At 35.5% G+C, this 72,089-nt stretch overlaps 3 protein-coding genes and 2 pseudogenes across 3 annotated transcripts; 2 read left to right on the forward strand and 3 right to left on the reverse strand.

Annotated features, from left to right (window-relative positions):
- Nucleotides 1-7,561: 7,561 nt before the first annotated feature.
- LOC109000377 lies at nt 7,562-13,669 on the reverse strand (annotated as a pseudogene).
- A 14,976-nt stretch (nt 13,670-28,645) lies between these two features.
- On the forward strand, nt 28,646-34,543 carry LOC109000379 (phosphate transporter PHO1 homolog 3-like). Its single transcript, XM_035695521.1, has 12 exons — nt 28,646-29,661; nt 30,014-30,377; nt 30,473-30,521; nt 31,178-31,249; nt 31,635-31,764; nt 31,877-31,997; nt 32,617-32,875; nt 32,975-33,079; nt 33,185-33,379; nt 33,583-33,861; nt 33,950-34,086; nt 34,235-34,543. Exons 1-12 carry the CDS (start codon nt 29,058-29,060, stop codon nt 34,332-34,334), a joined length of 2,415 nt encoding a protein of 804 aa, XP_035551414.1. The 5' UTR covers nt 28,646-29,057; the 3' UTR covers nt 34,335-34,543.
- A 9,331-nt stretch (nt 34,544-43,874) lies between these two features.
- LOC118349898 lies at nt 43,875-46,167 on the reverse strand. Its single transcript, XM_035695845.1, has 3 exons — nt 46,064-46,167; nt 44,013-44,387; nt 43,875-43,900 (listed from the first exon to the last, which is right to left on the reverse strand). Exons 1-3 carry the CDS (start codon nt 46,089-46,091, stop codon nt 43,875-43,877), a joined length of 429 nt encoding a protein of 142 aa, XP_035551738.1. The 5' UTR covers nt 46,092-46,167.
- A 7,550-nt stretch (nt 46,168-53,717) lies between these two features.
- LOC108999591 lies at nt 53,718-58,245 on the forward strand (annotated as a pseudogene).
- A 5,824-nt stretch (nt 58,246-64,069) lies between these two features.
- Nucleotides 64,070-64,573, reverse strand: LOC118349899. The gene has a single exon (XM_035695846.1). The coding sequence runs from the start codon at nt 64,571-64,573 to the stop codon at nt 64,070-64,072; it is 504 nt and encodes a 167-aa protein (XP_035551739.1).
- Nucleotides 64,574-72,089: the final 7,516 nt, after the last annotated feature.

The raw sequence follows: 72,089 nt of genomic DNA on the forward strand, positions 1-72,089 counted from the left end.
TCGACGCTATGTACCCACTATACAACACATGATCAAACTCCTCTATGGCACCTCTTTCACAACACTCACACTTGGACACTAACGGAACTCCCAAATTCCTTATTCGATCATCCACACTTAGACTTAAGTTAAAGGCCTTCCACATGAACACATACATCTTTTTAGGAATAGCAGCATTCCATATCCACTCCGTCCATTCAAAATTATTATTCCTCTCCCGAACAAGATTCCAAGCACTCCTGGATGTAAAGGAACCCTCCGAATTACCCAACCATACAAGCTTATCTTTTCCTAACCTTTGACCCTTAATTTCATTAGTAATTTCTGCCGCTTTCCCTACCCTTACTAATTGCTCCAAATAATTCACATTCCAACTATTATTCAACATAACCTGATTTACTTTCAAGTTCAACTCACCCACAATCGGACAACTCTCCTTCAAAGGCCCAGAACTCATCCACTTATCCTTCCAAAAATACACATTCCCCTCACGAATTCTCCACTTAGAATGCAAGAGTACAAATTTCAATTCTTTAGCTACAGATTTCCAGAAACGGGATCCTCTTTCTATATTAATATCCAACGGATGCACACCATGCATATATTTTGCACTAAAATACTTTTGCCAGATAGAATCAGCACATAAAAAATTCCATGCATATATTAGACTATTAGTATAGTTATATTATATATATTAGTATTAATTATAGTGATTTAGTATAACTATATTAGAATAACTATAACTATAATCTATATTAAACTATTAATATTATTTAAATAGTTATAGACTTATATATTAGTACAGCTATATAATATATTAGACTATATAATAGATTAATAGTATTAATATTAGTCTATTAGACTATTAGTATAGTTATATTATATATATTAGTATTAGTTATAGTGATTTAATATAACTATATTAGTATAAGTATAACTATATTCTATATTCTATATTAAACTATTAGTATTAGACTATTAGTTAAATAGTTATAAACTTGTATATTAGTATAGCTATATAATATATTAGACTATATAATAGTATTAATATCAGCCTATTAGTATAGTTATATATTATTATTAGTTATAGACTATATATTAGTATTAGTTATAAACTTTTAGTGATTTAGTATAGCTATATTAGTATAAGTATAACTATAGTCTATATTAGACTATTAGTTAAATAGTTATAGACTTATATATTAGTATAGCTAAATAATATATTAGACTATATAATAGTATTAATATTAGACTATTAGTATAGTTATATATTAGTATTAGTTATAAAATTTTAGTAAAAGCTTTTAGTATTAATTATAAGTAATTAAGTATAACTATAGTCTATAGTCTATATTAGACTATTAGTATTAGTTAAATCGTTATAGACTTATATATTATAATATTAGTATAGCTAAATAATATATCAATTTATCAGACTATATAATAGTATTAATATAAGACTATTGGTATAGTTATAAGTTATATATTAGTATTAGTTATAAATTATATATTTAATATTATTATTAGTTATAAACTTTTAGTATTAATTATAAGTATAACTATAGTCTATAGTCTATATTAGACTATTAGTATTATTTATAAACTTATATATTAGTATTAACATTTAATGTAATAATTTATAAATTATAATATGAAATTATTTCATATATATGAATATATATATATATATGAAATTATAAATTAACATTTAATGTATAAATTTATAATTATACATTATATATAAAACTTATATATATTAATATTTAATATATATAAAATATTTTATATAAAACTTATATATAATTTTCTTTTAATCAACCGGTCTGGTCCAGTCCGGACCGATTTTTCGGTTTAAAATTACACGCCTAGCTATTACGAGCCATGTGTTTCATCCTGAGATACATAGGGTCATGGGTGTCAGATTGAGAATGTAATTCAGTAGTTCCAAAAATTTAAGCTTATACAAAAACACTAGTATTCCCATATTAGTTTAATCGCCTCTTACTCTATTGAATACATAAGCCATTCTTTATAGCTAATTGTACATTTATTCCTCGATGTGACAATACAACTCCCTAAAACAATCAATAACCTTAAATTTTATAAGAATCATCTTCCAAACTTGCACTAAATTTATAACTAAATATAAGATACAATCATTATTAAAAGTCTGCAGCTTCATCACCTTCAAACCTCATGAAATTTTTCTCCTAATGTCTCACATTCTATATTGCAGGTTCAATCAAGCTCTCCTTCTAATAGTTGTAAACCCAAAACTTCAGATATGCTTAAACTTACATACTAATTCTATAGAACTTAAAACTTCAAATCCTAATAGGAATCTTTCCTTAGAGTCTCCAATTCTAAAATCTTGATTTTTCTAACTGATCTAAAACTATCACCTTCCTCAATTTGAGACTTCTGTTTCTGTTCCATGATCCAAACATCTGGGCCAAGTCACCTGTCCTACGGCCGATGCTGTCATGCCTTCTTACTCTAAACACTTCAGTTTCATTCAAGCTTAAGTATCTCAAATACAAGTCTAAATATCTCAAATCCTAGCCTAGATATGCTAATAATTCATACATATATTCTTGTATTGAATCCTAAGTCACTTGTGGGTTTACCTAGAGACATATTGCTCTAATATCACCCTATGATGCCCCTAAACTTCGCTTGGGATTTGATGAAACTTGAAGCGTTGATACATGCAACATAAGGTCACATTCATGACAGTGCACCCAGCAATGCACCCAGCACACATCTAACAGTAAGTAGTATTCATAGCGGATATTTTTTTTTTTAGCAATACACAATATACCAGAATGCTATATTCCAAAATATAATCATCATTTCATAACATCTACTTATTCAAAATTTATAACGTTTGTCCAACACTTCTATTAACAAAACATGTACTGGAGACAGCGCTCCATAAGTACAAACATCGATAAACTACTACACTAAACACCATTTCGCTCACGTAACTCGGCTATAAGTGCCAAAATGAATCCAAAGTTGGAGCACCGACTTCCGGCCTACTCAATCTCGTCCAGCTGATTGAGTCTTGATCCCTGATCCCTTGACATATCGTCTACCATTCAAGGGAGGAATGATACTTGGGACTACCAAGTAAAATTTCACAAATCCCTGAAAGTAAAGCCCCTAAACTACCAGCAATATAAATAGGCAGCATCACAGTAAAATGACATATATGCATCATGACATGGACTTGAACATGTGTGACATGACTTGAAAGTAACATGGCTATACTTGAACATGGTATGACTTGATATGAACATGACCTTGTTATATATACATGTTTGTTTACGTGAACTGCGAATGCTCCACGACTCCATAATGGAAATGTGCTCTTGCTGGTACCACATCACATCATAGGCATTTACGCTAGCTGTGAGTACATCATGATAACTGAACTTGTAAAAACAAGTAGTTTGGCACCACCAACGTTGGGTGCCTGACTTCGCTCTGGTAACCAGTTACTTAGGTCTCATTCGAAACCTATTGACTGTACTTCGTCAACTTAATGGATTTCACATCCAATTTAAACACTCCAGAATGGACAAATAAGTTCCACTTGGATAACTCTTTATAGTAGTATTTGGGTTGTGATAAAAATAAAAGACTCATGCATAACTTAAACATACTTCATGACATACTCAAGGCTTATGATATGCATTCATGGCATGTAGCAAATAAACATATAACAAATAACATAGCATTTGTGGCATGTAGCAGATAAATATGTAATAGATGACATGACATTCGAAGTATGTTACTGAATAACTTGTAACAGACGGCATAGCATCCAAGGCATATGACAAATAATCATGTGCCGTAATAAGTGATATGGCATGGCATATTATAACAATTATAATAAGAATAATTGACATGAAAGTAAACAATTGCAGTCTTATCACCACAAATACATAAAAATACTATAAGTAAGTTAGAATCTAACTTACATCATAACGTTAAGCAAAGCGTAAAAAGGCGTAAGCTATAATGAGAAATTTTCTAAAGTTATGATATCTCACTTAAACCTCATAAAAAAAAATAAAACTTACTAACTTAGAGATAAATTTGAAAAGTTACCCCTCTACTTCTGGAAAATTACAATTTTGCTTCTAAAATAAGAATTTTGCAAACAAACGCTAAAACTTATCAAAATTTACATTCTTCATGTAAATTTCATCCTATCCAAATATGAACTCAGAAAAATTTAAAACTAATCTCAGCTATGAAGAACATCACTTGGCCGATCATGTATAGGCTAAAATTTTGTTTCTACTTAGCCATTTAACACACTAACATGCCTAAACCGAATTTAGCAACTCTCAAGAATCATATATTTAGTTTGAAAATCAAGATAAGACATTAATTCACACATTTCATAAATACTTGAACTCACTACAATAAGAAAAATGCCAAAACATCATAATTAGGTCAAATAAAGCCAAACATTGGTGTTCTTGGTCTAATACCTTTATATCAACTTCAAGGACTCCAAAAGGCCATCAATAACTCTCCTAACATGTACACCATTCAAGCCTAGGGGATGTCATGCTTGAATAATCAGCCAAGATTCGCAAAACACAACCTAACACAATCGGTTCGCATGCAAACTATAAAACCGAGTAAGCATGCTTGTGGACTTGAAACAAGGTGACGAGATCCTTTATTTTCATGCAATAACTCTTGAAAGAATACAACCGTATACCTCAAATTCAAGTGCTAACTAGATCTAAGTATTAAATCTAACATTTCATGTCAAAAATTGCATCCAAACAATTTATCAAACCTTGGAGCCTCTAGTTGAGTTTAAAACAAACGCTTGCATGTTCATCATCATTCCATCAAAGATCTATATCATATATCTTCAAAAATAAACTCTTAACCAATAGGTCAAAGCTTCAAGAACAACATTTGTAAAAATCAAAACCAATGAATCGAAATCTTAGAACTAATATCACAACCAAATCAATCAAAGTTCCTTTTGAACCAATCGGTTTCTACCACTTCGAAAATCATGCAAAACCATTTTCTAAAAATATTAACATGCTTTGAATCAAATCATATCTTACATATAAACATGTTAACACTTCATCATATCAAGATCTGCACAAAATTTCATCAAAATCTCCACAAAACTACCAAAGTTCATCACAAACACCAAAACTGTTAACATTGAACCATTCAACCAAACGCACTAACTTTCATCCATCAAAACTCTAAGAAAAGTTCACCAATACACACCCAAGTAAACTAGACTCAATTCTAGATAAAATTATGAGATTATATTTCAATAAAAAAACTCACCAAGGGGATGGAACGAAGCAAGCAAAAACTTTCAGAAATTTCTTTCTTGCTCACCCTCTCAGTTTGTTCTAGGAAAATAAAGTGAAAAGTGGCTGAGTGTGAGATTCAATGTAAGGGGCGTGGGTTATAGATGAAGGCTACCTTGAGTGGGTGAATGAATGAATCAGTGATGTAAGTTTTTCTTGTGAAAAGAGGAGAGAAGAGGGCAAAAGTGTGCAACTATTTTTCTGCTGCTGGCTGGCCAAGTGTTTGAGGTTGTTCTTAAGAGTGTAAGTGCCCATAAATGGCATTATTTGGGATAGTAAATGATGTGTAGTGGTAGCTAAGGCATGGCCTTATAAGAGTGAAGAAGCTAGGGCCAAAGTGGTGGTTTCAATGGAACTAAATGGGGCTAACCGAATGATGTCTAGTTTAAGGTTCTATGGGGGTTTCGGTTTGAGCTTGGTTCCAATCAAGTTTTTCTTGGTCAAATGTAATTACCAAGATGTAAGAGAGTGGGTGAGGGTCTAAGAATGTGCAATTGAATGGTTAGTTGCATGTGAAGTAATTTAACCAAGTAAGAAATCACTTAGGCTACATTTGGATGCTGTGGTGATCTAAGATGATCTGTGAATAGTATTAAAAAAGTAGCAAATAGTAGTAAAAAAGTAGTTAATAGTTTGTGAATAGTAGTGAACTATTTGTAAATAGTAGTGATCACTTACCAAACATAGCCTTAGTTGCAACTAGTTACTTTACGGTTTGGAAACATATTTGGGGTTTTGGTTTCATCAATGAGGTTTAGGGTTTCGATTGGTTTCAAATTCTGTGAGATTTCATTAGAGTTGAAACCCCCTTTTGGTTGACCAAATAGTATTTGGATGTATGGAATAGTGGTTGGTATAAGAGAGTATGATGACAAGCTTGATTCACACTCCATTTCTTACATAATTTTGTCATTCTCTTGACTAGTATTCTAGGGTTTCTAAGTGGATAGCTAGGATTGTGCCATGTCTCCAACTAAAATGTTTTCTAATGGTCCTAAGTGTATTTGGACATCCTACGTAGTGATTTGACAGCTGTTTGAACTAGATGCCACATGGTGCTCTCCCGAAGGGTTACTATTCATTAAAAAAACTCGAAACCTTTCATTGTACCATAAAATCCTAAATATTCATACGATTCTAATAGCGTAATTCATTTCATAAAATTCTACTTCTAAGTGCCTTAATTAAATAGAAAGGTGATTATGGCACCATAGTAGATTGAGATCCGACTATACTAAAGGACTAAAACCTAATGATCGCTCAATTCGTAAAATCCTTTCGAAACTTCATGATGTTTCTAAGGTCTAAAGTAATTTGTCTATCAAACTTCTTTCAGATTGTTACAGATATTAATAGTTGTAATATTTGTAGTCATTTGATTTGGGCAATGAAACACTAAGGTTTGTAATACTTCTAATAGTGACGTGACTGTGACTTATGGATAATTTTATTGATTGGCAAGTTAAGTAGAATTTCTTTAGTACTCATATTTAGATGTGTAAATTGGTCCGGTCCGAGTGGGATGATGGATCGAAACTCCATCATTTTCTCGAATTGGACTGGACTGAACACCCATAGGGCTCGGACCAGATCGATAGTTATTGGTCCAATCCGATCCGTTAGGTCCGGCCCAATTATTTTGTTATTTGTTTTTGCAAATAAATTAATAAAAAATTATTTAAATTATTAAAATTAAAATTAAGTGAATTATTAATGTGGATTATGTAACTAACTCATTAAAAAAAATATTTAAACTATAATTATATTTATGATATTGATAATTACTACTTACTAACTTAGACTTTACTCTTTCGTATATATAATTATTAATAATAGTTAATGAATATCAAATAATTTCATTGTACATAGATTATTCACGCTTGTTTGCAACAGAGGTATTTAAAAAAAATTACCTAATTACTTTAATTAAGTGTAAATAGTAGAGTATATATGAATGTATGATGTATTAACTACTTACATATAATGACATAAATTATCACATTATTTATGATTTATTATTAATTGATAGCGTATATTATGTAATATTTTATATGGTTAATAATAATAAATTATATGAAAATTATATCATTAACTTATATAATTACTATATTAAATTTATATAGATTCCGGGACCAGACCGAATTTAAAGCTAAAGAGTGCACTTTTGTTGCACGATAAAGTTGAACAAGTTGGACCGATCAAAAAAATAATAATTAAGTTGAATAAGTTGGAGAGTCTTACTCCAAGAGCCATGACAAGAACATCCACTAGCTATGGTAATTATATTTTGAGAAAGATTGTAGCTCAACCAAGCACATATCTGGCTGGCTGCTCTTTTAAGTACAAGAAGAAACTAACTGCGGAAATTAAGCCGAATGGAATCCTCGATCGCAAACCCCATATATAATCCGTAAAAGCTGTCTAGTGGCTGTCCTTTTTCCCTCTGCGAACTCAAGAAAGTGTGTTTTTGTTTGGGTAACCTAATAATCATAGTTTTGTAAGGGCATTTGAAGACTTGGCCCTACTTGGGCTCCCAGAAGATGATCTCACCTTGCTCCCCACACAGGCCAAGATCCTTCAGCCTCCGTTCTTGGTAGTATTCTAATTCATCCAATTCTGATTCCCTATCCCCAAAGATCTCGTCAATTTGTAGGAGCACCTTCTTCTCCCCTTCTCTTATCCCAACAGCAATTTCTAGCCTGGGATCAAGATTTGCTCCTTTTAACTTCTCATCCTGCAATACATATTTCCTCCTTTTAGATGGATTGGGTATTGGAGGACACCACCCAAAGTTTAAAAAATAAAATAAAATAATAAAAATGGATGATGTGGCAGGGAGATCAGTGTCATATTTCATTTAACAATGTTTTTGCAGCTAATTCATGTAGTTAAACCTACTGAGCTGTTAATTTATTAATTTATTATTATTTAATATTCTATCATTATTTTTTTATTATTATTCACAAAATATCTGAAATCAACTCACTACCCAAACGCAACCCGCATAATACCCTCAATATAAATTCCACGTATTGGAATTCTACCTAGCAGATATTTTATACAGTTTCTAGTACTGCGTTTGGAATGCCTTATCAAATAGGATTTCATCCTTATAAAAACCAAATAATACTTCATATTTTTCCTTTGGGGTAATTACTTACCTGAGATCACATATTTTAATATACTTTCAGTTGAAACACTTCAGATTCATATATCTAACTTCACAAAAGAAAAACCCAAAAAAGGAAAAAAGCGCAATAGCAACCTCATTATATTAAACTAACGACTTACCTTATCAAGCATGTTTGAGAAGTGAGATTAGATGAGAATTTTGTAAATAGTAATAAGATAGTTGTGAATAGTAGTGAAATAATTTGATGTTTTATGAGATTTTGAGAAATGAGAGAGAAAAATTTGAATAAAAAATATTATAAAGTTAAAATATTGTTAGAATATAGTTTTTTAATATTATTTTTGTTTAGAATTTGAAAAAGTTGAATTATTTTTTGTTTGAAAGTTTGCGAAAGTTATAATGATCAGTTTGAAAAAATTGTAATGATTAGTTTGAAAGTATTTGTGTTTGAGTGATGTTTGGGAAGGAAATGTGATGAGAATTTTGAGATGAAAACTTTTTCCACACAAAGCCCGTAATTAAACTCCTTTACTGATCAAACAAAAATTACATTAAACTTTTGATTCATATGCAGATACAATTACACTTCAGATAGATGAAGTAAAAACTTAAAAACTAAAGGTTGGTAACTTGACTAAAGACAAAAGTAGATAAAGTCTAATTTAATTTTTTTTTTATCATCTCGACTTGTCACAATGGCTTTGCAATTTTATTTCATATTTTAGTCGTAACCATTATGATGCAAAGTCCATATATGAACATATTGAACTATTGGTTTCCCTCTTACATCTAGCCCACATGTATTACATATATGACAAGGATTTATAAGATTGCATGGGAAGTAATGGCAACATGGAGGGTAAAAGTTTACCTCTTCAATGGTGGTGTGATAGCCAGAAAGAGCAGATTTGCAGGCATCTTGGACCACTTGGCATATAAGTTCTTCATTGGCACGGCTTACAGGTAGGTCAAGGTGGCCCCATACTGAATTTCTGAAAATAGATTCCAACAGGAAAGCATCGGTGCCACCTAGCGCTACCAGACGCAGATATTGAAGCATTGATGGTGGAAGTGGACAGTCCAAAACAAAGTCAAAGTATGAAGTCTCACTGAAACCATTCGACTCAGCAACGTCAAGCTTGTCCCCGAAAAATGGGTCTGACTCAGATATTTCTAGTGTTAGGGTGTAACCATTGCGGTCATCCTTAGGTTCTATGAACCCATAGTCGAGAGCCAGGTCAGCATTGCTCTTGTTTATATCATATTGGATCATAACCTAATGAAAATGCTTCCAATTGTCACCCATTAACAAAATAAAACAGAACTCCTTAACAAGAGGAATGAAAGGGCTAGCAGCCATGGGTTTCAGGGCATCAACATCGTAGTGTTATTTACTTCTTAATATCCCACTTCTTTTGAACTTATCTCCTCATCTTGACACAAAATGACTCCAATTATGAATTATTATTTGGCATTAACTTTGTCCAACTTGCTGATGATTCAAAAATTATAACCATTCATGTCAAATAGAAAAAAAATAAAAAAATAAAAGGTAGATGTGCTCATACTTAACCCACCCATGGGTAGCCCAAGTGGTAAGGGCGAACTTGTGTGCATGAGCCCCATGCCACAGGTTCGATTCCCCTTAGGATCAAACTGCGATTTAAGTGGGAGGACATGGTGGTGGATTGTTGTACTAGTCTCCTCGGAGGTTTAGGTCCACGGGTGAGTCCTAAGGGCTATGCCGTGGGATGGTTCCCCTTCTTAAAAATATATATATATGTATGTATATATATATATATATATGAATGAATGCGAATGGAACCAAATACAATAAAAAAAACTCAGAAGCTGGAATACTTTACCTGCTCACCAGCCTTGACAGAAACAGGGGTGCGTAGAGAAAATAATGAATCCCTAGAGAAGAGACCAGATGCTCCTTTAATCTCCCATGCATGATCTTCTGTGGTTATGCTGGGGCTGTGGTTAATCTGATTCATAATTGGGACTTGATGAAGTGAAGTTTTCAAATAGAGGCAGCTTAGCCATTATCAAAGGAAAACGGCAACAGCATTGCATAAAGTAAACTCCTTTTTATCAGATTGTGAAATACAGCCTTTATGTAAAAAAGTAAACTATAATGTGTAGTATGTTAATATAATTTTATTGGAACTGAAATGGCAAGTGCCTCCGATGAAGGCATCATCCTCACAGCTATACTCCAGTGCCGTGAATCCAGTACAACCTAGTAAATTCTACGTAGCATTCCATTTATGGGATATCCAATGCAGCTTTTACCCAGTCAAATTTTAACAGGCATCAAGCATAAGGAGATAATTGATAATAGTGCCCTTCATTATTAAAGAATAATCCAGCAAATATTTTCAACAAAAAATAATTGATTACCATATCCATAAATATATTGTAGGAGACATTGTTTCACTTTTCCATACAAATTAGTGTTGTAGAAAATTCAGAAGTCGGAGTGACTGACACTGAAAACTAATATGAAGAGGGAAAAAAACTACTTTACCAAGTCTGCAAGGGGGATCAAAACAAGATTTTGACCACGCATGCGTGAAAATGCCCTTGATCTGAGTATTCCAAATGCCCAAAAGAACTCATCCAATGTTATCGGAGAAGGAAAAAGCTGCTTGTGAGGAGATATAATTTCTTCTTCCACTTTTTGAAATTCATTTCGCACATATTCTTTCACACTCAACGTCGTGCTCAAAAGTTGGGTTCCTGAAAACGTCAATTCAATTTAATTCTAATGAAAAATGACAAGTTGCAAGGCATTCTGTAAATTAGATTATGGCATCTGTCATCATCAAAGCCACATTACGCTCTTATACATCACCTAGGGAAACATGGTTGAACTTAATCGGTTGGCAAACCAACAAGTAAGGTTGTGACTATGCAAATTAGAAAAATTCCAATGAATCTAATATAGTGTTCACAAGAACGCCAATAATTTGGGTATAAGAGCATTGACATTGGTTTCAATAAATTTATCTCTAAAATTTGATAAAAAGTACAAGATTTGATGAAAAGTACATATTTTCTATAAATCCAAAACCTCTCTAGCCATAACCCCACATTAGATTAACCATTGGATTAGTCAAAATAATAATATTATATTATTTTTTAATAATAATATTTTTAATTTATTTTTTCCATATTTTACAATTACACTAAGTTTTTTTTTTATCAGTAAAAGAAAAATATTATATATATGAATGAAATAGGCATAGTCCTTGTACACAGGAAGTATACATAAGTACTCCTAACTACATTCTAAAGACGATAAAATAAAGACAAGAATTCCTGGATATTATCCCCATCTAATACAATAGTAGAAAACCAACACATTAGAGTATGGAGAAAAAAATTCTTCAACTCGGTCATTGAGCGTTCCTTATCTTCAAAGCAACGTGCATTCCTTTCCGTTCAAACACACCACATAATACACAACGGAATCATCTTCCATACTGCTACCACTTAATGATTGCCTTGCATATTTGGCCAACACCCCAACAAATCCACCACCCTCATAGGCATAACCCAAGCAACATCAACCCTTAGAAAGATTTCATCCCACAACACTCTTGCTAACTCACAGTGTAATAATAGATGATCCACAGATTCTCCATTCTTTTTACTATTACACTAACTATATATTAATTAATAATTTAATTTGATATTTAAATTATTATTTCTCAACTTAAATAAATTGTGACTCAAAATGGGGAAATAATAATTTAAGTAAATAAAATAATAGCTATAGAGTGTGAATAGTTAGTTTTCAAATATGAAGATGAACTCAAATGTATTATAGCTCAAAGTTGAAGATTTTAGTGTATGCTAAATTCAATGCAGTGATTTTAAACACAAATTCATCAAATTTTGAAGATGGTACTCATTTGATGCCAATGCTCTAAGGTCTTGGCTCCCACAATAGGTTTAAGTCTCCCAAGGAGCTAAAACCTGTTTTATCCTTCCACCTCCCTCCCTCAATAACCAATCAAGATTTAGAGAAGAAGAAGAAAAAAAAAAGTGAAAGAAAGCAAAAGGTTATACCCGAAGCACAAATTTTACCTACAATGTCGTACCGATCGATGTGATGCACTTCCATTTTGAAACGTTGATACAAGAGAGAACAATTTTTTTTTTATACAAGAGAGAACAATATTCCCATTATTGATTTACGTACGCTAAAACTGGGTAAGCAATTTGCAGTAGCCTTAAATTTCACAATCAATTGTTTATAAAAACAGAATTAGTTCGTGTCAAACTACAAAATACAAACTACTAGCACTATTTTAATACAGTCATATATGCGTTGCAGATGAAGCTAAACTTAGGCGGAAATGCCAAAAATGTTGAGAACTAATCCATAGTTAGATCCGAACCTTGGAAAGTTATCGAGCCTAACGCAAGAACCAAATTGGAAAGATCAATGTGAAGCAGCAACTAGACTAACCTTGAAGTTCAGCCAGCTCCTCTTCTGACCTGTACTGGAACCAATAAACCACATTCATCAACCCCACAGTTCAAATACACCAAAACACCGAATTCCCACACACAAATACCAAACAACCAAAACCAAGCCAAACCCACCAATATATAGTGGAGTGAGTGTACTCCGGAAGAATATCGAGGTAATAGCGCAACGGAGAATCGTTTTTCAGCTTCTCTCTGATCAGAAACAGAGCAATAGCACCCAAGGCTTCAAATCACTACACACGGTCCCAATTTCGGAGGCCGCCACAGCATCTGGGTTGATCCAGAATCTCTTGGGGACCTACAGAACAACCTTGTTCCGGGAAAGGTCTCTCTTGGCAACGAGTACTAGACCTTCCGGGACGACAGCGGGCCTCGCCGGAGCCATTGCGGAGACTACGCCCTCGTCGCGCAACCATTGCCAGAAGGTCTCGATTTTGGGAGGCAAGGGTGGCGAGTCAGGGTCTGATTTCTGAAGAGAGGACGTCACAGACACAGAGAGAAGCCTCTTGCTGTGGAGGAAGTGAAGTGGTGGTGCTTTTGTTACCGTTAGGGAGGAGGAGCTTCTGAGGGATTTGGTAGGGGAGAGGAAAGGAGAGGATGAAGATATAGAGAAGGGAGTAACCATTGTCGCTCCGCCTCTTCGAACTTCTTAACGGCAATGTATATGAAGAGAAACGAAGAAGGTACGGGTCTACTTCATTGCTGCTGGCTGTGGGTAGCGTTTTGAGAAACGTTTAATTTTCCGTCACAACATTAAATTTATAAAATAAAATGTCATAAAGGCTAAAGTATACTTCTTTTAAAAATCAAATAAGAAAAATTCAAGAATATCAGGAAAAAAATAAAATTTATATATAGATTAATATAATACGGATTGTAATTTTTATTTTATTATAAAATAGATTTGAAGTCTTGTATTTATTGAGTTATGCTATATATAATCATATTTTTGTATACTCTTTGTATATTTTACTGATGTAATTAATCAAAACAGTTATTTTATATTAAAAGAAGTGACGCAGCCGATCAATTTTTAATATTTTGTACATAAAGTATGCAAAAGTGACAACATATAGAATTTTTTAATAATATATCAATTTATAATTTATTTATTTTTAAGAAGGAGCTTTTGATTTGTGTACAAAGTATGCCAATAGTTTATCTAAACTCTTAACTATTTTAGCCAAACAAAACTTGTATTACCTATTTTAGATGATGGCATGTGTTATACATCACTTTATCTATTCTTTTTAAGATTGTTCATTCATATGCAGAAGTTGAGATATGAATTTAGATTTACAGGCTCGTCTCCAAATTATCAACAACCATAACGATCTTTCTTAGACAAATGATGCTGAAAAGATACCAAGTACCCTTCATCATCTTTCATACACACAAGACATAAGCAATATAATTGATGGAATTCGTCTTCATTCAAAAACCACAAATATAATTACCTAGTAATGTCAAGTTACACTTGAACTCGAAAGCGCTCAAACACTTTCGTAAGAGAAGTGTACCTTTTTTTTTTTATCATTCGCCTCAACTCCTCGAAACTCCTTCAACCAATAGTCTAGCCCTTTCCTCAATCAAAAGGCCAAGAAATTACATCAAGCACACTCCAAATCCACACGTCCTATCTTTCCTTGATCAATACCTACCAAACCAATGAAAATTTGAAAGGACCCATTAAAACATGCAGGAGAATCTGTAGTACCTGGCACCTGCCATAGATGATGACATATCTTAATGACATTGGACCAGTGGTAAAAGATTTGCACCTACATCAGCTTTAGGTGTAGAAGGCTTAATGCCAGCACCCAAGCTCCAAAGGTTGTGAACAAGACTAATAGAAGCTGATTTGTCCCCATGAAAGTTAGTCAAAGATTTGAAAATGGGTTTTTCACGTTCTTGGTCCTCCTCGATTGCATTTTTTTCTTCGTTTGTTTTCCCTTTTTTTCTATGACCACTAATTTTTCTTTTACTTTTGTTGAATCCGTAGCTTCTTCCTTCTCTTCTTTTAATTCTACAGAGCCCAAATCTTCACTCATGCTCATATTATGAAAGAGATATCCATCTTCATTAACCATTGGAAGTTCCTGATTAGGAATATTGTTCTTATTTGCCACCATGATCCGCACCATATCCATCAACTAATTCAAGCGGTCCTTGATCTCCGACTCTCCTCATGAGCATCCACTTGCCGTTGCAAGGTCTCTTGTTGTTGTTTAAAATTATTGATGTCTATAACACCTAATAGTTTGTATTTGGATGACTAGAAAATATGAGAGAAAATACAAAAAAATTGGTCAAATTCGAGATTGACCTAGTCTCAAAGAGAAGAGAGATAAGAACAAAATAGAAAAATATGATATTAAGGTTATGGATGCCCATACAATTCCATCATTCTACTACATATACTCTTTTACTAACCAATGGGTCATAGCCCAACAACTAAAATAACAATTATAACAAAGGCCAAAACACACAGTCAACTCCTCAAACAAAAGGCCGAAAGGCTAATCAGATAGTAAGTAAATGGGCCATGGCCCTACTTCAACAAAAGTCCTACAAATAAAAGAGATGATTACTTTGGCCCATAGGTTGAACCCAACTACTAAACTCCTATTATCCAATCTAAGCCCACTATGAATTTGGTCCCTATTGTCATAGTCATGGACATGTGACACTGTCAGCCATCGGGATTGTCAACTCTAGATATCAAATATTATGAACTTGCTAGATAACTCACTAAAGAAGGGAATAATAGAGAAAAATGGGATGAATAGAAGAACTGATAATTTTATAAATTCAAGAGAAGCAAAAAAATGGCAATGGGTAGTTCAAGGCAACCTTTCTCTAGAATGTTCCATTGATTAAAAACTTAAAGATGATCTCTCTACGTTGTCCCTTTTTTCCTTATAAATCTCATACGCCCCTAGCGTACATTTATAAGGTAATAAGAACACTAGCATTGGTTTCAAATTATATTTTTTGAAGATTGATTTTGCATATTAAGAAAAACTTCTACATTAGATTATGTATTTTTTAGCCAAATAATAATCAAATATTATTATTTTTTTCTAAATTTTTTTCTAAATTTTTTTTTCTTTCGGATTTTTTTATGTTGGTGTCGAGAGAGAGAAAGAGAGAGAGAAAGGAGAAATAAATATTTCGAGAAAGGGTTTGTTTCTATTGGTAGAGAGAGAGAGAGAGAGAGAGAGAGAGTGAGTGAGTGAGAGTGAGTGAGTGAGAGAAAAAAAATAGTAAAATAAAATTTGAAGAGTAAACAATGCATCTTTAAATTTGTAGAAACTTTGTTTATAGATATACACAATCTAATACAATCCAATTTAAAGTCATATTATACAAATATGTCGATGCATATGTAGATACATAATCCAATACTAGTGCTCTAACAAACTCATAACAAAAAGCAAGAAATTCTATAAAAAAGCCGTAGAAACAAGAAGCTGCCTTACCATCAACAAAACACAGTGTTAAAACATATCGTCTCATTCTTCTCAAAACGGTGTCACTTGGTTCTTACTTGGACTTTACAGATATTTCATCCCTTCACTTCTCCACGAGTAGACTTTCCCATTTTAATTAGGGTTCTTGACATGATACGCCTGATTAATTTATGAATTTAAATAATGGACTATATCCTCCACCCGAAAATGCAATACCATCGGCTTACCCAATACCCAGTGTTACTTCTCCAACTTCTCAGTTCTCATAAAGGAAAGGACCCATCTGCCCTTCATTTTACCCATGTAGCCTTGTAATATTTTCCTAGAATTTGCCTGAAAAAAAAATACTATAAAAAATCAATATATTCCTTTCTTCCTTTTGGCAAAAGAAGAAGAAAGAACAAAGAAGAAAATATAATTCGCCGACGTTCTAAAGTAATTTGATAAAAAGAGCACATGAAGTTTGAAACAAAACCAACTTTAAGCAAATTATGGGTCGACCTACCCAAATCAAAAAGCAAAAAGACTCGGTTGTTGTTGGGCCATTCAAATTAATAAAAAGGATGGCTCTACAGCCCCGGAGCTACCATTATTTATAGGATTTTATTTTTTATTTTTTACTTTTTTATACATGTATTTTTTAATATTTTTTAATATTTTTTAAAAAAATAAAAAAATATAATATTATTAAAAAAATACTTCTTTAATCATTAAATAAAAATAAAAAATCACAACAATAGAATTGAGCAATAAGAATAATATTTTCCTAATAAAAATATTAATTCAAGTTTCAACATTGGTCAAGAAAGACATGAAATCAACAAAGCAAGTCAATTAAAAAAGCCGAATTTGGGTTAAATAAATATATCCATGCATGGGGGCACTTACCTGAAATCTCATTATTTTTCATAATATGTTGAATTTGATTGATTGCTCTTCTCCGATCTTTACTGTCCAGCTTTAGAACGGACATATGTGCATTATTGGAAAGTATAGAAATAAATAATGTGTGCATATTCTTTGTAAACTATAAAATAAAGAAAATAACACGAAATCACATATTATTTATGGGAACTGTGCGTTTTACTCCACGTTGGATACCGTCTGCGGGGCCTTCCCCCCTCACGCCTGCGTTGAGACTTTTCCATAATAAAATTCCAAGTGATTGAATTCAACTGAAACAATGACTCAAAATCTCAACTTCCTATTTTCCCTCCACTTTCTCGACAAGCAAACTTAAGATGAAAAGAGATCATTTTGGTTAAACAAAAAAAAAGAAAGAAAAGTGAACACCTGCCATCCAAAACAAAATCTTTGGAAAATTGTTTAACAGTTTTGTTGAATTCCCATCCGTGGATTCAAAATCCAAAATTTCTCTTTGCTTTCATTTTACTTCATTCTCTCAGCAACCAAATAGAGGGTCAAGCAAATTGGAAAAAAAAACGGTTCCACAAAGAATAGGGTGAAAGAAAGAGAGAATATTTGGGTCTTGGGATTATCTGTGCTCTTCTTCCCCTTTTTTTCTTTCAGCATCAGAGTGATGGGTTTGCTCCTTTGTGAATCCCACATCGGTGGGAGAAAAAAGAGAAGGAGGCCCCATGGCCTATAAAAGGGAGGCTTAGTCTCTTAGTTAGGTACACCAAATCATAAGCTTATTTAGTAACTTGTGACTCTAGTAAAATTCCTCTTTTAATTTTTCTTGTAAAAGGAAAGAGGTGAGAGTTAAAGTTTTACTAGTGGGGAAGCTTTGTGGGTGTCATTTGGAGTGAGGAGAAAAATTGTGTGATTGTAATAATTTTTCACATAGTGTATTTTCTTCTCTGGGTCTGGTGGTTTTTTCTCCTATTTTGGGAGTTTCCACGTAAATTCTTGTGTTGTTATTATTTCTCTATTTTTCTTCATATTTCACCAAAGGGTGGATCCTAGGGGGTGAATTTAGGAGGTCTAAATTCCCAACAAGTGGTATCAGAGCCACTAGGTTCTTTTTTGGTGGGTGGAGCTTTGGTGTGGTAGTGTGGATACGTACAGTCTAAGGAGGTTCTGTCTAGGAGATTGGTATTTAAGTGGTCCAGTGTGACCCTCCAATCTTTCCTGGGAACCTTGAAGTTCTGTCTAGGAAATATTATAATCTTTCCTGGGAACTTACTTAGTGAGTACTATTCATTTCTACGGTAAAATTCATCGAGGCAATGTCAGGAAGTAAGATTTCAAATTCTATCAGATATGAGGTGGAGAAATTTGATGGGAGAATCAATTTTGGCTTGTGGCAAGTTCAAGTCAAGGATGTTTTGATTCAATCAGGATTACACAATGCATTGAAAGGCAGACCAACCCCTGAAGTCAACAGTGATACTAGCGTGACTGATCAAACAAAGAGCAGATCTGTAATGAGCGATGAAGATTGGGAAGATCTGGGTTTGAGAGCAGCAAGTGCGATACGTCTGTGCTTGGCCAAGAATGTTCTTGCAAATATACATGGTATATCTACGGCAAAGAAACTCTGGGAAAAGCTAGAAGAGTTGTATCAGACAAAAGGCGTCTCAAATCGGGTGTACCTAAAGGAGCAGTTTCATACACTGCATATGAGTGAAGGTACGACTATTTCAGATCATTTAAGTGTTCTCAATGGTATTGTCTCTGAGCTAGAATCTATTGGAGTTAAAATTGATGATGAGGATCAAGCCTTGAGGCTCATCTGGTCTCTTCCATCTTCCTATGAACATATGAAGCCTATTTTGATACATGGGAAGGAGAAAATAATTTTTTCAGAGGTTACCAGTAAACTCTTTTCTGAAGAGAGAAGACTAGGTGGTGGAAGAAATGGTCCACCTGTGAACTTAGCAGTGGTAGTAGCTGGTAATGGGAAGAAGAAGAACTCTATGAAGATGAAAGTAGTCTGCTGGGGGTGTGGACAATCTGGGCACGTCAAGAAAAATTGTCCAAGAAGTGGAGCAGGTTCGGCAAGTGGCTCCAAGTCAGTAAATGGAGATACTGATAATGAAACTAACGTTGTGTCCCTCTCCATGGAAGACGATGTCTGTTAAAGGGACATGTACATCCTCATGGCATGCCATTAATTCCCAAAGTTGTCATGATAGAGGATGTGTTAATGTTAGCTGGTCCACAAATTTGCACACAAGCATTGGTTTGGCATTAATGTAGGGTGTGTGGTGGAAATTTATGTCGATGGCTGATGAACTTCCAGAAAAGCCAAACGTGGAAGTTGCACCATAATTTTTCAGCAAGGTTATTTTCGACATGTGCCGAAATTGAAATGCTTGGAATTGGTTTATTCTGAGTGGGTATGCTTTTATGGTGGAGCATGATAGCAGAAGCTATGAAGATCTTCATTGCGGTGGAGCGTGGCTGTGGGATCAGCCAAAGTCGCAAGGTGGAGATTGATGGGTTTGCTCCTTTGTGAATCCCACATCGGTGGGAGAAAAAAGAGAATGAGGCCCCATGGCCTATAAAAGGGAGGCTTAGTCTCTTAGTTAGGTACACCAAATCATAAGCTTATTTAGTAACTTGTGACTCTAGTAAAATTCCTCTTTTAATTTTTCTTGTAAAAGGAAAGAGGTGAGAGTTAAAGTTTTACTAGTGGGGAAGCTTTGTGGGTGTCATTTGGAGTGAGGAGAAAAATTGTGTGATTGTAATAATTTTTCACATAGTGTATTTTCTTCTCTGGGTCTGGTGGTTTTTTCTCCTATTTTGGGAGTTTCCACGTAAATTCTTGTGTTGTTATTATTTCTCTGTTTTTCTTCATATTTCACCAAATGGTGGATCCTAGGGGGTGAATTTAGGAGGTCTAAATTCCCAACACAGAGTACTCGAAAAGTTTGTCCTCCAAGTGAGTCCACCGAGTCATCTGCAGTTAAGTATAACTAGTTCGAGGGCTGTCGAGGATGGGGAATTGACTCCTCTATCACGAAGGGAAGGGAAGGGGTAGAGAGAGAGAGAGAGAGAGAGAGAGAGATGGGGGAAGGGATGGGCGAGGGGGAAGGGAAGGAAAAGCACGAAAAAAAATTAACGGATGTGATACTGTCACGTTTGTTTGTGGTTTATTTTTGTGGGATCTATTTGTATCTTTAGTGTTTTCCTTTTTTTAATTATATGATTATGTACTTTGGCCATATTTCTAATAACGACATTTAAGAACCTTGAATAGCTAAAAGCCTAAAAGTTAAAACTATTCAACTGGCTGAAGAGGCTTAAGAGTATTTCAATTTTCAAAGCTATGTTTTGACTACAAGGTTGGAAATAGAAAGTTTCTGTTTGAAAGTTCTCAAATATAGAAAAGGCAAGGGAGTGACAATAAGCTATTCTTAGCCGTCACCCCACTATATGTATTTAGGTTTAGGAACAAATCTTATAAAATCTGACTACGTCCAAATAAAGAAAACAATGACATAAAAAAAAAATTATATAAAAATAATCTTCTAAATTAATATGACTTCATCTAATTTATTAAATTTATAAAAAATACTATTCTAACAGAAGATTTTTATTGTCGAAATTTTTTTAATTTCTTTTTTATTTAATGATTAAGTAAGTATTTTTAAATGAATATGTGATTTTTTTTTATTTTTAAAAAATATCTAAATAGTTTAAAAAATGGTGAAAGAAAAAGTAAAAAAAAAAAGTATTTTGAGTGTTTTATTTCGGTAGCAATTTTTTGTAGACTTAGCAATATCTTTAAATTTATTATATAATAAAAAAAATTTATAATATAAGAAATCACGTCGTTTATTTATAAATTATTTTTATATAAATTTTATGTGATCAGAATATTTTTTTACAAAATTATGAGATGGATTTTACATATTTTTTTACAAAATTGCGGAGACTACGCCCTCGTCGCGCAACCATTGCCAGAAGGTCTCGATTTTGGGAGGCAAGGGTGGCGAGTCAGAGTCTGATTTCTGAAGAGATGACGTCACAGGCACAGAGAGAAGCCTCTTGCTGTGGAGGAAGTGAAGTGGTGGTGCTTTTGTTACCATTAGGGAGGAGGAGCTTCTGAGGGATTTGGTAGGGGAAAGGAAAGGAGAGGATGAAGATATAGAGAAGGGAGTAACCATTGTCGCTCCGCCTCTTCGAACTTCTTAACGGCTATGTATATGAAGAGAGACGAAGAAGGTACGGGTCTATTTCATTGCTGCTGGCTGTGGATAGCGTTTTGAGAAACGTTTAATTTTCCGTCACAACATTAAATTTATTAAATAAAATGTCATAAAGGCTAAAGTATACTTCTTTTAAAAAACAAATAAGAAAAATTCAAGAATATCAAGAAAAAAATAAAATTTATATATAGATTAATATAATACGGATTGTAAATTCTATTTTATTATAAAATAGATTTGAAGTCTTGTATTTATTGAGTTATGCTATATATAATCATATTTTTGTGTACTCTTTGTATATTTTACTAATGTAATTAATTAAAACAATTATTTTATATTAAAAAAATGACGCAGCCGATCAATTTTTAATATTTTGTACACAAAGAATATACAAAAGTGACAATATATAAAATTTTTTAATAATATATCAATTTATAATTTATTTATTTTTAAAAAGGACCTTTTGATTTGTGTACAAAGTATGCCAATAGTTTATCTAAACTCTTTATCTATTTTAGCCAAACAAAACTTGTATTATCTATTTTTGACGATGGCATTTATAATATCACTTTATCTATTCTTTTTAAGATTGTTCATTCATATGCAGAAGCTGGGATATGAATTTAGATTTACAGGCTCGTCTACAAATTATCAACAACCATAAAGATCTTTCTTAGACAAATGATGCTGAAAAGATATCAAGTACCCTTCATCATCTTTCATACACACAAGACATAAGCAATATAATTGATGGAATTCATCTTCATTCAAAAATTACAAATATAATTAACTCGTAATGTCAAGTTACACTTGAACTCAAAGGCTCAAGCTCAACCACTTTCTTAAGAGAAGTGTACCCTTTTTTTTTTTATCATTCGCCTCAGCTTGAGTGTGAGCCAGCATCTCCCATTGGCTCAATCGGCCTCAGAACTCCTTCAACCAATAGTCTAGCCCTTTCCTCTATCAAAAGGCCAAGAAATTCCATCGAGCACACTCCAAATCCACACTTGCTGTAACGCCCCAATGGAAGGCCCAAACCACATGGCCTATACTCTAAAAGGACTAGTCAATGATACAATTAGAGCTCCATTGGAACCTTATAAAGAGCAAGAACTTCTCCTTCTAAACTCTTTATCTATTTTAGCCAAACAAAACTTGTATTATCTATTTTTGACGATGGCATTTATAATATCACTTTATCTATTCTTTTTAAGATTGTTCATTCATATGCAGAAGCTGGGATATGAATTTAGATTTACAGGCTCGTCTACAAATTATCAACAACCATAAAGATCTTTCTTAGACAAATGATGCTGAAAAGATATCAAGTACCCTTCATCATCTTTCATACACACAAGACATAAGCAATATAATTGATGGAATTCATCTTCATTCAAAAATTACAAATATAATTAACTCGTAATGTCAAGTTACACTTGAACTCAAAGGCTCAAGCTCAACCACTTTCTTAAGAGAAGTGTACCCTTTTTTTTTTATCATTCGCCTCAGCTTGAGTGTGAGCCAGCATCTCCCATTGGCTCAATCGGCCTCAGAACTCCTTCAACCAATAGTCTAGCCCTTTCCTCTATCAAAAGGCCAAAAAATTCCATCGAGCACACTCCAAATCCACACTTGCTGTAACGCCCCAATGGAAGGCCCAAACCACATGGCCTATACTCTAAAAGGACTAGTCAATGATACAATTAGAGTTCCATTGGAACCTTATAAAGAGCAAGAACTTCTCCTTCCCAAGCAATGTGAGATCTCATACACCACCTACCCTTATCCATATCATATGGGGTATCACAATCTACCCCCCTTAAATTCCCGACGTCCTCGTTGGGCCTGTCCATTATAGGTGACACGGCTCAAGTCCCACATTTCTGGTTGGGATAGGCTCTGATATCATTTGTAACACTCCAATGGAAGGCCCAAACCACATGGCCTATACTCTAAAATGACTAGTCAATGATACAATTGGAGCTCCATTGGAACCTTATAAAGAGCAATAACTTCTCCTTCCCAAGTAATGTGAGATCCCATACACCACCTACTCTTATCCATATCATATGGGGTATCACATTTGCTATCTTCCCTTGATCAATACCTACCAATCCAACGAAAATTTGGAAGGACTCATTCAAACATGCGAGAGAATCTGTAGTACTTGCCATAGATGATGACATATCTTAAAGACATTGGACCAGTGGTTAGATTTGCACCAACATCACCGTTAGGTGTAGAAGACTTAATGCCAGCAGCCAAGCTCCAAAGGTTGTGAACAAGACTAATAGAAGTTGATTTGTCCCCATGAAAGTTAGTCAAAGATTTGAAAATGGGCTTTTCACGTTCTTGGTCCTCCTCGATTGCAATTTTTTCTTCGTTTGTTTTCCCTTTTTTTCTATGACCACTTATTTTTCTTTTACTTTTGTTGAATCCGTAGCTTCTTCCTTCTCTTCTTTTAATTCTACAGAGCCCAAATCTTCACTCATGCTCGTATTAAAAAAGAGATATCCATCTTCATTAACCATTGGAAGTTCCCGATTAGGAATATTATTCTTATTTGCCACCATGATCCGCACCATATCCGTCAACTAATTCAAACGGTCCTTGATCTCCGACTCTCCTCATGAGCATCCACTTGCTATTGCTAGGTCTCTTGTTGTTGTTTAAAATGATTAATGCTTGTAACACACCTGATAGTTAGTGCTTAGATGACTAGAAAATATGAGAGAAAATACAAGAAAATTAATCAAATTCGAGGTTGACCTAGCCTCCAAGAGAATAGAGATAGAGAACAAAATAGAAAAATATGATATTAAGGTTATGGATGCCCATACAATTCCATCATTCTACTACATGTACTCCTTTACTAACCAATAGGTCATTGCCCATCAACTAAAACAACAATTATAACAAAGGCCAAAACACACAGCCAACTCCTCAAATAAAAGGCCGAAAGGTTAAACTGATAGCAAGTAAATGGGCCATGACCCTACTTCAACAAAAGTCCTACAAATAAAGGAGATGATTACTTTGGCCCATAGGTTGAGCCCAACTACTAAACTCCTATTATCCAACCTAAGCCCACTATGAATTTGGTCCCTATTGTCACAGTCATAGACATGTGACACTGTCAACCATCGGGATTGTCTACTCTAGATACCAAATGTTATCAACTTTCTAGATAACTCACTAGAGAAGGGAATAATAGAGAAAAATGGGATGAATAGAAGAACTGATAATTTTATAAATTCAAGAGAAAAGCAAAAAAATGACAATGGGTAGTTCAAGGCACCCTTCCTCTAGAATGTTCCATTGATTAAAAGCTTAAAGATGATCTCTCTACATTATCTCTTTTTTCCTTATACATCTCATACGCCCGGGTGTACATTTACAAGGTAATAAGAGCACTAACATTGGTTTCAAATTATATCTTTCGGAGATTGATTTTGCATATCAAGAAAAATTTCTACATTAGATTATGCATCTTTTAGCCAAATAATAATCAAATATTATTATTTTATTATTTATTTTTTTCTTAAATTATTATTTTTCTTTCGGATTTCTATCTGTTGGTGGAGAGAGAGAGAGAGACCAAAGAGAAAGAAATGTTTCCAGAGAGGGTTTGTTTCTATTGGTATCAAGAGAGAGAGAGTGAGAGAGAGAGGGAATGAGAGAAAAAAATAGTAAAATAAAATTTAAAGAGTAAACAACACATTTTAAATTTGTAGAAACATTGTTTATAGATATACACAATCCAATACAATCAAATTTACAGTCATATTATGCAAATATGTCATGCATATGTAGATACATACCAGTACTAGTGCTCTAACAAACTCATAACAGAAAGCAAGAAATTCTAAAAAAGCCTTAGAAACAAGAAGCTGCCTTACCATCAACAAAACACAGTGTTAAAACATATCGTCTCATTCTCAAAACGGTGTCACTTGGTTCTTACTTGGACTTTGCAGATATTTCATCCCTTCACTTCTACACGAGCAGACTTTCCCACTGTAATTAGGGTTCTTGACATGATACGCCCGATTAATTTATGAATTTAAATAATGGACTGCATCCTCCACCCGAAAATGCAATACCATCGGCTTACCCAATACCCAGTGTTACTTCTCCAACTTCTCAGTTCTCACAAAGGAAAGGACCCATCTGTCCCTCATTTTACCCGTGTAGCCTTGTAATATTAGTACTTTCCTAGAATTTGCCTAAAAAAAAAAATTACTATAAAAAATCAATATATTCCTTTCTTCCTTTTGTCAAAAGAAGAACAAAGAAGAAAATATAATTCGCCGACGTTCTAAAGTAATTTGATAAAAAGAGCACATGAAGTTTGAAACAAAGCCAACTTTAAGCAAATTATGGGTCGACCTACCCAAATCAAAAAGCAAAAAGACTCAGTTGTTGTTGGGCCATTCAAATTAATAAAAAGGATGGCTCTACAGCCCCGGAGCTACCATTATTTATAGGATTTTATTTTTTACTTTTTTACTTTTTTATACATGTATTTTTTAATATTTTAAAATATTTTTAAAAAAAATAAAAAAAATACAGTATTATTAAAAAAATACTTCTTTAATTATTAAATAAAAATAAAAAATCACAACAATAGAATTGAGCAATAAGAATAATATTTTCCTAATAAAAATGTTAATTCAAGTTTCAACATTGGTCGAGAAAGACATGAAATCAACAAAGCAAGTCAATTAAAAAAGCCGAATTTGGGTTAAATAAATATATCCATGCATGGGGGCACTTACCTGAAATCTCATTATTTTTCATAATATGTTGAATTTGATTGATTGCTCTTCTCCGATCTTTACTGTCCAACCTTAGAACGAACATATGTGCATTATTGGAAAGTATAGAAATAAATAATGTGTGCATACTCTTTGTAAACTATAAAATAAAGAAAATAACACGAAATCACATATTAAAATTAGGTGGAGGTGTGTGGTGTAAAATTTCCTTGTAACATTTTTCCATAATGAAAAAGAAGTAGTACTATTAAGACTTTACACCACACAACCGAATACCATCCACATGATATAATTTGATTTGTAAGATTAAGATTTTAAAATTTATCTTCTAAATTAAATTATATCATGTGGATAGTATGCGGTGCAAATACTTTCAAATAAAATTATTATTTTTCAATATTATATAATTTATGGGATGCCTTCAACTATCGCCAATTAATTAAATGTACTATTTTTTCAATTGTTTATGATGTTAAATGATATGTTGTCTTTATTAAAAATAGAAATTGAACAAATTGATTCTAAGAAACGTAATGACATTTGGAAATCTTGGTAATAGGAAAAGATTGAATAATATGTTCATCCATTATTTCATACGTACCAAACTTTATTGTTATTAATAAAAGCACAAGTAGTGAATTCAATAAAGTTATATTTTGGTCAAATTTTAATTAGATTGAATAAAAATTTATTGTAGTAGACTTAACAAAATTACAGTATTTTTAATTTTGATTATTTTCACTGGTCAAATTTGTTGAATCTAAGTTTGTAGCCAAATATTATTTTGGCATAAAAAATTCAATCTCCTACGTGCTATTCGTTTTGTGCGAGTTCACAATTCTAGAAAATTCTTTTTTATGTTAAAAGTACAAAGCATCCAAATCTCAAACTTAACCACAAAAGGCGGTTAGTCTCCATTAGTTATCATTTCAATGATATGGTATTATCTTGTTGGAGTGCTTCAAATTCTGTAATATTATGATTAATTGATGCTAATTTTTTCTTTTAAAATCAAATATCAACGTTAAAAAATTAATGTGTAATTTTTTAATAACGAATAAATATTCAAATCATAATTGAAATTAAAATAAATGAAAACTTTAAAATTAATATTTTAATAGAATATTTATAGATTTGGAGAGTTTGTTATTTGATATTGTTGAAAAATGACTAGTTAAATTTATAAAAATAAATTTTTTAACTAAATTTTGACCAAACTTTATTGAATCTATTATTAATGCTCTAGGATTAAGGCTAGTTAAGATTTGAAGTTGCGTATAGACACGGATAATCTGCATGCGTTATGACTATTCATCCGGATTTTAGTCCAGAAATTCGGATATAGTCAGACCAAAATCTGGATTTCAAATCCGGACCAAAATTCGGATTGGGTTAGCCCGGATCATAACGGATTGGATGAATTCGGTAAAAAATCCGATATTTATTTATTTATTTTTTATTTTATTTTATAGTTTGAATGGAGAGAAAATGTAAAAATAATTCATCAGACAGCTGAAAGCAGAAAACTGGATAGGACTTGTATGGTCGATCAGATCTCTCCGTGTTCATCGATCGGACATATCTTGGGAGGAGCACTCCATGTGTCTCAACGACCCTGTTACAACGTACGCAAACTTCTGCCAGTGTTCGGCAGCGGATCAGAATTTCTGAGTACGAGGCCTCAGTCTCTGACAGGTTTTTAAGCTAAATGTCTATAGTCGGTGAAGTTGCAGTCCTGTCTAAAATTTAATTACAATCTTAATTTTTAATTATAATATTAAGTTTTGATTAAATAAGTTTATATTAAATTAATTATTTTAAAATTAAAATAATAATATAATATTATATATATTTTTATTTTTATTTTTTATAAATACAATTCATATATTTTTTATCATTCAAAAAGAGAGAAGTAATGAAAAAATAAAATATTATTTTTTATTATAAATAGTAATTAGTTATATTTAGAAAATACTTAAGATTTATTGTAATTTAAGTCTTAAATTTTGAACTTTTGATTAATTCAATGTAAAAAATTTTTCTTATATCTCATTAAAATTTAAATTTATATTCGTATTTGACTAGTCTATTCTGAATATTATGAGAGAACGAAAGGACCTTCAACTTTTCTACAAAGCATTTAATTTTTTCTGCTCTTCCATAAATTTCAACCCACGTTTCTCTCGTAACTGTGCTTTTCTACGGAGAGAGCCAATCGTTATTTATTTATGGGAGCTGCTATCGGGACTCAAAATGTGATTATTTTTTTCTATTTTTCGAATTCCATACCGAATCGAGAAGAAATTCAGTCCAGATGAACAGTTTTGACATGCGCACAACTGAAAACATGATGAGAGCACGCCAGACCAGAAAGAAGCGCATGTTTTAAAGTTCAAACATGTACTTTGGCCATATCGTAGCGTTCGCCTCTCGTCTCTATCTCAGAATGTCTCCCATGGAAAAGTGGACCTAGCCAGTAGCCAACACGTATTTGCTCCGTCGATCGAAATTTCTCTGCATATGGGGTTCTTTTTATTTTTATTTATTTTTAAATAACAGAAGAGGAAATGGTCGCTCTCAACCTGTCTATATAAATCCCACATCATCAAGCCTCAAGGTGTTGCCTCACACGTTGCTTCGTTTGCAGCAGTAATACTGCAGTCTGCAACGAAACCCAAAAAATCATGAAGTTCGGAAAGGAATTCGCGGCACAGATGGTCCCTGAATGGCAAGAAGCATACATGGATTATGGGAAGCTCAAAACCTTGTTGAAAGACATCCTACGCTTCAAGCAAAGAAACCGGCCACCGGCCACCCCATCGGCCGGCCTAAAGCGAAAGCTCACACTTTACAGAGCTTTTAGCGGCCTTACACAAAGATACAACCACCACCCCATAAGCCCATCATCCACTACTCGCGATGATGATCATGATATTGAAAGCCAAGCCATTCTCGTAAATTCAGTGAGCCGGGATGGCTCACAAAGCTATCAGACTACGTTTCTCATGTCCTCCGACGAAGGGGGAGAGTACGAGTTGGTTTACTTCAGGAGGCTCGACGATGAATTTAATAAAGTGGAGAAGTTTTACAGGTCTAAGGTGGATGAGGTGATGAAGGAAGCGGATATGTTGAATAAGCAAATGGATGCTTTCATTGCTTTTCGAATAAAAGTGGAGAATCCTCAAGGATGGTTTGATAAATCAGTTGAGATGACTCGTCTTGCTTCAGATGTTGCAGCTTCTGCAGCTGCATTATCGGCTTCAACACCGAGAGGGGCCAGAACAAGTAGTAAGTTTTGTATATATTACGAAGCTATTAATCGGAGGATCTCCCTTTTTTTTAAGAGCATTGCTATTCATAAGCCCATACACCACACATCAAGATTTTTTTATTTTTTTTAAATTTTTTTAAAGTTTTTTTTGGTTTTATTATTTTTAAAATAATTGAATTATTCTACTCATAATCTATATACCACACATTTAGTAAGAGAATAAAATTAAAAAAATTATAAAAAGGATGGTGTGTGGTGTATGAGGTTTAGGAATAGAATTTTTCTTTTTTTTTAAAAAATAAGAATAGATAATGTTAGAAAAAGAGCTTAAGTTACAAAAGAAGATTAAAATTACACATATATATGCAGGAAGAAATGTCATGTCGATGGATGTGATTGAAGAGGTGGGATCGAATAGCCATGGACAATCAGATGATTCGAGTGATCAGGAAAAAGATGAGGAGGAGACCATTGACGTACTTGTCAATCAAAAGGTTCGAGAACAGAGGCCGAACAACATCAGGGCCAGTAGACCAGCTCCTCTGGAAGTACTTAATCGTGTGAAAATAAACAACACCCGGGAGACTCCTCGTTCCACCATTAAGAGCATCCTCCATTATCCTATTCAGACGGAGCTGAATTTCAGCAGGAAAAATCTTAGGAAAGTTGAAGAACAACTTAAGCGGGCTATTATTGAATTTTACCAGAAGCTCCGGCTTCTCAAAAGCTTCGGGTATTATTAGACATATATTGCTAGTTTTATTGAATCGTAGGATTTTCTTGTCTTCTTCTTTTCTTTCCACTAATCATTTTCCATGAATGAGACAGCTTCTTGAATACACTGGCATTTTCGAAGATCATGAAGAAATATGATAAGGTATTTTCCAATCGGGCGTCATTATCATCATGTCTTATGCATATTTTAGCAAAGACGTTACTGGCAAGCTTAGAAGAGGAATAAATAATTATATAAATATTTAATCATCAACTATTATTTTAAAAGTTTGAGATAATACAAAGACATATTTCATTAATCCTTTGTATTTTAACATTTTATACACTTGTATATGAGTCAAACTCTCCTTAATAAGTTGATCTATCATACATGAAATATATTACTGAAATTGGGAAAAAGTACAGTGGAGTCGAGACCATTATACAAGTAATATGTCAAGATGTTTACCAGTAAAGAAATGATTTATACAAATTTCAAATAGACAAGTTTTATATAAACTTTTGTTAAAAGGTAAACCCTATCTAAAAAAAGTGTAAAATTATTATTGGAAACCCATTTTTTTACAAAATGCTTGAAAAAATTACTAACTTCACCCTTAGCCGAAGTGTTGTATTTGGTTATTTAGAAAAACCTCTTTTTGGGAGACGACTAGATTATTAGTGTGCAACTTTAAGAGAAACATAAATTGGAGGGACGTCAATGGTTAGGTCCCATTTGTATATCCAGCAACCTTTTTACTCTTTCTAAGAGTTAAACATTGATATTTTGGTCCTTATATTTATACCCTAACATTGCAGATTACTTCAAGGGATGCATCAAAATCCTACATGAAGATGGTGGATAACTCCTTCCTTGGAAGCTCTGATGAGGTGAGATTTCTATATTCCTAAGCAAAGTACATGAAAGTAGACAATGATCATTCCACCTCGAATGAATCAGACCTAAGGCTATGTTTGGCTGTCAAACTCATCTCAAACTAATTATTAATAGGATTCACTACCTTTTTAACTTCTCGTTAAAGATATCTCAACATACCTCATACATTTAAACACATATCTCAACTTACTTTATACATTTAAATATATATTAATGAAATCTACTAAATATTACTATTCATAGTTCAACTCAGATAATTTAAGTTCAGCTTAGCACCCAAACTCAGTAAGACTTCACTTATGAGAGGATTGCTACTTGCTTTGTCCAGTACTGCTATTTCCTTCTATTCATATATATATAAGCCACTTGTCATTGTAGGTTACCAAGCTTATGGACAGGACTGAAGCTGCATTCATCAAGCATTTCTCCAACTCTAACCGCACTAAAGGCATGAACATCTTAAGACCCACGGCAAAGAGAGAAAGACATAGGACTACATTTTCCATGGGTAAGGTCTTTGATCTAGAATGAATTAAACTTCTTAACAGCGAAGAAATTATGGGGATAAATCTAATGTCCATTTCTTTCCCTTTTGATCTGTTCATTGGAAAACTCTTCAGGATTTTTTGCTGGCTGCACGGCATCTCTGATATTAGCTCTTATTTTAATTATACGCGCTCGTAATCTAATGAATAATAAAGGGGCGACCGAATATATGGAGAACATGTTTCCCCTGTACAGGTAACTTTCATTTCTCTCTAGGATTACATCTCCACTCAACTGATTTTTTAAGAACTGTATAATGCTTCTTCTTCCATGTTGAATTCAAGCGTCAATAATACTAATTAATATGCATGATATTAATTATTTACTTCTTCACATGTGAACCAAACTTCCCATTGATAAGATATTTTTAATTGAGAATGAGCAGATAAATGTACAATTAGTATTAGAACTAAGGATCAATAATACTTTTAATAGCATATCAAAAATTAATGGCAAGGAAAGAGAGAGAAAACATGTGTTAAGGCCCTGTTTGGATTGAGAGATGAGATGAGTTGAGATGATTTGTGAATATTAGTGAGATTTGTGAGTTGAAATTTGTGAATAGTACTCCCAATACATTTGACTTGGCAAGTTTTGTGCTGGCCTATCAACTTGTATAAACTCTTTCCACGTCACAAGACCAGCATATATATACATATATATATATATATATATATATAGGATTCGTTGTGAGCACCTTTAAGCTTTTTTAAAATATAAGATTCAGATGAATATACTCTCAATCCAAGAAAGAGGAAATTTAAAACTTTCTCTAGTTTTCCAATGTTAAACTTCCTTCCTTCCTCGCTCGCAGTTTGTTTGGCTTCATAGTTCTGCACATGTTACTGTATGCTGCCAACATATACTTCTGGAGGCGGTACCGAGTCAACTATTCCTTCATATTCGGCTTCAAGCAAGGAACCGAGTTGGGCTACCAACAAGTTCTCCTCCTCAGCTTTGGTCTTGCAGCACTAGCACTAGCTAGTGTTCTCTTAAACCTTGACATGGAAAGGGACCCAAGAACGAATGATTACAAAGCATTGACAGAACTTCTGCCTCTCAACTTGGTTCTTGTAAGTTTGTATATGTAGAAGTACTTTACCTACTTTTTCTCCATCTAATTCTGAATATATATAGATTACTGAAATTTATCCTCTCTTTCTGATTTGCAGCTTGTAGTTATCATATTATTCATTCCATTCAACATTCTGTACCGTTCAAGTCGTTTCTTCTTCCTCACATGTCTCTTTCACTGTATCTGTGCTCCTTTATACAAGGTATTGTGGTCGACAACTGTTCATGATGTAAGAGATTAATGAAATGGAACTGAGGTGGGTGTTTGTAATAATTAATAAACATTTGTGAATTTCTTTATATGACAGGTCACGCTCCCAGATTTCTTCTTGGCGGATCAGTTTACCAGCCAAGTGCAGGCCTTGAGAAGTTTGGAGTTCTACATATGCTACTACGGTTGGGGAGACTACAAGCGTAGACAAAACACTTGCAAAAAGAGTGACGTATTCAACACTTTCTACTTCATTGTTGCAGTGATTCCGTACTTGTCTCGACTCCTTCAGGTTGCCAACTCACTTTTAGAGAATAATCTAAGCTGTTGAGACAAACAATAGTCTTGAATTCAAAAGATGGGTCCGCGTGCCTTTTGGCATGCACGTGAGACTTCAGCTTTTAAAACAACAGATATTTTAAAGCTCAATTTCTTCTTTTGCCACAATTCATAATGATTATTGTTGCAAGGACTTATTCCCTCATTCTTTTTCAGTGCCTCCGTCGCTTATTTGAAGAGAAAGATGCTATGCAAGGATATAAAGGGCTGAAATATTTTTTGACAATTGTGGCTGTTAGCATGAGAACAGCTTATAGTCTCGACAAGGGATTGGGTTGGAGGACGCTAGCATGGATTTTCTCAGCCATTGCAGCAATTGTCAGTACATATTGTGACCTTGTCTTGGACTGGGGACTCCTGCAACGGAAATCTAAGAACCGATGGCTGAGAGACAAGCTTCTGATCCCTCACAGAAGTGTATATTTTGGAGCAATGGTGAGTAAACGATTTCAACTTGAGAGTTTTCATCAAAGTCTGACACTAAACCATCTTTTTGTAATTTCATGGTAATATATGCATGCAGGTGTTGAATGTCGTCCTCAGGTTTGCTTGGTTGCAAACTGTTTTGGGTTTCAAGGTGTCTTTCTTACATAGAGAATCTTTAATCACCATTGTAGCCTGCCTAGAAATCATTCGTCGTGGGATTTGGAATTTCTTCAGGTAACCAAGATTGTTGGTCATTTTGGAGTAAACTTTCTAACATGTTTATATAAGCTTTAATTTGTTATGGATAAGAAAGGGGGACTACTTGCATGTTGAGAATTTGCCCAAATTTAATATTTTCAATTTCTTGTGATTTACATCACAGGTTGGAGAATGAGCATTTGAACAATGTTGGCAAGTACCGTGCATTCAAGTCTGTTCCCCTACCCTTCAACTATGATGACAATGAAGACAAGGATGAGTAGGAATTAAGGACGGAACTAGCACACTGTAAACATAGAGAGAAAATCAAATTATTTTTATTTTCTCTTCGGTTTTTGTTTTTTGTTTTTCCACAGTCCAGTATATTCCTTGTGAAGGCAGTCCACCATAGTCTCAAATGATGTATTTTTCTTCGATTAAATTCAATTTCATCATCAACGAAATTTAAATGCAAAACAAAAGCAAGGTAGTAGTGATATTGTTTCTTCCACCTTATGAATTCATAAACGATGAAAGCCACAATCAAAAAGGAAAACTCTCCACCTCTCTCTCTCTCTCTCTCTCTCTCTCCTAGAATGAGTTCTCCCCACCTCTTATGAGTCCTTCCCCTCTTTAGTAGTTCTTTGCCGTTACTCTCTCCCCACCTTCCATCCCTTTAAACAAACCAGCCCCCATCCCTGCACCCCTGCCCCTCCCTCCCTATCCGTCCCAGTACCACAAACCAACACAGAAATGTCCTCGGCGCAATCTGATATAGATAGGCTCATTTCACAAGCTGAAGCTTTCTCATGGAATGATCTCTATTTAGAACCAGAAGAAGGTCCAGCAAACCACTTCTCAAACCGCACTCCAGTTGGCAAATTAATTTCCACAAAATCTCTCAACAGACACGCTTTCCATGCTACCCATCAAAGCTGTGTGGAGTTTTGTCAATGGTCTCATGATTGAAGATATAAAAACCAACATGTTTCTGTTTACGTTTCCAAACCAGCAAGACAAGGAAAGGATTCTGGCCCTTGGAACTTCAAAGGATTCCATATGGTCATTAGGCACTGGCCTCCTGAACTAAGCATCAACAAAATTGCATTGAATTATTCTGCTTTCTACATACAAATCCATGGTCTACCCATGGAGATGCTTACAAATAAAAATGCTGAAAGAAGAGGCAAGGTTCTGGGAAATCTCACAGAAGTGGACAAAGCATCCATCTTAGGTGCAACTCTGAGAAGGTTTCTGCGTATTAATGTGGAAATGAACGTTGAACAACCACAGCCAGAAGGGTTTGATCTAGCAAGATCGAGTGGTGAAGTGAGGAAAATACTGATCAAGTACGAGAGCCTATCGAAATTCTGCTATGGTAATAAAAAAGAATATATTGAGAATTTAGTAAGCCATAAAAATTTGGTAATAATATTTGAATGATTTTTTTTGGTAAATAATATTTAGTGATCTTATTTACAACTTTGGTATATAAATTCAAATCTTTTGATATTTAGGATTTTTTTTCAATTAATGTGATTTATCAATTTCAGTATAAAGTTTTACAATTTCAATTTATTTCTAAATTAATTTATATTATTATATATATTATATATAAAAAACATTATATAAAATATTTAACAAATAATTAAAAACATATCTTATATAGAGTCAGTCCGAACCTGTTCCAGCCGGTTTTGTCATTACGGAAACCAGTTCTTGACTGGAACGGTCCAAAACTGGCCGATTTGACCGGAACTTCGGGCCGGTCTAGTTCAGTCCAATTTTCTAATTATTTTTTACACTCCTGTTGTTTATGGTGTACTCGGATCCTGCACACATGCCTTGGTTACTCATGTTAGCTTATTGTTCTGCATAATATAGTCAACAAATTTCCTTTTCGAATAAGCTCAACACAATTGCAGACTCATTCCTAGGACCTTTATTGGGTATTGAAGATTTTAATTCCATCTCAAGTCAACGAAAAAGTTGGAGGAAAACCCTTCGGCTCATCCTCTCAGTCCAATGGATTGCAACTTTTCATGAACCAAAATGGGTTAGCTGATCTAGGCTACCTAGTCCCAAAATTCACCTGGTCTAGCTAGCAAGAGACATGGTCATAGGCACATACATGAGAGGACCGTTGGATGGAGGAATAGCCAACACAATATGGACTTTGCTCTTTCCCAATGGAAAAGTTAGGCATTTACCTATTAACTTCTCAGACCATACCCCCCTCCTCCTTGATACCTCGAGTCCTAGAAAATCTTTTCCTAACTTTAAATTTGAAGGATTTTGGATCAGAGATGCTTCCAGTTTAGATGCGGTAAAAAGAGCTTGGGACATTAGCATCTTGGGTTAGCCGGCTTATGTCTTCACACAGAAACTCAAGAATGTCAAAAAATTTCTCAAAATTTGGAATAGAGATTGTGATGAGGCTTTTATTATTGTTATTTTGATAATTTTACTTATGCTTTATTTATTTTATTTGGATTTGTACTAATGGGCTGAGGTTTTAGCAGACTCTCTCAAGTTTGTTTAGGGTTTTGTGTTTTTTACTTATTTAAATGCTTGTAATGAAATACTGAAGATCAATTTTTTGAGATTAATGAATTGAGCTTGCCACCGTCTTCCATCTTTTTCTCTGTCTTCTTCTTTTTCTATTAACTTTCTAGTTTCTTTCTTCTCTTCCGCTATTTCTTCCTCTTCTAGTGTTTTCTCAATTTTCAGCATACATCATATTTCGTATCAGAGCCAGGTTCTATTGTTTTCTCAAACAGTAGAGTAATTTTTGATCCCCATAATTTTTTTGCTCATCGTTTTCTACAACCCACGAAACCCATCCGAAGAACTCCCTTCGATCCAAACCAAAAACCGTTTCATCTTCTTCTTAGACTATCGAAAACCACCAAACAGTACTGAAACAAGGTCGTGATCTGAGATGAGATAAAAAAAGTAAAAAAAAAAAAAAGATAAGATAAGAGCAGAAACATCCCAACACCTCTGGGCAGCTACCCCTTCCCCCGACGTCTCTCTTTCCTCTCCCTCGATCTCTCCCATCTCTGTCCCTTCCGTCGACATAAATAGTTGATTATTTTGTGGAAATGTGGTCCATTTTTTGTTAGAAAGTTATGTACTTCAGCCATGTTTCTTAATAGCGATCTTTAAGAACCTTGACTAGAGTATTTCAAAGCTATGTTTAGACTACAAGGTGGAAAATGAAAAGTTCCTGTTTGAAAGTTCTCAAATATGGAAAAAGGAAAGGGAGTCACAAAAAAGTACCATTATGCCAATAGAGAAAACGCCACTATATGTTTAGGGACAAATCTTATAAAATCTGGTCAAAAAAAAAAAAAAAAACACATAAAAATAGTCTTAAAAATTAATGTAATTTTACGTGATTCGTTAGATTTATTTTATAATAAAAATAATTTTACAATCTTATAAATTATATAAAATAACGTCATTTATAGGATTTATTTTGTCTAATCAATTGCTAAAGTATTTCTCAATAAAGAAAACAATGAAACAAAAATATGAGGTTGCCCTCAGAGATTGGTAAATAAAAAACAAAAGAAAAATATGTCAGTCAATAATCTTTCATCATCTTCTTGTAGCGTTCCCTGTTGTCAATTGTGACTGCTACCATGGATTTCTACGTAGAAAGTGAAACTTTTATCATACCTCTCTATCTCTCCCATGGAAAACTGGACCCTAGCCACTAGCCAACACGTATTTGCTTCCTCGATTTAAATAAATAACAGGAGGAAATGGACGCTCTCAACCTGTCTCAAACGTTGGTTCGTTTGCAGCAGTAGTACTACAGTCTGCAAAGAAACCCAAAAAACCGTGAAGTTCGGAAAGGAATTCGCGGCACAGACGGTGCCCGAATGGCAAGAAGCATACATGGATTATGGTAAGCTCAAAACCTTGTTGAAAGACATCCTACACTTCAAGCAAAGAAACCGGCCACCCCATCCGGCCGGTGCTTTCTTTTGTTTTTTCTTGCTTTCAATGATCATTTCATTGAAAAAAAATTCTCAAATTCTTTATATTTTCTTGCTTTCTTTTGTTTTTTTCCAAATAGCCATTCACATATAATTGTACAAGGATAGTGATCGAGTTACTACCCTCTTAATTACTACACATTTACTACTTATATATAGTATATTTGAATTTTTTTTAATCATTTTCTTTTAAGTATTTTTTTAACATTCTTAATCATTAATAAAAAAAAATAAAAAAATATACAATTTTATTAACAGTCACTTTCTTAATCATTAAGTAAAATAAAAAATTAAAACAAAATAATAAATAATAAATAACAAATGAGTAGTAGAAAGATATATAGTAATTTTATCATTATGCTTATAGCAATCCTGCTTAGGGCAGCCCAATACCATTTTTTTTTTACTTGTTTTGTGTCTAAAAAGCACTATAGATATTTCGTTGTGATCATTCTTTAAAATAAATTACACTTTTAAAGCTTGAAAATTCTCAAATTTTAAATAATATTTCTGCCATCATTCTTTTACCTCTCCTGTCTAATGAATTTTTGTTATACATCAGCTACTATTTATTTTCATACTTTACACTAACCAATTTTTTTTTATATAAAATGTAGGGTGTAAAATAATAAATAATGAATAATGACTGATGAGAATAATTATTCTTTCCAGTGAGTTAAGCTATTTACACAACTCTGAGTAACATCAACGATGTGCTTAGTTTGTCGCTAAAGAGACAAAACTCTGAGTTCCTCAAAGAAAAATCTGGCACTTTATGTGCGGGTATGCTTCTCTGAGTTCCTCATACACAAGGCTGGAACATCCAAGTAATAGAGACTGCCCTTGTTGCAATGAGAACAACAAGGTCTGCTTCCAATTTCCTTACACCATAGCTCTCAAGTAATAGGAAGATAAAACTTTCATACCAGTACGCAAATGCAGCTATTGAAGGAGGATAACATTGCTGTTAAATCATATGGTGGTGGCTGAAACATATATCTACTTCTCTCCAACTGTAAAGCCATTTAGCTTCTCAATAGCATCGTTTGCAAATTCCTCATACTCAAATTGAACAAAGCCATCCCTTTACTCTTCATGCCAGCAACAACATCCAAAATCTTATTCCAAGGCATGTCCATTTTCCCATATATATTCAGAAACTCATTATAACCTAGGTAATGTATTATATGTAAAAATACACGAAAATACATGCTAGAAATCAGAATCTAAAATAACAATATTGAAAACGAAAATGGTGAAAATATACCTGCTGAAACCATGTTTCCAGAATGCATATAGACAGATCTTCTCCTCTTTGCTCCTCACAAAATATCAGCTATCAATGGGGCAAGCCAATGGACATATGGAGAGGAGGAGGGACCTAGCCTCTTATAAAAGAAAACTAATGGAGTCCACCCATTAAGGACTCAAATTAATATGGGTTTATACAAATTCCATAAACAAGACCCTTGGTTTTCCAGGCCTACATACGTAATTATACCATAATATAAATAGGATATAATCCTATATTACTAAGGTCCAACAAACCCCAAATGATCACTCAACATAGTGGGTTAAAACAAAATATCATTGTGAGCTATATATATATGTCTAACCCGTTTTATAAAATGTGCAATCAAATGAAGCCCATATTTAAAATATTCTAACATTCTCCCACTTGGGCAAACATTGATTGCTATAAAATAAAACTTGTTTTTTTTTTTTAAAAAAAATAAAAATAAAAAATAAAAATGACTCTCGGGTTAGACTACAAAAGTGGCCACACAAATACATAGCTCAAATGATAGCACCTTAGAAAACACGATCCGGTCCAATAAGAATATCAACATCGAACATGGAAATCATTACACCACTTAAACGATGTAAGACCACTCCACAGCTGCAAATGCTAATATCCTTATCGACATGGATCCCCATCCTCCGACCAATGTGGTAGTATGTAGTATGAACTTAGCATCAATGTGATCAAAAGCTGTGCTAATTCATATCAGTCCTCATAATGCTTCAAAATGAAGCCATGTCTCTAAAAGAGACTCATCTTATGTCTTTTGCCCATATATCTCGAGATCATAATGATATTATAATAAAAGACATAAGCCAAATGCATGCTCAAAAACTTAGTGTATGAATAGGGGAGATTTATTATTATTGGAAAGGGGCTGCACCCTAAAACAAATGGGTTACCTACGTACCCTGTAAAGGGATCAAGCCAAAACGTAGTTCTTTTTACATAAGTAACTCCCACTAACCAAAAACATCAAAAGTTTCCACAATACCCATATTAGTAACATGTGTTTTAAAAACTTTAGGAGCGAGTCCCTTAGTCAAAGGATCTGCAATCATCGCCTCTGTATTAACATGCTCTATCTTTGTCTGCCCTTCTTTAACTCTATCTCTGACCACCAAATACTTGATGTCAATGTGCTTGGATCCACTAGAACTTTTATTATTCTTTGAAAAAAATACCGCTGCACTATTATCACAATAAATAGTAATTGGCCTTGAGATGGAATCAACAACTTTCAATTCAGAAATAAAGTTTCTTAACCAAACAGCTTGGACGATAGCTCCATAACACGCCACAAATTCAGCTTGCATAGTAGAAGATGCCACCAGAGTTTGCTTAACACTCTTCCAAGAAATAGCACCCCCAGTTAGCATAAAAACATAACCTGAGGTCGATTTCAAATCATCTTGATGTCCAGCAAAATCAGAATCTGAGTAGCCTACCACCTCAAGGTGATTTGAACGCTGGAATGTGAGCATGTAACCTTCAGTTTTCTTCAAGTATCTCATAACTTTCTTAGCTGCTTTCCTCTTGCCCTGGATTCGACTGAAACCTGCTAAGAACACTAACTGCATAGGCAATATCTGGTCTAGTGCAAACTTGAGCATACATCAAACTCCCCACAGCACTAGCATATGGTATGTTCTTTACAGATTCCCTTTCAAGTTCATTCTTGGGACATTGAGTTTTGTTGAACTTATCACCTTTTATGATTGGTACATCACCAGGTGCACAGTTATGCATTTCAAATCTTTGCAGTACACGACGTATATAAGCCTTCTGAGAAAGCCCCAACAAACCACGAGCTCTATCACGACATATTTCAATGCCAAGTACTAAAGAAGCTTCTCCCAGATCTTTCATCTCAAAATTAGCATATAACATTTTCTTTGTTTCATGAAGTAGTCCCAAGTCACTGCTGGCAAGCAAAATGTCATCTACGTACAGAATAAGAAAAATAAAGTTTCTCCCACTGGTCTTGCGATATATACACTGGTCCACTGCATTTTCAACAAAACCAAGCGAAGTTACAACCTCATCAAACTTCAAATACCACTGTCGAGACGCTTGCTTCAGGCCATATAAGGATTTATTTAACTTACAAACCAAGTTTTTTTTTCCCTTCTCAACAAAACCTTCAGGTTGTCTCATATAAACTTCTTCATAAAGAGCTCCATTCAAAAAAGCTGTCTTTACATCCATCTGATGAAGCTCCAAATCATAGTGCGCCACGAGTGCCAGGATAATTCTAAAAGAATCTTTAGACGAAACTGGTGAAAAAGTTTCATTATAGTCAATGCCTTCCCGCTGAGTGAACCCTTTCGCAACTAATCTTGCCTTCTTTCGTTCAACATTCCCTTTCGAGTCTAATTTACTTTTGAAAATCCATTTGTTGTCAATAGCTTTAGCATCTGGAGGAAGTTCAACAAGTTCCCAGACTCTATTCTTTTCCATAGAATTCATTTCATCTTCCATAGCACTTAACCACTTATCTGACTCAGAACATGTCAAGGCTTGCTTAAAAGTAACAGGATCAACTACATGCCCAATATTAAAATCACTTTCTAACAAATAGACAATGTAATCAATAGGCAATACTGACCTTCTCTCTCTTTGAGATCTTTTGACTTGTGGCTCAGAAAATGACTCTACCATTGTTGGAATTTCTTCTTGTTGTTCAGGTTCTTCACTAACAATCTCAATTGGCGGAGAAACAGCTCTTTCCTGTATAACAGGAACTGGAACAACAACTGGATTAGGATCAGCAAATAACTCCTTCAATACAGAACTCCCACTGACACCAACATCATTTTCCAGAAATTTTGCAGTAATGGACTCAACAATTCTGGTGCCACGATTAGGACAATAGAACTTATATCCTTTTGATCTATCTGGGTATCCAATAAAATAACCAGGAGTAGATTTTGGGTCTAGTTTCTTTTCAAAAGGATTATAAATCCTAACCTCAGCTGGACATCCCCAAACTCTGAAATGAGCCAAACTTGGCTTACGGCCTGTCCACAATTCAAAAGGAGTTTTTGAAACAGCTTTACTGGGAACCCTGTTTAAAATGTACATAGCAGTTTTCAAAGCTTCACCCCATAGATATTTTGGCAAATTTGTTCTGCTCATCATACTCCTAACCATGTCCTTTAGAGTCCGATTTCATCTTTCAGAGACACCATTCTGCTCGGGTGTTCCTGGCATGGTGTATTGAGGCACTATTCCACACCCTTGTAAAAATTTTGCAAAATCGCCCATGTTTTGACCAGACTCATCATACTTCCCATAATACTCGCCGCCTCGGTCAGATCTTACAACTTTAATACTTTTCCCACATTGATTTTCTACTTCCATTTTGAATATCTTAAATTTTTCAAGAGCTAGAGATTTATCATTAATCAGGTAAACATATCCACAGCGTGAGAAATCATCAATGAAAGTTATGAAGTACTTATTCCCACATATGGTAGAAGATAAAGGTCCACTAATGTCGGTATGTATTAATTCCAAAATACCGTCACTCCTAGTAGAACCCTTTCTTGTGGATTTAGTCAGCTTTCCTCTTATACAGTCCACACATGTGTTAAAATCTGAAAAATCAAGAGAAGGAAGTATTTCAACTTTTACCAATCTCTCCATTCTTTCCTTTGAAATATGTCCTAATCTCTTATGCCACAACATAGAAGATGATTCACGGATTAAAGACATTTTCTTCGCTATATTGGTAACATAAGAGACTTCACCAAAAGAAGCCAAAGTCATTCTATATAAACCATCACACAAAAGACCATTTCCAACCAAACGGGAATCATAGAACAATTCAACTTTTCCATTGCCAAACTTAAAAGAAAAACCAGATTCATCAAGTTTTGATATAGAAATCAAATTCCGTCTCATTGACGGTACAAAAACTATGTTCTCCAAAACAAGAGAAAAACCAGACTCCAAAGATAACTTTACTGCTCCTATAAACTCGACCTTCACTTGAACTCCATTCCCAACGCATAAGCTTACTTCATTCTCACTTGGCCTCCGTTTGCTTACGAACCCCTGCAAGGAATTCGCAATATGAATACTTGCACCTGAGTCTATCCACCAAGAATTTAAAGGCACATCTACTAAAGAAGACTCAAAACAAACTAAGACCAATGGGGTACCTGTCGAGTTCTTCTTCTTCTTCTCCAACCAAACTTTAAACTTAAAACAATCATTTTGCCAATGACCCTTCTTCTTGCAAAACTTGCACTGATAATTTTTCTTCACAGTTTCTTTAGGACCACCAGAAGTCTGACTTTCAAACCTTTTACTGTGCTGATTTCGGTGTGACTTATTTCCCTTGTGGAACTTAGACTTATGATTATGAAAAGACCCATTGTTCTGTTGAGGTTGAAAAGCTAATTGCACTGTTTCAACGGTCTCACGACGCATCCTACACTCTTCTTGGGCACATACTACTATCAAATCATTTAAATCCCATTTATCTCGCTGGGCATTGTAGGCTACCTTTAGCTGATTAAACTGGCTAGGAAGACTATTAAGAACATGATAAACCAGAAAAGGCTCAGCAATGGGAATTTTGAGGGCTTCTAGCTTAGAGGATATATGTATCATTTTCATAATATACTCCCTAACTCCATTAGAACCATCATATTTCATACTCATCAGTCTATCCATCAGGTCTCCAGTTTCAGCTTTATCGGATTCAACAAACTTTTGTCCTATGGCACCCAAAAATTGCTTAGCATTATCACTGTCTGGAATAGCTCCCATAATGGAATCTGATATAGAACGCTTGATAATCTTTAGACAAAGTCTGTTTGCCCTATCCCACTCTTGATATTCAGCCACATATTCGGCAGTGCTCTTATCAGTAGGTTTTGAAGGTTGGTCTTCTAGGACAAAATCCAATCCCAAAAGACCAAGAGCAATTTCTACGTCTCGTTTCCATCTCACATAATTATTCCCAGTCAAAGTTTCAATAGCAGATAATTGACTTGAAATAGAGGAGGTACTCAAAACTGTGGAAACATGAAATAATACATTTTATTTAATTATCATACAAACAGATAGCATGCAGTCAATAGATGATATCAAATCTTTCTAATTAATATGAGCTATTAATTAGACAATACATAATTAAGCTCGGAACCATATGAGCTTCATTACAGTAAGAGCCTTGATGCATCATTGTAAAGTCACCTTTGGGCTAACTAAACAACATGCTATAAGGTACTCTTAAAACATATCACAAAACTAATTAATAAAATCACATCAGTTTCAAAATACCATCACCTTTAAGCAGAAGGAAATTTCTAGACTAATGTAATCTCATTAATTAATTCACACAATTTTCTAAAATGTCACACACAATAACACCTTTGGGCAAGATATTATGTGCAATAAATTAGAAAACAAAGATATCCCTTTTTAAATATCAATGAGTGTGCCACTTTGGCGGCTACCACCCACAAATATTTCAAAAATTTTATTTAAAGGAATAATAAGGATAATCTAAATGCCCATAAATTACAATCACAAAATGATAATAATAATCATCAACTTGATACAATCACAATTAGAATTCAAATGTGATTGTGATACTAAAACAGTGTGAATAGATCAAACATATAAGACAACAAATATGTCTAAAATTAAATATGAATTTGGAATGCATATATATACAAAATACTTATAACAAGTCACAAAATTAACATGCATCCAAAACATGTTGAGAGAGAGAGTACACATATGCACAGATCATATAAGGTACTGACTATTCACCACAAAAAATATTATAATATTCAGTACACTGTAGCCCACAGAAAAATGTGTAAATAACATTCAAAAATATAAAACAGTGTCTTATGATGTTACAAAAATTTTTCAAAAAATATATATAACTTTAATAGGGCGAGTACATAAATACTGGAAAAAGAAAACCAGAAAAAACACTTTTTACTGTGCCGCACGCGCCACCTGCTGCGCGTGGGCAACATTCTGGCTGGAGGTGAATTCATCTTCAACCTCCAGCCGGGTCAGCAAACGGGTCGCGGGTCTGAAAACCGGGTCTACGGGTTTTAAACGGATTTTTCTCAATTTCTTGCAATTCTTGGATCAAAAACTAAAATTAATTTAGGGGAAACAATATATAGTGCCCGAAAAACACATATATGGTGTTTTAAAACAATGGGTATCAATATTTAAGGAAGATTAGTCAAATTTCGAAATGGGTATTAACCCTAGTTTTGTAAAAACTCAAAACCGAAACACATTATCGATTAAACACATCTAAAACAAGTAAATATCATTCCAAAAACCGATCTTGATATGAGTTTGATCAATCGATTGTGTAATACGATTTTCTTGCCCAAAAATGGTTCCGAAAATTAAAACAAAAATGTAAATGGTGAAACCATAACAGTAAAGTTGCGGAAACAATTAAGAGAAAATAGAAACCCAACCAGATTGAAGATTTACAGCAAATAAATCCTACACATTTCATTTTGAGCGATCGATTTGCATAAATAAAATAAAATCAAAAACAGAACAACAAAAATGCATCATCGCATTCTTAACCAGAGATTCTAATCCTAGCATGGTGTCTCTGATACCATATGTAAAAATACACGAAAATACATGCTAGAAATCAGAATCTAAAATAGCAATATTGAAAACGAAAATGGTGAAAATATACCTGCTGAAGCCATGTTTCCAGAATGCATATAGACAGATCTTCTCCTCCTTGCTCCTCACAAAATATCAGCTATCAATGGGGCAAGCCAATGGACATATGGAGAGGAGGAGGGACCTAGCCTCTTATAAAAGAAAACTAATGGAGTCCACCCATTAAGGACTCAAATTAATATGAGTCTATACAAATTCCATAAACAAGACCCTTGGTTTTCCAGGCCTACATACGTAATTATACCACAATATAAATAGGATATAATCCTATATTACTAAGATGCAACAAACCCCAAATGATCACTCAACATAGTGGGTTAAAACAAAATATCATTGTGAGCTATATATATATGTCTAACCCGTTTTATAAAATGTGCAATCAAATGAAGCCCATATTTAAAATATTCTAACAACCACACACCTTATCGATTCATGCTGAAAAATGTTCGAGGGTTGGATCACGAACAAGCTTTCCGCCATTCTATGGATACAAGCAATGCCTCTTGCTGCACCTATTTCTCTTCTTAGTCGAGCATCCCAATCTGAAGGGGTCATATCCTCTCCTCTTTTACCGTGTAACAAGGCTGAGACACTTCCTTGATCCTGAATTGGCGACAATAAAGGACTGACAACTAGGGCAATCCCATCATGAAAAATAGCTGGAAGCTGGTAACATAGGCTTTTGCCACCACCTGCAACCATAATCAATAGAACATCTTGAATCTTAACACCTACATGAAGCAACTCCTTGAGTATCAACTGGGTTTCCATTCCCAGGTAGTAGATGGTTGACCCCATCCTACTTTGATAAAACATGGTGCCTTGCCATCTTCACACAACAACCCTTTTCTCCATACTTTATCTGCCTTCTCCAAGATATAGAATATGCTCCATGCTCCTATATTTATTTTGTTTTTCTCTTTTCATTTTTTGGCATCTAGCAGTATCACTCTAACAGCAATCATTACTCGCTTGTAAAGATCAATGTTCAGCTCAAATATATCTTCGATCCACCACTCCTTTGGAACAGACTCCATTTTCTTTGGGAACTTCGCTCCCTCCACAACAATTCTATCTGGCTCAGGCGCTCTCTGGCGCATTTCCTCAAACAGCCCGTGCCCATTCCCTCTAGCAATGTTTGTCACACCAGCATCAGACTTAACAATACTCTCAATACACCTTGCCAACAATCTTTCATATGCTTCACCACACATGTTTGCAAGGGATGGAACCAACAAAATGTCATCTATTGTAGCCTTGTCAAGAATATCTAGCAACTGCCTCTATTAAAGCGCAACAAGTTCAGAAATTTGGAACGTAGAAGAGGCATAAAGCACATCCACCATGAAAATCAAACTTCTTCCCAGTATTTAATTTTTTCTTAGGCTTAGTTTGTTTTCAGAAAATATCTCATTTCATCTCATTTAATTATTATAATTTTTTCAACTTTTAATACAAAATAAAATAAATAATTTAACTTTTTCAAATCTCAAAACAAAAATAATATTAAAAAATATATTATAATAATATTTTATTTAACTTTTTAACTTTAATCTCAACTCATCTCATCTCCGAAAACAAACGAGCCCTTAGTATTCCATAAATTTCAACCCACTTTTCCCTCGTAATTATTTTTAATATATTCTTCGTCCTATTTTTTAAAATATATCATTAAAATTTTAATTTATTTTATATATTAATTTTTATAATATATTATATATCAATTTATCTTTTTTATATCATTTAAATATTATATTTTTTAATATATTTTATTTATTTCGAATAAAATAAAAAGTAAAAGATAGAGAGATAAATAAATTAAATATTTATACAAATATAAATAATATTCCATAGACATAGTGATGGTACTGTAACAAACTATATATTAGTTATAAAATATATAATCCATTAAATGAGTTATATTGAATTATTTTCTTCAAATTTTACAAGAGCATAAATTTTACGTAACCCAATAGAGCATCTTCATTGACTTGGCTAAATGAGGTGGTTGGCTAAAATTTACATAATTAATGTCAAAAACACCACATATTGAATTGGACAAATCTAAAATAATTTAGACTTTTGTTACAATAGTTGACCAAATATGAAGAACTGCAATTGATTCACCAAACATTAAAATATTAATTTCTCAGTCCAAATAAATATTAAAATATTAGTTTCTCACTCCAAATAAACATTAAAATATTAATTTTTCACTCCAAGCAAAAATACTATTTGGTTTGTAATTAAAAAAATATAAATAGAATTTTAAATGAGTTTAATCAAATTTGTTTTGTTATTAACATTAAATAATTGAATATTAATTTAATTAGAATATAATTATTATTAACATTTAATTGATAGAGATACAAAATGTGATAAAAATAAATTAAATAAAAAAGTATTAAATTAATAATATTTTATTAATATATAGAGAGTAAGTGAATAATTTAATGTAGGAATTAAATTTAAATGAAATAGATAAATATAAAAAAGTGTGATATTGATTAAATTTTAAAAATAAATTTGACCGAAGATGCTCTTAGAAATGCTCTCGTACTCTTTTTGAGCCAGTCGTTATTTATTTTTCCTGTTTGCTGCCAATTTTAGTCTTCCGTCCATCCGATCTTTGTGGCTTGTATACGGCAATATCTTAGCCAAAGGAGTGCCCCTGCTCAAAGTCCAAAACTTCAAACTTAAAAAAAAAAAAAAAAAAAAAGGTACCGGAATCGGGTCTATCCGGATTTTGCGGTTCTAGCACGGATGAACAGTCATGCCATGTGCTCAGCTGAAATGTGATGAGAGAGCGCCAGAAAGAAGATCATGTTTCAAAGTTCAAACATGTAAAAAGAAAAATCACCCTTAATTTCTGGTCTGTATTTGGCCGCTAGCTAGGGGTGGGCAGCAGGCCCCCACCCTGCTTCCGCTCCGCCCTGCATGGCGGGAAGGGCAACCCCGTTCAGCCCATGTAAGAGCGAAACCCCCCGTCCCGCATCTAGGGGCCCTAGCGGGGGCAGGTGACGGGGAGGGCCCAACCCCGTCCCGCCCCCGTCCCTATTTATATATATATATATATTATATACATATATATAAACATAAATATCTATTTATATTTTACAAATTATATATATATATATAAATATATATTACAATTTGTTAGACTTGTTTACAAAATATACATTGATAAATTTAAAAACTACATAGTTTAAAAATTAATACACTACAATTTACACAAAATATGTACTAACAAATTTAAAAATTACATAAATTTTAAATTATAGTCATATTTATAAAATTTAAATTTATAATTTAGATTTAAAAATATATTTTTAATTATTTTTACACTTATAAATAATTATTTTTGCACCCCTACCGCTAGCTCTATTCTTGCCGCGATAAAAAATCACCAGCGTCAGTACTAAATTCGAGGGCCGCAACAATAATTGGTAGGTTCAAAGAACATGTCACCAACTGATAAAATGTAGAGCACTATACTAATTAAGAGACAAAACAGTTGTAATTATTTTATGATTGTTCTAGAGTTTTTTAACAAGTTAATTTATAATTTACGAATATTTAATGAATTATATTTTTCAGATATTCCGCTTATATTACTCTCTTTTTTTCCTTCATTTCTTTAATTAACAAAATTGGGCACCAAAGAAATTAAAAAAAAAAAGGAGATCAAAGAACCTTTTTCTCTTCTACATGTTTCATCTTGATCTCTTCAGACCAAAAGAGATGTGCTTGGCTTTTATGAAATAGGAAAGATCTATGGATTTACTGCTTAGAAGTAATCAACCTTTAATGGTCAAAATTATCCAACATAGCTTTGATTATTGAGAATAACTTCTGGCAAGAGACACCTATTATGTGGTCTTATCATAGACCAATAGAGAGGTGACACGTAAGCAGCATATTATCCAAATTACACTTCGCGTAACAAGGGATCTACGCTGTCCCTGCCTCTTGAGCCTCCCCTCCCCCTCTCTCTCTGCTCTCTCACTCTCTTTGTCGAAGAGATTTGAAAGGCAAAACCACTACTTCCTCTCTATCTACTCTAATCGAAGCCACCTAGATGCTCATCAATACCTCTGCTCCCTCTCTAAAGACAAAATCAAGCCCTCACTACCCCTCATCGAAGCCACCCATATTCTCTCTACTCTCTCACTCTTTCGATTTCCAACCTGGTTAAATCGTACTTCGCTTCCTAAAGTGGTGTTCTTGACTATTGAAAATTGTAAAAAGTGCACATCCATTGGGGAGACTTCCATCACTCAGAATCCTTTCGATCGAGGGTGTTAAGCGTATTACCGACTCTTCACACAGTACCAACATGCAGCCTACGGACCATAATGCAGTTACGTAACAGACTTTGCAATTCCCCTACAACATGCAACGCCGTCCTCTGCATGAGTTGCATCATGCATCAACATTCTTTTTGTAACAACATTTGATTCTTCCAGAATATTCTTTCATAATCATGTATATAAGGCAGATGAATGTAATAAAGAAAAACAAAATGAATGAAAATACAAATGAGTGTTTATCTCAACATGGTATACAAAGCCACTAAGGATTAAACTCCAATGGCGTCTCCTTGCTCCCCACCCTCTCTTACGAATCCCTTCGTTCACTCAAAACTATTTACTTCAAATCCCAATCCCAACCCTCCCCACTCAAATGTTTCTCATACTATTTCTGTTAAACTTACTCCCGATAATTACCTCCTGTGGAAATTTCAATTGGTCCCCTACCTTCGTGGCCAAAGGTTATATCAGTTTGTTGAAGGGTCTTTCCCTTCTCCTAAACCATTTCTAGATGATAATACTCTCAATTCCGAGTACGAAACTTGGTTGCAGCAAGATCAACTGGTAATGTCGGTCCTCATTTCATCTATTTCTGAGCCTCTTATGTCACAAGTTGTTGGATGTGCTTCAGCTCGGGCTGTTTGGCTCTCACTTGAGTCAACTTATGCTTCGGCATCACAAGCTCACCTCCTTCAAACCTAGTTTCAACTGGCTTCCCTCAAGAAAGGTGGTGACTCAATATCTGTATATTATCGTAGAGCTAAAGCTTTGGCTGACAGAATGGCTAATGCGGGACGACCCCTTCCTCCATTAGAGTTTGTACCTTATCTACTTGCTGGTTTAGGACCTGACTATGATCCTCTCGTGCCATCAGTCACCACCCGAATTGAACCAATTACTCCTGAAGAATTGTTGGGTCATCTCCTTGCTCACGAAGCACGACTCCAACACCATTCTCAAACAAGTCTTTTCTCAAATGAGGTATCTGCAAATTATACTGTAAAACAACATCCTACACAACGGGGTGGTCGAGGTCCTACTCGTGGTGGATGAAATCAATACAGAGGTTGTGGTGGTCGTGGCTCGTCGACAAGTAACAATGATAATGGTGCTTTCTCTCTAACTACTAATCGTGTTGTCTGCCAGATATGCAATTGGCAAGGGCATAATGCTTTCACTTGCCTCTACAGGTTTAATCAAGCTTATACAAGCCCTGCTCCTATCTCTGCCAATTACTCATTTGCAAACTATATCACGGATTCAACTTGGTATCCGGATACTGCTGCAACAAATCACATAACCAGTGACTTGTCCAACTTGAATCTTCAAGTGGCAGATTATCAAGGCGAGACTTTGACATGTCGAAATAGACTTTCATTTTGTTCGTGATCGGGTCCTCAACAAATCACTCTAGGTGGCTTTCATTTCAGGTCAAGATCAGCTTGCAGATACTTTGACAAAGCCTCTCTCATCTGCCCGATTGAACAAGCTGTGCACAAGTCTACGTCTCAAGCATTTGCCGCTAGACTTGAGGGGGCATGTTAAGGGTATTACCAACTCTTCACATAGTACCAACATGTAGCCTACGGACTACAATGCAATTACGTAACAGACTCTGCAATTCCCTTGCAATTTGCAATGTCGTCCTCTGCGTGAGCTGCATAATGCAGCAACATTCTCTTTGTAACAATATTTGATTCTTCCAGAATATTCTTTCATAATCATGTATATAAGGCAGATGAATGTAATAGAGAAAAACAAAATGAATGAAAATAAAAACAAGTGTTTATCTCAACAGAGGAGATAGCTAGCGTGAAGAGTATTGGTCCTGAAATTTGTGCGGATGGTTCGTCACAACCTTTTAGATCCTTGGAGACTCTGAATTTCAAGAATATGGTGGAGTGGGATAACTGGAGTCCTTGTGAAGCATTCTCAAACTTACGTGAGCTCTCTATTAAAAAATTTCCCAAGCTGTTGGGAAATTTACCAAACCACCTTCCTTCACTTGAAAAGGTTGAGATAGATAGATGTTGGAATTTAATGGTCTCAGTTTCGAGCTTTTCAGATCAATGCAAAATAAAATTTGAGGGATTAGAAGGGTTGGTGTGCGGAAGAAAAGTTTATTTTAGCTCGCTAAAATTTGAGCATATTTCAATAATTTCAGAATTTGAGTCTTAAATGAAAGTGTTAATTACAATGGGTGGCTGACAAATATACAAAAATTACAGGTTATTAAATGCAAGGAACTTACGCATTTGTGGTCGAATGCGGTGGGATCATTTCCACATATCCCATGTCTTCGTTTTCTGGAGGTTTCTGGTTGTCCAAATTTCGTTGGTTGCTACAGGCCAACTGCCTCCAACTCTAAAGGAACTATGCATATATAATTGCGAAAATATTTAGATTTTGGTAGAGGAGGATGACACCAACAATTATGGCAGCAACGGTGATAACAACACATCTCTTTTTCAGTATTTGAACATTTCCCGTGAGAGATTGAATGAGAGAGAGAGGGAGAGTCGAGCGATTTGTTCGGGAGTTTGATTTTCGTGAGCAATCAAAGGAGAGAAAGGTGATCGATTTCGAAGGAGAGAAACAGACTCGATTAGGAAGGAGAAACTCATAGATCCCCTGTATACGTCCCCACTAGCACAATTGAGGAAGGCTTACGTGTCACCTTTCTATTGGTCTCCGATAAAACCACATTATAGGTGTCTCCGACCATAAGCATTTCTCTTGATTATTTTGTGGAAATATGGTCCATTTTTTGTTAGAAAGTTATGTACTTCGGCCATGCTTCTTAATACATCCACAAAGGAATTACAGAAAAATAATCCCACAAACTGATATGGCTTCATCTGATCTATTAGATCTGTTTAATAATAAAAATAATTTTATAATCTAACGAACTATATTAAGCCACATCAGTTTGTAGGATTACTTTTGTGTAATCTCTTTGTAACTAGAATATTTTTCTAAAAGTATTTAATTGGCTGAAGAGACTAGAACTAGAGTATTTCAAAGCTATGTTTTGACTACAAGGTGGAAAATAAAAAGTTCCTGTTTGAAAGTTCTCAAATATAGAAAAGGCAAGGGAGTGACAAAAAAATAAAAACCCCACTCACTAGCCAAACAATGTCATAAAAAAATTGGACATCTTTTTCTTCCAAATTGTCGCCTCAACCAGTACACAAAAGCAATCACAAAAATAAAGATTCCATCATCAAGGGATTTTTTTTTTTTAAATAGCAGGAGGAAATTTTTTCCATAGCACAACCAGATTCTCGAAAGACAAAACAAAGCTCCCACTACCTCTCATCGAAGCCACCCAGATTCTCTCATCGAAAGACAACCATGAAGTTTGGAAAGGAATTTGTGGCACAGATGGTGCCCGAATGGCAAGAAGCATACATGGTTTATGGTAAGCTCAAAACCTTATTGAAAGACATCCTACACTTTCAAGCAAAGAAACAGGCCACTGGCCACCCCATGCGGCCTAAAGCGAGAACTCACACTTTACAGAGCTTTTAGCGGCCTTACACAAAGATACAACGACCACCCCACAAGCCCATCATCCACTACCCGCGATGATGATCATGACATTGAAAGCCAAGCCATTCTCGTAAATTTAGTAAGCCGGGATGGCTCACAAATCTATCAGACTACGTTTCTCAAGTCCGAAGACGAAGGGGGAGAGTACGAGTTGGTTTACTTCAGGAGGCTCGACGATGAATTCAATAAAGTGGAGAAGTTTTTCAATTCTAAGGTGGAGGAGGTTATGAAGGAAGCGGATATGTTGAATAAGCAAATGGATGCTTTCATTGCTTTTCGAATAAAAGTGGAGAATCCTCAAGGCTGGTTTGATAGATCAATTGAGATGACTTCTCTTGCTTCAGATGTTGCAGCTTCTGCAGCTGCATTGTCGGCTTCAACACCGAGAGGGGCCAGAGGAAGTAGTAAGTTTTGTATATATTACGAAGCTATTAATCCAAGGATTTGACTTTTTCTTTCAAAAAGATCGAGTAGATTATGTTAAAAAAAGAGCTTAAGTTACAAAAGAAGATTAAGTACTTTCTTTCAAATTACACATATATATGCAGGAAGAAATGTCATGTCGATGGATTTGATTGAAGAGGTGGGATCGAATAGCCATGGACAATCAGATGATTCGAGTGATCAGGAAAAAGATGAGGAGGAGACCATTGATGTTGTCAATCAAGAGGTTCAAGAACAGAGGCCAAATAACATCAGGGCCAGTAGACCAGCTCCTCTAGAAGTACTTGATCATGTGAAAATAAACAACACCCGGGAGACTCCTCGCTCCACCATTAAGAGCATCCTCCATTATCCTAATCAGACGGAGCTGAATTTCAGCAGGGAAAATGTTAGGAAAGTTGAAGAACAACTTAAGCGGGCTATTATTGAATTTTACAAGAAGCTTCGGCTTCTCAAAAGCTTCAGGTATTAGACATATATTGCTAGTTTTTTTATTAGATCTAGTTGGATTTTCTTGTCTTCTTCTTCTTCTTCATTACACTAATGAAGTAGATACTTTTCCATGAATGAGACAGCTTTTTGAATACACTGGCATTTTCAAAGATCATGAAGAAATATGATAAGGTATTTTCCCTCACCAAAAAGAGTAAATAGTGTTTCGAATTGGGCATTATCATCATATATGTCTCACATATTTTAGCCAAGACGTTACTGTCAAGCTTAGAAGAGGAAAAAATAATTATATAAGTATTTAATCATCAACTATCTTAAAAGTTTGAGCTAATACAAAGACATGAATTCAATCATTTGTATTTTAACATTTTATACACTTGCGAATGAGTCAAACTCCCCGTAATAAGTTGATCTATCATACATGAAATATATAACTCAACATTTGGTTAGTTAGAAAAACCCCTTTTTGGGAGACGACTAGATTATTAGTGTGTAAGACATAATAAGTTGATCTATCATACATGAAATATGCGTTTTCTCTTTTTTCTAAGAGTTTTTTTTTTTTTTTACCCTTCTTTTTCTTAGAGTTAAACATTGATATTTTGGTCCTTGTATTTATACCTTAACATTGCAGATTACTTCAAGGGATGCATGAAAATCCTACATGAAGATGGTGGATAACTCCTTCCTCGAAAGCTCTGATGAGGTGAGCTTTCTATAAATGAATCAGACCTAAGGCTATGTTTGGGTGTCAAACCCATCTCAAACTAATTATTAATAGGATTTACTACTTTTTTAACTTTTCGTTAAAGATATCTCAACATACCTCATACGTACATTTAAACACATATCTCAACCTACTTCATATATTCAAATATATCTCAATGAAATCCACAAAATATTACTATTCACAGATCAATTCAGATCATCTGAGATCACCTCAGCACCCAAACGCAGCAAGACTTTACTTATGAGAGGATTGCTACTTGCCATTATAGGTTACCAAGCTTAGCGAAAGGACTGAAGCTGCATTCATCAAGTATTTCTTCAACTCTAACCACACTAAAGGCATGAACATCTTAAGACCCACGGCAAAGAGAGAAAGAAATAGGACTACATTTTCCATGGGTAAGGTCTTTGATCTAGAAGGAATTAAACTTCTTAACAGTGAAGAAATTATGGGGACAAATCTAATGTCCATTTCTTTCCCTTTGGATTTGTTCATTGGAAAACTCTTTAGGTTTTTTTGCTAGCTGCATGACATCTCTGATATTAGCTCTTATTTTAATTACACGCACTCGTAAACTCATGAATAATAAAGGGGCGACCGAATATATGGAGAACATGTTTCCCCTGTACAGGTAACATTCATTTCTCTCGAGGATTACATCTCCACTCAACAGATTTTTTAAGAACTGTATAATCATTCTTCGATGTTGAATTTAAGCGTCTACAATACTAATTATTCCAAAAGTTTAAGTAGATGGAAATATGCATGATATTAATTATTTACTTCTTCACATGTGACCAAAATATATATATATATATATAGGATTCGTTGTGAGCACCTTTAAGCTTTTTAAAAATAAAAGATTCAGATGAATATGCTTTCAATCCAAGAAAGAGGAAATTTAAAACTTTCTCTAGTTTTCCAATGTTGAACTTCCTTCCTTCCTCACTCGCAGTTTGTTTGGCTTCATAGTTCTGCACATGTTAATGTATGCTGCCAACATATACTTCTGGAGGCGGTACCGAGTCAACTATTCCTTCATATTCGGCTTCAAGCAAGGAACCGAGTTGGGCTACCAACAAGTTCTCCTCCGCAACTTTGGTCTTGCAGCACTAGCACTAGCTAGTGTTCTCTTAAACCTTGACATGGAAAGGGACCCAAAAATGAATGATTACAAAGCATTGACAGAACTTCTGCCTCTCAGCTTGGTTCTTGTAAGTTCGTATATGTAGAAGTACTTTACCTACTTTTTCCCCATCTAAGTCTGAATATATATACAGTACTGAACTTTATCCTCTCTTTCTGATCTGCAACTTGTAGTTATCATATTATTCTTTCCATTCAACATATTGTACCGTTCAAGTCGCTTCTTCTTCCTCACATGTCTCTTTCACTGTATCTGTGCTCCTTTGTACAAGGTATTGTGGTCGACAACTGATCATGATGCAAGAGATTAATGAAATGGAACTGAGGTGGGTGCTTGTAATAATTAATTAACATTTGTGAATTTCTTTATATGACAGGTCACGCTCCCAGATTTCTTCTTGGCGGATCAGTTTACCAGCCAAGTGCAGGCCTTGAGAAGTTTGGAGTTCTACATATGCTACTACGGTTGGGGAGACTACAAGAACAGACAAAACACTTGCAAAAAGAGTGACGTATTCAACACTTTCTACTTCATTGTTGCAGTGATTCCGTACTTGTTTCGACTCCTTCAGGTTGCCAACTCACTTTTAGAGAATAATTTAAGTTGTTGATTCAAACAATAGTCTTGAATTCCAACATCGACTAATCTACTCCACTTTCGATTAAAATAGATGGGTCCGCATGCCTTTCGGCATGCACAGGAGACACTTTTAAAACAAATGATATTTTAAAGCTCAATTTCTTCTTTTGCCACAACTCATAATGATTATTGTTGCAAGGACTTATTCCCTCATATTCTTTTTCAGTGCCTCCGTCGCTTATATGAAGAGAAAGATGCTATGCAAGGATACAATGGGCTGAAATATTTTCTGACAATTGTGGCTGTTAGCATGAGAACAGCTTACCGTCTCGACAAGGTTTTGGGTTGGAGGACGCTAGCATGGATTTTCTCAGCCATTGCAGCAATTGTCAGTACATATTGGGACCTTGTCTTGGACTGGGGACTCCTGCAACAGAAATCTAAGAACCGATGGCTGAGAGACAAGCTTCTGATCCCTCACAGAAGTGTATATTTTGGAGCCATGGTGAGTAAACGACTTCAACTGGAGAGAGTTTTCATCAAAGTCTGACACTAAACCATCTTTTTGTAATTTCATGGTAATATATGCATGCAGGTGTTGAATGTCGTCCTCAGGTTTGCTTGGTTGCAAATTGTTTTGGGCATGAAGGTGTCTTTCTTACATAGAGAATCTTTAATCACCATTGTTGCGTGCCTAGAAATCATTCGTCGTGGGATTTGGAATTTCTTCAGGTAACCAAGATTGTTGGTCATTTTGGAGTAAAATTTCTAACATGTTTATATAAGCTTTAATTTGTTATGGATAATAAAGGACTACTTGCATGTTGTGAATTTGCGCAAATTTAATATTTTCAATTTCTTGTGATTTACATCACAGGTTGGAGAATGAGCATTTGAACAATGTTGGCAAGTACCGTGCATTCAAGTCTGTTCCCCTACCCTTCAACTATGATGACAACGAAGACAGGTATGAGTAGGAATTAAGGACGAAACTAGCACACTGAAAACATAGAGACAAAATCAAATTATTTTTATTTCTGTTCGTTTTTTGTTTTTTTTTTGTTTTTGGTTTTTTTTTTGTCCACAGTCCACTATAGTCCTTGTGAAGACAGTCCACCAGAGTCTCGAATGATGTATTTTTGTTCGATTCAATTTAATTTCATCATCAACGAAATTTAAATGCAAAAGCTAGGTAGTAGTGTCCAGTGAGGCAAAGGACAAATATTTGTTGCTTGATGTTATCCAGTTGCATTCACTTCTGAAACCCTAAACTGTCACATACATGCCAGAAACTGAATTAATCAGCTAAAGGTAAAGACATTTTTTCAGACTGTCATGCAATGCATTCACCAAAAGTAATAAAGAGCCATTCGTCTCAAGATTGAAGATTGGTGACAGCAAAGGAAACTCTGCATTTTATTCGACTAAGAGATCAAACAAGAACTTTTCTTTGAGGTTCTAAAAGGAAACTCTTTCTTGACCATATAGCCGGCCTCTAATAGTTGGTCAAGCGGAACTTTGTTTACAATCTTTCATACCATACATCAAGGTATGTTGTTGATATTCTGGTTGCATTCCAATCAATTTATTACACTTAAACATAACAATAGCTAATTTATAAAAAGTTTGAAACACAGGTAAATCATTAAATGTGATATCTCATCTGATAAGGATAAGAGTAGGTGATGTATGAGATCCCACATTGTTTGGGAATGAGAAGTTATTACTCTTTATAGGGTTCTAATAGGCTCCAATTGTATCAATTACTAGTCCTTTTAAAATATAGGTAATGTGGTTTGGACTTTCTATTGTGACGTAACATAAAAGCAGAACTTGACAAATCACTCTTGAAATTGAGAATCCCCAAAGACTCAGACTTTCCAAAAAAGCACATTAGCCTAACAGTCCATACCATTACCACAAACTTTTTATATCATTGCGATATACAAATGAATCAACTCAAATTTAAGGGGAAAATATCTTTTAATAATACATAACAACATTAGAACCCTTGCAAAGAAAACGGAAGCAATTAGACATAGTCTAATTAGCTATGCGACTTAGACCTTCGCTGATAGCAAGAAAAATACCCCACTTTCAGTCTAAGCAGTGGAGAATTCCTTTTGCACATCATGTTGCAGTACAGAATCCCTTTTATACATCATGTTCTTTTTCATTTTTTAAATAAGAGAGACAGTTTTATTAAAAGGAATGAAGCCCATGTACATAGAGAGTATATGAAAGAAACACAAATCATGTTCTTGAATAGGACATTCCACTAGTGGGAACCATGAGAAGATACCCTCAAATCTGCATCCCTGATAGCTGCAAAATGAAAGAGATCTGGAAACGCCCTATCAAGAGCGCAATCTCCACACCAAACATCTTTCCAAAACTTGATTCTGGTGCCCTCTCTAGCCACAAAATGGATATGGTTTTTTAAACTCTGTCATCCCCCCCCCAACAAAAAAAAAGTACTCTAGAGTCTATGATATCCTTCTATAGTGAATCCCCCTCCAGGTGGTACCTCTATAAGCATTTTCCCAAATAAGGCTTTACTGAAAATCCTCAATTTGCACACTCTCAAGTCACCATTTGAAATTGGAGAACACACTTAACAAGATGGATTTCCGGTTCCTCCCCCAATCCCCAAAAAAAAAAAAAAATGCTTGAAATAATTTCTCAATCTTATTCGCCATCCCTGTAGGCAAAGGAAATAGAGAGAAAAAAAAATAGGTGCGGAGGTTAGATAACATGCTCTTAATTAAGGGGAGTCAACCCCTTTTCGATAAATATAATCGTTTCCAACCAACCAGCCTTTTCTCTACTTTCTCCACAACCCCATGCCAAATCGCTCTAGCCTTAAAGGTTGCTCCCAACAGTAGGCCCAAATATTTCATAGACAAGGATGACACTTTACAATCCAAAAGGCTTGCCAGGCTATTGAGACTAGGCACCACACCCACTACAACCATCTTGGGCTTACCAAGGTTCACTTTAAGCCCCGAAACGGCTTCAAAGCATAACAAAAGTGCTCGTAAATTTTGAATCTGGCCGTGGTCCGCTTCACAAAAAAAGAGAGTATCATCTGCAAATAAGAGATGTGAGATTAAGATAGAGCCATTAGTACCATTACCCACTAATAATCGAGATAACAAACCACCACCCACAACATCCTTCACCATCTGACCAAGTGCCTCCATAACGATAACAAAAAGTAGAGGAGACAATGGGTCCTCTTGCCTCAAACCACAAGAACTGTTAAAAAAGCCAGCAGAGGTGACATTAATTAATATCGAGAAGCGAGCAGTAGAGATACAACGTCGACGTCATGAAATCCACCTATCACCAAAGCCACATCTCCCAAGCAAATATAAAAGAAAATCCCAATTCACATAGTCATAAGCCTTTTCCATGTCAACAGGGATGCCTCCGTGGCCTTCTATTTCAGAGGGGGAAGAGAGCACTTAAGTACCTGAGTGGAGTGTCTAGTCTCAATAGCATTGCTACACCTATGTGAATTAGCCACTTTCTGGAAAAATTTTGTACATTTATCACCTTCACTTAGCCAAAGTGCCTTGGATTTTTGGCGCCACGAGGTCTCCTCCATCAACAACACCCTTTCGAGTTCTGTTACAACTGAACTCTTTCTCAATAATGATTCCTCTAAGGTATCTTCCAACACTTCCCTCCCTTCTAACTCCTGTAGCTCGCTCCTCCATGAGGGTAGTCTTTTGGTCATCAATGTTGCTGAAGACTTCCAAGTTCCACTTCTTTAGATCTTACTTCAGAGCCTTTAGCTTACTTGCAAGAATGAAACTAGGAGTACCTGTGAACTGATGAGAAGACCACCAAGAACGGACCTTTTCTGTAAAACCCTCAGTTGTTAGCCACATATTTTCAAGCTTCAAATACCGGAGTCCCCCATGAACACCTCCACAGTTTAACAAGATAGGAAAATGGTTTGAGCATACTCGGGGCAATCGTTTTTTACACAACTTCGGAAAGTGAGCCTCCCATGAAGGGGAGAAGAGAAATCTATCCAATCTGGACCAATCCCGGCTATTTGACCATGTGAGCTTGCCCCCAACAAGGGGAAGGTCCATGAGGTCCAAATCAAATATGAACTCAGAGAACTCCTCCATGGCCGAGGAGTTCCAATAGTGACCCGATCGCTCACTGGGAAAGCTAGTAATATTGAAATCTCAACCCATGCACCATGGCTCATCCCATAAATAGTATAGACGCGCTGTAACGCCTCGACCTCGAGGGTCCAGAGAGTTAACTCATATAACCTGATAATCAAATCCAACAAAGCTAATGTACTTCCAAATTCAAAAATATATACTTCCAAAACTTCAAAACAAACGTAAATACTTCAAATTAATAAACCATATAAACTCATTTATCCAATTTTCAATCCAACAACCCAAATAAAATATCAACTCTTCTTCATGTCTCAAATAACAAACTAGAATAAGAAAAAATTGACATAAGTCTCCATAAACCGTCTAAATCCATTAAAGCGAACTTAATAAATAAATAACATCCAACATCAGCACTAATACAACGAGATACCCAACAATAATTCACTGCTAATCTTGTCCATAATCTCTAATACCGATCCTCAGCTGAACCATCAATGTCATCTGAAATATTATGAAGATTAAAGGGTGAGTTATCAACAACTCAACAAGCAGAGAGCATATACTAGCATGTAAACATGAGCATTTATAACATTTGATAAGCAGAACAAAACATTTTCTTCAGACTATAGAAACAACATATTTTACTTTCGAAATGCAAAAACAAAACATGGTACAAAAACATCAGAACCAAATTTCCAGAAAGATAAACTTATTTCCAAAAAGAAAATCCATTGGTATATCCAAACTGAAAACATTATAACAATATCATCTCATAGCATCACATCGGGACAAATAGCATGTTTAACCCCCGTGGTAGGGTTATAAACCACCATTATACTCGTGGTTGGGCCGTATACCATGTTTTAACCCCGTGGTAGGGTTATAAACCACCATTATACCCGTGGTTGGGCCTTAACAGAAATAGAACGGAACATCATCGGAAACAGGTCACATTCAGATACAGATTCAGAACTTCATGCCAAGGTTTTTCAGATGACACATCATATCAAAACAAAATACTGAATAGCTTCAGATCATTTCATATGTTTGAAATAAACAGAATCAAAACATCTTCATTTATTCATAACAAAAACTTTTAGATTTTCATATTCGCTCTTTTTGCATAATTCAGAAACAGGATACACAAAATTATCTCATGTCTACACTAGTCATGACAGAAAATACTTTCTCTTATATAGAGTTTATGCATATGCAGAACAAACCTTTGAGGTCGTTTCGTATTTCTTTTCAAACAAACATGCTTACCTGACTTCCGTGTATTACCAACATCTTGAGTTGGAACTCTAGTAGTGACACCACCTAAACAAAACATATACCCAACATTTAATAAACCAATCCAGTAAGCTACTATTTATTGAGTAATAAACCAAAACAACCCCTTCTTAACTCAATAACTATCATAAAATTAAACCCGAACAGTACCCTCCTCAAACCATTAGCATTTAAACCCAAAAGCAGCCACCTTTTATCAACACCAAACCAACAATAAATATTTCCAAAACCAACAACAGCAACTCCGATGATTAAAACATAACACAAACAATACGTCAACTCCAACCTTCAAAAATAAAACTTCAGCGCAACCATCATATATTATAGTCATTCAACAATTCAAGACTTGGGTACCTGCGCCACTCATAAAACACCCAACACAACCAGCTCAAACACCCATTGCACACACAGTCAATAACCCACCTCGGCAGCGCTCAATCACTTCCATACGCCACACACATCAACCCAAAACACCACACTTTAACATAAATAATTAAAAATAACTAAACTTACAAACACATAAAATTCCCATTTTTCTAATCAGTGAAATAAAAGGGAAGAAGAGAGCAACGTCGCTTACCTGCGTTAGACTCTTCGACGAAAAGAACAGGACAAACACGAGGGAGGCACTGCTCGATGGAGGGGAATTACACTGTGAAAAATAAAATAAGTGTGTGGTTAAAGTGTACACTACAAATTCAAACGGATAGGAGATGTGTACGAAAATTAAACAGAGGGTAAGATAAAAATGATGTTGAAATCAGATGGTGGGAGAAAAGATTTTACTAAGTCTAGTACTTCTGATGCAAGGCTCGGCATCACTACCAGTAACTAGAGACCCACAAGCCGACTGTACAGAACAATCAACCTACTAACAGTCACAAAGCAGTCGGAGAGACAAAGAGAAACAGAGAAAGGGAGAGAGAGAGAGAGAGAGATAACTCACCGTCGTAGCAAACAAGGAAAACAGAGAAGCCGTAGCAAGCTTTTGCAGATACACGGAGAGAAAGCAAGGAAAACTATTCCCGAAAGGATGAATCGGTATGTGGGTAAGGAGAAGAAAATCGAAATGGCAAGGGAAAATCTTCACATGAGGAACCGGAAGTAACTGCAGAACGTGGGGAGATCAGAGAGGAGAAATCGGGAGAGGGAAAATCAATGTTGAGAAAACTGGGCATGAGACAGTGGTGGTGGGAATGAAGGAAATGAAAATGGGGGGAAATATATTTACCTGGAAGCGACGCCGTGTGTGGTCTCCAGAAATGAAAAGAATAAAAGACAACATAAATTCGTGGGCCCAGGCCCTGGGCCGAGTATTAAATCCTCCCCCCTTAATAAAAATTTCATCCTCAAAATTTTGTCACAAGCTATTGGGATCTTCGTCGAACAACTGTGGGTACTTGACTTGCATTTCCTCTTCTAATTCCCAAGAGGCTTCACTGATAGCATGATTATTCCATACCACTTTAACCAATGGAATAGTCCAATTCCATAATACTTGTTCTTTTCTCTCTACAATCCGCACCGGCTCTTCTGTATAAGTCAGATTTTCCTGAAGTTGAAGAGGCTCGTAATCGATAACGTGGGTGGGGTCGGGTACATACTTCCTCAGCATAGATACATGAAATACATCGTGTACTCCTGAGAGTGCCGGTGGTAGGGCTACCCTATAGGCAACTGGGCCAATCCGATCGAGAATCTCAAAGGGCCCAACATATCTAGGGCTCAACTTGCCCTTCTTTCCAAACCTCATGACCCCTTTCATTGGCTCAATCCTCAAGAATACTTTATTCCCGACCTCAAACTCTAATTGGCGACGACGGTTATTTGCATAGCTCTTCTGTCGACTCTGAGCTGCTCTCATTCTGGCTCGAATGGTCTCTCTCTTCTCTGTTGTTTTCTGTATGATTTCTGGACCCAAAATCTGTCTTTCCCCCACCTCGTCCCAATATAAAGGAGATCTACACTTCCTACCGTAAAGTGCTTCATAAGGTGCCATCTCAATACTAGCCTGGTAACTGTTATTATAAGCAAACTCGACCAAATGCAAGTGTCGAATCCAGGTTCCCTTAAAATCTAGCATACACGCTCTCAACAAGTCTTCCAAAATTTGAATGGTCCTTTCCGACTGACCATCTGTCTGCGGGTGAAAAGCAGTGCTGAAATTTAACCTAGTGCCCATGGCCTCCTGTAAGCTTCGCCAAAATTTCAAAGTGAAACGAGGATCCCTATCCGACACAATGGATACGGGTACCCCATGCAACCTTATATATACAGTTCGACTAGTTTCTCCAGCTTATAAGAAACTTTGATAGGCACAAAGTGAGCGGTCTTCGTCAAACGGTCCACCATCACCCATATTGCATCCTGACCAGTTAGTGTTCGTGGAAGGCTTGTAACAAAGTCCACAGAAATATGCTCCCATTTCCATTCTGGAATCTGAAGTGGTTGCAATAACCCTACCGGTCTCTGATGTTCTACTTTCACCTGTTGGTAGGTTAGGCACTGTGCCACAAACTTGGCAATTTCTCTCTTCATGCCATTCCACCAAAAAGACCCCTTCAGATCCTAATACATTTTTGTACTACCTGGGTCAACTGTGTAAGGGGAGCAGTGCACTTCTTCGAGGATAAGTCTTTTTATATCATCATTGTCCGGCACACATAACCTATTTCTGAACTTTAACACTCCATCTTCAGAAACACTGAACTCAGATTTATTTCCTTTTTCTACTTCTTCTATTAATCTTCCTACCTCAGAATTTTCTTTTTGAGCAAGCATAATTCTGTCTATCAAAGCCGGTTGAACTATTAAACTGGCTATCAATGCCTGTTGATCACCAGTAACAACTTCAATAGTAGCTCTTTCTAAGTCCACAATTAAGTGGGGTTGAGTGGTAAGAGTAGCAACTACTGGTCCCATTGGCTTCCTGCTAAGTGCATCAGCTACAACATTAGATTTGCCTGGATGGTAGTTAATGTTGCAGTCGTAATCTTTGAATAGTTCAAGCCATCTCCTCTATCTCATATTCAGTTCCTTCTGAGTAAAGAAGTACTTCAAACTCTTGTGATCCGTGTAGATTTTGCACCTTTCACCATATAAATAATGCCTCCAGATTTTAAGTGCAAAGACAACAGCGGCTAACTCCAAATCATGTGTGGGGTAATTTTGCTCATATGTCTTCAATTGCCGAGAAGCGTATGCTATTACTTTCCCGTGCTGCATCAATACACACCCCAAATCCAATCGCAAAGCGTCACTATAAACCACAAATCCTCCTCTTTTGCTAGGGACTGTCAAAACTGGAGCTGTCACCAATCTCTTCTTCAATTCCTGGAAGCTTTCCTCACATTTTTCAGTCCATACATACTTGTTGTTCTTCCTAGTAAGGGCGGTAAGGGGAACCGCTATTTTTTAGAAATTGTCTATAAATTGACGGTAATAACCAGCCAAACCGAAGAAACTCCTAACTTCATGCACATTGGTTGGTTGAGTCCAGTTAACTATTGGTTCAATTTTTCCGGTATCTACTGAAATACCATCTTTTGAGACTACATGTCCCAAAAATGCATTAGACTCAAGCCAAAATTCACACTTCTTCAACTTAGCAAATAATTTCTTATCCCTGAGTGTCCCTAGTACTTGTCCGAGATGGTCTTCGTGTTCAGCTTTGCTCTTGGAGTAGATTAATATATCGTCAATAAACACCACTACAAATTTATCCCAGAATTCATGAAATACTCGATTCATCAAGTCCATAAATACTGCTGGGGCGTTGGTTAGACCAAAAGGCATGACTAAGAATTCATAGTGGCCGTACCTGGTCCTGAAAGCTGTCTTGGGCACATCCTCCGCGTTGATCTTCAACTGATGATAACCCAATCTGAGATCAATCTTGGAGAATACCTAGGCACCTTGCAACTGATCAAATAAAACTTATATATAAAAATATTATTTTTTATTTTTTTTAATCAATCGGTCCGGTCCGGTCCGGTCCAAAAAATCCCGGAACCTAAACCGGCCAGTTTTTACGTTTTAAAAACGGGTTCCGGACCGGACCGGTTCAAAACCGGTAAAACCGGTCCGGTTCGGTTTTCCGATTTTTCGGTTTGAGTTTACACCCCTAGTGCAACCTAGCGCTACCAGACGCAGATATTGAAGCATTGATGGTGGAAGTGGACGGTCCAAAACAAAGTCAAAGTATGCAGTCTCACTGAAACCATTCGACTCGGCAATGTCAAGCTTGTCCTCGAAAAATGGGTCAAACTCAGATATTTCTAGTGTTAGGGTGTAACCATTGCGGTCATCCTTAGGTTCTATGAACCCATAGTCGAGAGCCAGGTCAGCATTACTCTTGTTTATATCATATTGGATCATAACCTAATGAAAAAGCTTCCAATTGTCACCCATTAACAAAATAAAATCAGTACTCCTTCGCAAGGAATGAAAGGGCTAGCAGTCATGGGTTTCAGGGCATCAACATCGTAGTGTTGTTTACTTCTTAATATCCCACTTCTTTTGAACTTATCTCCTCATCTTGACACAAAATGACTCCATTTATGAATTATTATTTGGCATTAACTTTGTCCAACTTGCTGATGATTAAAAAATTATAACCAGTCATGTCAAAAAAAAAAAAGTACATGTGCTCATGCTTAACCCACCCGTGGGTAGACCAAGTGGTAAGGGCTAGCATGAGCCCCATGCCACAGGTTCAATTCCCCTTAGGATCAAATTGCGATTTTAGTGGGAGGGCATGGCAATTGATTGTTTTGCTAGTCTCCCAAGGAGTTTAGGTTCCATGGGTGAGTCCTAAGGGCTCTGTCGTGGGGTGGTTCCCCGTCATAAATATATATATATATATATATATATATATATATGAATGAATGAATGCGAATGAAACCAAATACAATAAAACTGAGAAGCAGGAATACTTCACCAGCTCACCAGCCTTGACAGAAACAGGGGTGCGTAGAGAAAATAATGAATCCCTAGAGAAGAGACCAGCTGCTCCTTTAATCTCCCATGCATGATCTTTTGTGGTTATGCTGGGGCTGTGGTTAATCTTATTCATAATTGGGACTTGATGAAGTGAAGTTTTCAACTAGAGGCAGCTTAGCCATTATCAAAGGAAAACAGAAAAAGCATTGAGTAAAGTAAGCCCTTTTTTATCAGATTGTGAAATACAGCCTTTATGTAAAAAAATTAACTAGAATGTGTAGTATGCTAATAGAATTTTATTGGAACTGAAATGGCAAGTGCCTCCAATGAAGGCATCATCCTCACAGCTATACTCGGGTAGGTTTGGGCGCTGAGTTGGGATGAGATTTCTCATCCCAATTCTTTAACTGAGATTAGACATGCTTTCCAAACAATCACTTCAAGATGTTTAGAAACTGGGATGAGATTTCCAAAGAAATCTCATCCTAGTTTCTAAACATCTCAACACTATTTTTAGACAAGATGTATGGTGTAGAGAGAGGGGCGTATGTCCCCCTCCCACATTACTCCCCCCCCCAGCGTCTGTACAGTGACATTACCCTTCCACCACAGCATACTTGCATCGTCCACCAAACAAACCAAACTCCTCCATTACCAAAGGCTCAAGCTAGCACACTTCCTCCACAGAAAAATTCCCAGAAAATTGAACGCCATTCCAAAAATCCTCCTAAAAACACAAAGGTCGTTAAAGAAAGAACCCCCATTTATTGATCGGTGCCTTTTCAAGCCTTCGGTGTCCAGTGGCCTAACCCACGCAGATCTGACATTCTCACGCCATCCGGCGAGAGTACTCACCACTAGCTCATCTTGATCGGTTGAGGTAAGCAACTTCGCAACCCCTACTTTCCCTCTGCCCCATGTTGTCGTGCGAATCTCTGAGCACTTTCATGTCAATCAAGCAGGGTATTGTTCACCCTGACGAAGCCGAATCTCGAACCTAGCTGTTTTGTGCAAGGAATGTAGATTGACCTGACCTCTACTGTGCAAAATCAGACCTCGCGTGGGCAGCAATAGTTGCATAGGAAAACCGCTTCGACGTCTCTTATAGAATAGACATAAATGGTGTATAAAAGAGATGAGGTTGATAGAGAAAAAGACACCCGTATGAAGCGAATCAACCCTCGAACTGTTATCCACAAATCTGCCCGTCGTCCCCTCCACAACTGCACCACCACGGGTTCGAAGACTCGGTCATACCAGGTGAGTATCGAGAAGCCCCCCCTTTTTTGTTTATAATTTGTTAAAGGGCTACATCTTCATTCCTCCGTCTTTCTTGTAGTGTTACTACTTGAGGCGTGCTTCGACTTCATCCTCTCAACAGGTATCTTCTCTTCTGCTATGTACACAATAAATATACCATAATTTTTGGCAAACAGATTATTAACAATATAGCTCCATGATTTTTCGTTTGTTTAATTTTAAAAAATCAGTTTCGAAAGAGGTAACTTCTTTTTAAAAAAAACAATATTCACAAACAACATTATTAATTATCATCTTCAACATTTTGACATTGAAACAAGCATGAGTTAGACTGTTTTCATTACATATCCAGCCATGAGCTCGACTGTGGTAGGGTTTCAGGAATATACCAGTAGTTAGCATTACATCTTCCCATACATGAGCTATTTTTTTTTACATTATTTCCATGTCAATTGTGTTTCGGTTGTTGGTTCATTGTACCTACGGAAAACTGTCCATAAAGAAAACTGCCCATAATGAAAACTGCATGTTGAATGTGGTCCAAGCCATTTCAGCGTTTTATACTTGGTTTCAATAATCATCGTCCTCGTTTTAGCATATATTAGAAGCATATGGACAATGATACCATCGAAACCCCACGTGATCGGGATTTATGGAGTGATGGCTTTGAGGATGTCTTAGTTGACCTCTTGTACCAAGACACCCTCATGGATAGATTGAGAGGAGGGAGGATTACAACCACTGATAATGTCAGGCTTGCTGAACGACTGTCGTCTATTGGCCTAAAAAATTCAATTGTGATCAAGTGAAAGGGAAAATTGCTTGGCTAAAGAGAAGACAACGCGAATTTACCGATCTTATGAAACAAACTGGCTTGGGGTGGGACCAAGAGAGGAAGACACCAGTTGCTAGTGAGGAACACTGGGCAAATGCTATAAGGGTATGAAAAAAAATGTTTTAGTAAACATCTATAATTACCTTTCCGAATACATTTTTTGATTGTATTTATTGACAATTTGTCCTGCTAGGTTCATTCTTCATGGAAACATTACAAGAACCATGGTTGTCCAAAGTATGAACAACTATGTGCAATTTTTGGTTGTTCAGTAGCCACTAGGACAATGGGCCGGGCGTCAACTGATCTTGCCCCAGATAGTGACGATGAGTGGTTGCTTGAGGAGGATATGCTAACTCGTGGCCAACCAGTGACTGATCAGGAACCCCTGCCATCGGGGGTTCCCTTGCATTCATGGACACCATTCTCTGCCTCCTATGCTAGCGGATCTCGCAGATGACAGAGGACGTCGTCGACATTCCAAAACGCAGCCCTTCAACAGCAAATGAGCAAGACCCTTGATGAAATTAAACGTAGTGCCGAAGCGAGACGACAGGCTGCTGAGGAGGTGATGGAGTCAAGCAGGTCAAGGAAGCACATCAAAGGTACTAGCATGGAGTCCGACGGAGCATTTGACCTCCAGATGCATTGTATGAGGTTGTTGGAGGAAGTACAACCTCCCCTACCTCCTGACCAATTTAACAAGGCCTTCGACTGTTTATTGAGCACAAAAGTCCAGAGATCCTTCATTTCTATCTCCGATGAGAGTAGGAGTCAGTGGGCTTGGAGTCTGAATTGATGGTTACATCGGATGTGATTTTCTGCTATGACCCCTAGAATGATTTTCCTCGCTAATCACCTTCAGGGTTTAGCAATTCTCTTTTAAATTTAATCATGTATTTTTCATGGAGTTAGGAATTTTTATTCTGACATTTCATAAACTGCTAATGAGGTCATTTTAGGCTTATGAACTAGTTGGATTCTGGTATTTCTACTTGCTACGTCGAGTATATTAACAATTCTGATGGTTATTGAATGGTTCAAGTGTTTTTCATTATACTGCTCAAATACATTCCATGGAGTATTTTTCTAATTGGTGAGTCTGTTTTGGATTTGTAATCACCTGGTGGTGAGTCTGTTAACATGGTATTTCCTGCTACTTGTTATTGCTAGTCTGTTTTAGATTTATTTTGAGCAGGTGCTCAAACTCTCTTCGAGTTATTTGAGGTGGTTTTGGAGTGTGTTTAGAGGCACAAAAGTATTTGATGTCTGTGTTGGTGCAGTGTAATGTGTTGAGGCACAAAAGTATATGATGTTTCTGTTGGTGCAGTGTAATGTCTGTTTAGATGCTGCGTTTAGATGGTTTGTTTGGTCCTGCTACGTTCTAATGCTTCTCATCATGTTGTCTGTGTTGAGGCACAAAAGAAAACTGCATGTTTCTGTCTGGTTGTTTTAAGATGTACTACATTCTATCTTATACTATTGGTGCTATATATTGTGAAATAGAAACGCATTTGGTATATATTGTTTAAGGCATCTAGTGCTACACTCTATCTTAGGCGAAAGCTTTTATGTTTAAAGTGTTGCTGTCCAGATGCCTTTCTTCCTATGGTTCCGAGAAATGTAATGTTTGGGACGCCAGATGCAACGAAACTAACCCACGTTAATTTGTTTTTGGAATGCAGTAGATGGTTTTTTTAAAAACTAATATTATTTATTTTTTCATAATTTTTCTAAACTTGTTTCTTTACATATAGCAACACAAAAGATCTCTAGTAGTCTACCGACATGATTTTTCAATGATATATTATTAATTTGAAAATCTATGCTGAAATAGATATTTCATTATAATCTCATGGTCTTGAGGAGATAGACCTATTGAAATTCATGTTTTATTGAAAAGTGGTATTGTTTGTAGGATAGTATTTGGGGGAACGAAATTCAAAGAGCAACCGGCCTCTATTGGCAATCAAAGAGCAACCGGCCTCTATTGTCAACCGGCCTCTGTTGACATATCCTTCTAGTGGAGATGAAGCGGCAATGCAGGAGGTTAACCTTATTTATATGATGCACTCAACACCTGAATTATGGGCACGTCGGGTTCCAATGCCCCACTACAATATAGGTCTACAGGGGGATCAGTATATTCAAGCGGTGTTGAACGGAAACCCGGCGATTTGCAAAGAGATGTTTCGAATGGAAGTTCCCGAATTCCGGTATGTATGCGACCTGCTACAGGGGTCGTTAATTATGGACCCGACAGAGAAGATGTTAGTAGAGGAATCATTAGGCATGTTTTGCCTTCTCATTGGCCATGCACAAGGTCAAGGGGACCGATTCCAAC

The sequence above is a fragment of the Juglans regia genome, chromosome 11 (assembly GCF_001411555.2).
Source record: "Juglans regia cultivar Chandler chromosome 11, Walnut 2.0, whole genome shotgun sequence".
In the NCBI taxonomy this organism is placed as follows: Eukaryota; Viridiplantae; Streptophyta; class Magnoliopsida; order Fagales; family Juglandaceae; genus Juglans; species Juglans regia.

Excerpts from the sequence above, each read along its gene's own strand:
- LOC109000379 (XM_035695521.1), top strand. The coding sequence starts at position 29,058 with ATGAAGTTCGGAAAGGAATTCGCGGCACAGATGGTCCCTGAATGGCAA. Across the intron at positions 29,662-30,013 it reads GAGAGGGGCCAGAACAAGTA|GAAGAAATGTCATGTCGATG; the intron begins GTAAGTTTTGTA and ends ATATATATGCAG. Across the intron at positions 30,378-30,472 it reads CGGCTTCTCAAAAGCTTCGG|CTTCTTGAATACACTGGCAT; the intron begins GTATTATTAGAC and ends TGAATGAGACAG.
- LOC118349898 (XM_035695845.1), bottom strand. The coding sequence starts at position 46,091 with ATGCATTCTGGAAACATGGCTTCAGCAG. Across the intron at positions 44,388-46,063 it reads TGGAAACATGGCTTCAGCAG|TTTTGAGTACCTCCTCTATT; the intron begins GTATATTTTCAC and ends ATGTTTCCACAG. Across the intron at positions 43,901-44,012 it reads GATGAGTATGAAATATGATG|TCTTCCTAGCCAGTTTAATC; the intron begins GTTCTAATGGAG and ends TGTTCTTAATAG.
- LOC118349899 (XM_035695846.1), bottom strand. The coding sequence starts at position 64,573 with ATGAGAGCAGCTCAGAGTCGACAGAAGAGCTATGCAAATAACCGTCGT.